The following is a 70,915-nucleotide window of genomic DNA, read 5'->3' as shown; positions in this document are numbered from 1 at the left end:
GGTGCAGGAAAAATATGATGATTTAATTATGGGCACGAAGTGCCGTGGAGATATGAAAAATGGGCTGAGACCCGTGTTTATGAAAAATATGAAAATGGGCTGAGACCCGTATTTTTATGATTATGAAATGAGGTATCACATGGTGACATTTTAATTGAAGAATTATATTCAAAATATTTATTTGGAAGGATTTTTATTTAGAAAGTATTATATGAAAGAATTATATTTGAAAGATATTTATTTGAGAAAAATTATATTTGAAAGAGAGTTATTTGGTAGAATTATATGTGAAGGACATTTATTTGAAAATTTTGATTTAATTGGGTGTACTTGTATTTATTATTTATTGAGCGATATTAAATAGTGTTTTGTTGTCTTGCTGTGCATATCACTGGTTGTTTTATGATGTCCTTATTGTTATCTGTTTCCTACTACTTTGTATATTATATTGCACATGCTATTAGACTAGTGAGTGTCTTGACTTTACCTCATCTCTACTCCACTGAGGTTAGTCTTGATACTGACTGGGTACCGACTGTGGTGTACTCATACTACACTTCTGCACATTTTTGTGCAGAGCCAGGTATTGGATATATCAGACTTGAGCAGAGTTAAAGCGGGATCGTAAGGATTCAAGGTCGAGCTGCTTAGTCGTCGCAGTCCCTTGAAGTCTTTTCATTTCATTGTACTGTAAATTTTTAACTAAACAGTATTGTATATTCGGTCCTCGTGATCATCCCATGTATTCAGTTAGAGTTCGTGACTCAGTACTACCAGTCTTGGGAGGTTGTATATTCATATTTATTCCGCTGTTAGTTTTGGTTACTTTAAAAAAAATGGCTTCAAAATGTAATTGAAATCGGCTTACCTAGTCTTAGAGTCTAGGTGCCATCACGACGCCTGTGATGGGATTTTTGGTTGTGACATGGTCGCGATCACGAAGAGTACGAATCGCGATCGCGGAAGCCTTTTCGCGATCGCATAGAAGAAAATTCTACTATCACTAACCCGACTTTGGAAGCTTATATCTTACAATCTATAAGAAATTTGGAGATGATTTATAAATAAAAGTTGTAGCCCTTTGTGTCTAGTGTTCAGAAAATCAAATCGTTTGTCATTTAGAGTTTTATACAAAACGTTATGGCTAATATACTACATGCTATCTGAGAAGAGTTTGGGAAGGGTTAATGGATGTTTAAGCATCGCAATCGCGGGGAAATGGCCGCGATCGCATAGGGTAAAAATTGTCTTGAAAAATTTTGTAATCGCGATTGCGAGGGCTGTGACCGCAATTGTGAAGGGAACCTTTGGAACAGTGTATAAAGTACTCTATTTTGAAGGTCTTGGTCATTTTATCATATTTTGAGCTATGGAGCTCTGATTTGGGCGATTTTAGAGGTGATTTTCACCACATGGGTTGGGGTAAGTATTTTTTACTAGGTTTTGATTATATTTCATGAATCTACCTTTGATTTTGGCATTTGGATTATGAATCTTAAAGAGAAATTGGGGGGTTTTGTCTAAAATTTCATAAAGCAAATTTTTGAGTTTTGAACATCGATTTGGAATCATATTTGAGTGAAACTAGTATGGTTGGACTCGTAATTAAATGGGTTATCGGATTTTATAAGTTTTATCGGATTCCGAGGTGCGAGCTCGGGTTTGACTTTTTGGTTGACTTTTGGCTTTTGATTAAAGACTCGGCCTTTATCGATTGGGTTTGTTTCCTTTGGCATTATTTGAAGTTCTTGAGTTGCTTTTGGCTAGTTTCGATCTGTTCGGAGGTCGGTACGCTCGGGGGTGCATTTCTAGAGTATTATTTGGCTTGCTCGGTATTGGATTCGGCTTATTCAAGGTAAGTAACACTTCTAAACTTGGTGCTGAGGGTATGAACCTCTTAATATACGTGTTATGTGTTTGATGTTGAGGTGACGGACGTGCACCGTGTGAATTATGACTCGATTGATTCTGTGGTACTGTGTAGTGGCCTAATCTTGTTTCTATCCATGAAATTTCTACGTGCTAGAGTAATTGAGCTGTGATCCATGTTAGAAACCATGTTTAGGCTATATGCTTATCCTATTTGGACCCACAGAGGTCATTTTTGCTGTTGAGTTATTTGCTTAAAATCCAATTACATACTCAGTCATACTCATTCATTGCATATCATATCTCAGTCTCTGCTATCATTTGTCTCACAACATATTATCATTGTTTGGGCTGATTGGCATGAGATTTGTGAGGTCGAGAGACTGGCGAGGATGATGATTGAGTGAGGCTGAGGGCCTGATTGTGAGTGATATTTATGGGATCGTACTGCACGCCACAACAGGCTTTATTGATTCATGCCATGATTGGCTTATATCAGTGGTTGGGCAGCATACGCCCTTTCGGAGTCTGACATACCGGCAGTGGCAATACTCCTGGGTTTGGCGACCTGCGTGGACTTGGTTGAGGTAGAGGGATTCAGTTCTGATTTTTTGGTTATGTGCATATGGATTTTGTAGAGTTCTCGATGATTTCTCTCGCAGATTGAGATGGATATTTTCTACCGGCATGAGGAGTATGTTGCATACTATGATTTTCTCCTGAATGGGATAACGTGGAACGTTTCTAGCTAATTGAGTATGTATTCTTCTTGTGACTCAGAGTTTATAATGAGGTTCTCATGTTTTCATATGATGACCTGATAAAGGCGGTGCGTGGTGTGAGATTGGGATTTGTATGTACAAATTTACAGTTCAGTTTCAAAAGGAAGGTCATTAGTTTATGCATCACAGGCGATTTCAGATGGTGAGAAAAATGTTGGCACTATTTGGTATTACCTGAGAAGAGTGTATATTCAAAAGGTGCACTGAGTTTTGACTTAAAGATGCTTCATTGGTATCGTGGTACTCGCCTGGTTGACTGACTGCTGATATTCAGATTTTTGCTATGTGGCACGGATGAATTATAGAGGTATTCCTTGTGGAATGATCGTGTATGAGAGATGTATTAGATATTCGAGTGGTGGAGTTGGTATCAGCTATGGTGATTCATGTGTTCTATGGATCTGGAGACTGGGAGTTCTAAAAAGTAGATTGTTTCGTGGTTGTGGATTATGAAGATATGGCCAAAGTTAGCTAACTGGTAGTATGTGTTATAGTTAGGTCATTGTGGACTTTTGGAGGGTTATTTATCTTTCTGGGGATGACTGGAGTTGATTTGGGGATCCATTGGTAGGCCCAATGAGGATGTGTATTTTACACAGGGTCGGATGTGTTGACTCAGCACGGTTAGTGTTGAGGGATGAATCATTCGGTTAGAGTTGAACTTGTTCATGTTCTGATATATTCCATGTGTTCCTCTTCTATTCTACGAGGGGTTGTGATTCGTGGGTTATGTGCACACATGGTGCAGTTCTGTTTGGGACTTGTAGCGGAATTCAAGCAAGATAGCGATTGGGGTATGAAATGGTTGATTGAGCCTTGGTTATGGTCTTTTCGGGCTGTGGTATATTGTGTTATTTGCTTCTCTATGGTTATGGTCATGCAATTCGTGTACTTGATGTCGAATTGTTTGTGGTTGTTGATTTTGAGCATTGTGGCTTGAGGTATTTCATAGGACCGGTGTTTGGATGGGGTCATGCATTGCAGCGGAGTTATGTTGGGATATGATTATTTGTGTTAGATTCGTGTGTCTTGGTTCTACTATGTATGACGGGTTTATAGCATTGCGGCTGTAGTGGTACTTGTTGAGCTTGCGGGACGATTCTCTCATTTGAGTCATTTTCCATTTTTGGGTGCATCTAAATTGTTGCTTATTGGTGCACGCATTGCACGATTTGTGGCTCTAGGTTGTATTGGTGTGGCATGTTGATAGAATGTTACTTATTGAGTACATGGGGTCGGTTGTACTCATACTACACTTCTGCACCTTGCGTGCAGATTTTGGATGTTGATGTTGCTGTGTATGGCGGGAGCTATCATTGAAGATGTACCGCGTTCCGGTCACAGCTGCCTCTTGTTCTTGGTAGCTTTAGAATTATTAATCTGTTCATGTATATTTCAAACAGATGGTATATTTATTTCATACTAGCTTTGTAAACTCTAAATCTTAGAAGCTCATGATTTATACTATCAGTCCTTGGGAAGCGTATAAAAGTTTAGTTATTTAATCATTTATTTTCTCAGTAAATCTCATTGAATTAGATTGTTGTTAAGTGGCTTACCTAGCAGGTTGTGTTAGGCGCCATCACAACTAATTGGATTTTAGGTCGTGACATAGATGCTCTGGTATAGTGAGTGACTAGATGTAACGACCCGACCGGTCGTTTTGAGCTCCAGCGTATCGTTCGGCGGTTTGAGGCCTTGAGTAGCTTCACTTCAGGTATTAAGACTTGTGCGCGTGGTCGGAATTGAATTTAGGGAAGTTCCGAGTTGATTTGGAAAGAAAATTCTAATTTCGGAAGCCTTAAGTTGGAAGAATTGACTAAGATTCGATATTTGAGTAAACGACCTTAGAAACAGGATTAGAAGGTTCCAATAGGTTCGTATGATGATTTTGGACTTGGGCGTATGTCCGGATCGGATTTTGAATGACCCGGGAACGTTTCAGCGCATATTGTGGAAGTTGGCATTTTGGAAAGATTTTGTAAATTTGGGCTGGAGTGCATTTCATGCTATCGATGTCCGTTTGGGATTCTGAGTCTGGAAATAGCTCCGTATGGTGATTCTGGTATTGGAAGCGCATTTGGAAGTGGATTTGGAGGTCCGTAGGTCATTTGAGGGTCTTTTGGTGAAAGTTAGAAATTTGAAGGGTTTTGGAGAGTTTGACCGGGAGTGGAATTTTGATATCGGGGTCATATTCCAATTACGGAAGTTGGAGTAGGTCCATAATGTCAATTATGACTTGTGTGCAAAATTTGAGGTTAATCAGACGTGATTTGATAGGTTTCAGCATCGAAGGTAGAAGTTGAAGTTTCAAAGTTCATTAGGATTGAATTGGAGGGTGATTCATAGTTTCGATGTTGTTTGATGTGATTTGAAGGCTCGACTGAGTTCTTAATGTATTTTGGGATGTGTGGGTATAATTATTTGAGATCCCGAGGGCCTCGGGTGGAATTCGGATGGTAAACGGATCGAGTTGGGACTTGGAAGAAGGGTTGAGGGATACTGTCTTCTGGTGTAACCGCACCTGCGAGGTTAGGGCCGCATGTGCGGAGCCACCGAAGCAGCTTAGGCTGGGGAAGGCTGGGACCGCAGATGCGGTTGAGTTCCGCAGAAGCGGGACCGCACCTGCGCACATGGAGCCGTAGGAGCAAAGGCGCAGAAGCTGATGGGGGCCGCAGATGCAGAGTTGAGGGGTATGAAGGAGGACCGCAGAAGCGATAATGTGGCCGCACTTGCGGAACTGCAGAAGCGGTCAAGGGACCGCAGGTGCGAGAGGTCGTTGGGCAGAATTTTTTAAAGAGCGAGATTTGGATCTTCTTTTCTTATTTTCCACTTGGTTGAGGCGATTTTGGAGAGCTTCAAGGAGGGATTTTCATCAAGCAACACAAGGTAAGTGATTCCCACCAATTGCAAGTTAAATACATGATTTGTATAAGGATTTAAGCATGGAAATTAGTAGAAATTGTGGGGGTTTTGGTAGAAAATCAAGAAATTATATTTTTGAATTTTGACCACGAAATTGGACGTGGAACTTGGAATAAATTATATATTTGAACTTGTGGTGATATGGGTAAGGTTTATCTTCAAATATTTTCGGAATCCGGGCACGTGAGCCCTAGGGTGATTTTATCGACTTTTCAAGAGGAGTTAGAAATTGTTATAAATTGGATTATAATAAGTATTAGAGTGTATATTTATGGATTTGCACGTTTATTTACTAGTTTTGGAGCGTTAGGCATCAGTTTGAGTTATTGGAAGGGCTTGGGAGCCGGTAATGGAACTTCGGAGCGAGGTAAATCTCTTTTCTAATCTTGTAAGAGGGAATTAACCCCATAGGTGAATTAAGTTATATGTGCTATTATTTGTGGGGGCTATGTACGCACGAGGTGAAGAGAGTCCGTGCGTAGCTACTATTATGCTTAAGTTCGGGTAGTCTAGGACCCAAATTATGCTATACTTGCGATGTTTGCAACCTTATTGTTAATTTAAATTGCTTAAATCATATTGAACTTGGTAAATGAATTTTTAAAAGGTTAAACTTCGTTTTTGTTGACCGTTAAATGAGAATTGACATAATTGCTCCTTAAAGAATTCTTGATTGACTGTTGAATGTGTTTATCTTTTGTGGAGCGAGCTGAGCACCTCGACAGATTAAATAGATGCATCTATGGTTCGCACCGTTCGACCCTCGGCAATGCACAATTTAAATTTTTATGTTGGAGCGGGTCGTACGACCTCGACATGATTTGCGCATGACTGAATTGATTGCTTTGGAATTTATAATAAATGATATTGCCTCTTTGGCCTGAGATAATTTATTAAATAATGGAAAATAAATTTGGAGATTTCTTAATTATAATAGAACTACTTACTTACTTCAAAATATTGAGTTTGCAATCGTTTTATGTAATCCATACTTAATTATATCATTGATATCCTATTTATAGCCCATAGTAAGTCTCGAAGTCGACCCCTCGGCACTACTTCTTCGAGGTTAGGCAGGATACTTACTGGGTAGCGTTGATTTACATACTCATACTACACTTGCTGCACATTTTTGTGCAGGTACATATATGTTTAGTAGCCTAGTAGGCGCAGAGGCGCGGTTATGGCGGTGACTTAGGTGCGTTGTATTCTATACTACGATCTGCAGCCAACAGAGTCTCCTTCAGAGTACTTATATTTTTTCTGTCCAATTTGAATTCCGGACAGCTGTTGTATTTTATTTTATATTCTTAGTTAACGCTCATGCACTTGTGACACCGGATTTTGGGATGATTATGGGTTGTTCTATTTTGAATTTGTTAAAAGTATTATTATTTACTCTGTAAATCCTCATTATTTACTATTTAAATTGAAGGAAAATATGATTTCAAAAGTAACAAAATGAGAACCCAATTAAGTATTTATTGTTGGCTTGCCTGACAGTGGTGTCCGGCGCCAGTACGACCTTTATGAATTTTGGGTCGTGACACTAGATGCTCCAAGATGTGTACAATTGACAGAGTCTTGAATATTTTATTCTCGGTCTGAAAATCGAATATAACGGAATTTTTAATTGATCCACTGATGAAGTATCCGAGCAAAGTACTAATAAGGTGATAGAGAATAAAACATTCAAGACTTTATCGATTGTACACATCTTGGAGCATCTAGTCACTCATTATACCGAAGCATCTAGTCACTTAAACTTCAAGATTTGTTTCTTATTTATTCACCGATCAAGCATTCGAGCGATGTAATAAACAGTTGAGAATAAATCATCGACGCTTGTCATATATATGTAAGTGTATAAGGATGTTACATATATCTAGATTAAAATAATAAATACTAATATATATATATATATATATAGTCCCTAATTAAAATTAATTTTTACCATTTCACTAAATACCTCGGTCGGTTATTTTAATAATTGTTTTAAAAAAATTAAAAATCAGATCGCCGACCGAATTCAGTCGGTAAGTTTATGGTCAAACGGTCAAATATTCACTTAAATGTACCGTCCTCCTTTTCCGACCGAAGTCGATCGGAAATCTGTAAATTAGAGCCCCAACGACGGGCTTTCTTCCCCATTTCTCTATTTTCTCTATCTCTCATTCTCTCCTCCACCCTAAGGCAATTTCGCCCAAATCCCACCCAAAATCTATTCCTACTTCCATTCTCCCCCAAAATCAAAGCCCAAAATCATCCCCATCATGTCTGCCGCCGCCACTGCACTTTCCACCACCTGCCTCCCTTCTCACCACTGCTCAACCGCTGCTACTTCCACCACCTGAAGGCTACTCACCTAGTTTTTTTTAAGTTACTTTAATTCTTAAAATATTGGGTTTAATTTATTGTTCTATTTTTGTTTATTGCTTTTAGAAATTTAGGGTTTAGTTTATTATTCTATTTTTGTTTATTGCCTTTAGAAATAATTTATTAATTTAGGGTTTAATTTATTGTTCTATTAGTGTGTATTGCTTTAAGAAATTTAGGGTTTATTAATTTAGGGGACACTAATATTGTTCTATTAGTGTTTATTGCTTTTAGAAAATTAGGCTTAACTAATTGTGTTAGTCTAATTGAATGTGTTAACAAATTATAATCTTCATGAGTTAGTCTAATTACGATTAATGCTAGTGTTTTCTATCTTGCAAGTCTTTCAATTATATTTTCCGTTAATGGTCTAATTGAATTTGAAAAGAACTTATTTAGGGATATATGAGAACTTTAAAATTAATATGCACCCAAATTATTTAAATTAACTACTTTGTAACTAAAGTTTGTTATGTAACTTAAACTATAAATTAATTTGAATACTCAATTAATATAACATGCAATTTATTTGTTATTTGTGTAGATGGAATATCGTAGTTGGATGTATAATAGAAATTATCCTAATTGTCGGTTTTTGAGGGAGAAATTTATAGAAGGGGTTAATAAATTTATTAGGCATGCAATGTCACTTGAACCATTTCAAACCGGCGGGATGATTTGGTGTCCTTGTGTGAAGCGCAAGTGTTTGCATTTTTTGGGATCGGAGGATGTTAAGACTCATCTTTATAAAAATGAGTTTATGGATAATTATTTTGTTAGGACTAGTCATGGAGAGGTCGGTGGGGAATAACGTTCAACATCCAAGATACCATGAAATGGTTACGGATGCTTTTGGGATGCACTTCAAGTTTGAACCCCATGAAAGTGTTGAACAAGTTCCTAATGAAGAGGCAAAATATTTTTATGAACAGTTAGAGGCCGCTAGTCGTCCACTAAGCGAAGGGAGTATGCACTCTCAGTTGTCTATTGCGGTTATATTATTAAGTATCAAATCAGATACCAATATTTCTCAAGCTGGAATGGATTCTTTCATTGGCCTTATGAGTGAACTAGTTGAACCAACTTTCAACATACCTGAAGATTTCTATAAGGCTAAAAGATTGGTTTCTAAGTTAGGACTCTCGTGTATGAGAATCGATTGTTGTGAAGATGGTTGCATGTTGTATTATAAGGGTGATGCAGATTTAGAAAGTTGTAAATTTTGTGAAAAACTCGTTTTAAGCGGGTTTCCAGCGAGAAGAAGGTTGTTGCGAAGTTGGTGCATTATTTACCTCTTATTCCTAGATTAAAGAGCTTGTACGCATTGTTGAGTTCCGCTCCTCTTATGAGATGGCACTATAAAAATAGAAAGCCGCCTGGTATTATGTGTCATCCTTCAGATGGGGAAGCTTGGAAGTATTTTGATATGACGTATCAGGAATATGCTAGTGAACTGAGGAATGTTCGGTTGGGTTGTGTGTTGATGGTTTCACGCCATTTTCTATTTATGCAATATCATATTCATGCTGGCCAGTCTTTATTACGCCGTATAATCTTCCGCTTGAAATGTGTATGACTAGTCCATATATTTTTTTAAATTGTGTTATTCCCGGTCCCCGCAATCCAAAGAGTTTGATGATGTATATTTGCAACCTCTGACTGATGAGCTAAAACAGTTGTAGTATGATGGAATTGAGACATATGACATATCAACTAAGCAAAATTTTAACTTGCATGCTAATTTAATGTGGACCGTTAATGATTTTCCTATGTATGGAATGTTGTCTGGTAGATGACTGCTGGAAAGTTAGCATGTCCTTACTGCATGGAAAATGGTAAAGCGTTCACTTTAAAACATGACCGAAAGCAGTCATAGTTTGATTGTCATAGTCAGTTCTTGCCAGTTGATTATGAGTTTAGAAGGATGAAGAATGCATTCGAAAAGAATACAATTGAACATGATTTGCCACCTCCAATTTTTTCCGGTGAGGAAATTTAGGTGAGAGTTCAGAACTTCACTAAAGTTACCGAGCCTCCCCCCTCCAGGCCCCACCTTCTAGATTTCCTGGATATGGTGTTACTCATAACTGGACAAAATAAAGCATATTTTGGGAGTTGCCATATTGAAAGGATAATCTTCTCCGACACAATCTTGATGTCATGCATATTGAGAAGAACTATTTTGACAATTTGTTCAACACAGTGATGAATGATAAGAATAAGACAAAAGATAATCCGAAAGCTAGACTGAACTAACAAAAATTTTAATGTATCGCTCAGTGACTTTGTGAGTCAATTTGGCCATGATATTGTATATTCTACATTTGAGGCATGGTTTAAAGAGTGTGTAAGTTCAGCTTACATACTTTCTCTCGTGTAAATATACATACTTGGTCACTTACGAATATACTTGCTCACTTGTGATTTTTTTAACACTACATGTAGGTCAATAATCCAAACAACTGTGTTAATCAAATTTTGAAAGATATATCTTGAGGACCTGCACCTACGATTACAACTATGTCTAAGTATTTTGTGAATGGTTACAAATTTCACACCGAGGAATGCTCCAAGTATAAAAAAAAGTAATAACAGGGTGGTGTGTGTTAAAGGTGGTGAAGGCAACCAAGATGGAAAAAATGATTATTACGGTGTGATCAAAGAGATTCTAGAATTATCATAGTGGTTTGACCCAACACCTAGAAGAGGTACAAATGTACACTCGCAGTACAACATAATTGAGGTTAATAAAAAGAGGGAGTATGATCGCTATGATCCTTTTATTATTACAGAAAATGTTAGGCAAGTGTATTATGCTCCATATCCATTGCGGAAGGATAAGGCTGATTGGTTGGTTGTAATCAAAACTAAGCCTGTTGGTAGGGTGGAAGTTGAGAATGTGCTAGATGTTGCTTACGAAAACGATACCTAAAGTGTTAACCAAATAGTGGATGTTCAGTTAGAAAATGACTTGGAGCATCCTCAACGCATATTAGAAGAAGTTGATATGGAGGAAATAACAATCATGGAAAATGAGGACGAAGAATCACCTGATGAAAATGAAATAAGTGAAGAGGAAGAATTTTCGAACGAGGACGGATATTTCGAAGACGAATAGCATGTTAGTTTTTTCAAGCGCTCTCAACTTATATAGATTTATATTCTCAATCCTAACATTTTCTTTAATTTATGCATATGATCGATAGAGGTCAAGGTAGGTCTAGGAAGGATAAGAGGCCTATTGATCATGAGGATAGTGCTAAACCCTCACTTCCTTCCACTCCACACTTGCATCCCTCCGCTGCTGATGGCCGGCAATAATCTTCTAGCGACACATCTTTTCCACCACATCTATCTAATCATCAGACTACCTACCATTCATCATCCCAGTAGTATTCTTACCATTCTCCACCACAGGGCTATACCCTGCTTCCTCTACATAATCCTGTATATGGGTACATGGGTACACTAAGTCAGCAGTCACATGGCCATGTAGTTATACACCCGTCATCTGGTCTATTTGCTTCACCACCAGCTGGATCGCATCCATCTAGATTACAGCAACCCGGATCGCAACAGGGGTCTGGATTGCAGTAGTGGCCTGGATTGTAGCAGGGGTCTAGATCACAACAGGGGTCTAGATCGCATCCATCTTCATCAATGACCCCGTCTCCCTCTCCACGGAGTTCATCTCCTAGCATTTCTAGACTTCGCCTTCGGGATAGTAGCGCTGAGCCAGATGCTTCCCCTTCTATGCATGCTTCAGATTCACTGGAGAATGATGATCCAGAGGAAGTGTTGTATGATCATTATCATAGGATGATCATCAGGCCTGGAAGCAATGGGTAAGATTTATTTATTACTTCTTTGTTTTGCTGAATTATAATAGCTGGTCATGTGTCACGACCCTAATTCCCAAAACCGGTAGTACAAGCCATAAGTTCTACTGAATTTGCTAGAAAAAAAATCCCTAAATATAACTATTCGGAATAGAATTAAACAGTACAAGAGCAATATCAGAAGGTGATTCCGAGGCCTATGAACGCGCCAACAGGTTTACCTTGAGTCTCCATAGCAATGCTCGACTAGTCGGCTAATAATCAACAATAATCGTGGCACCTGGATCTGCACAAAAATATGCAGAAGCGTAGTATGAGTACATCACAGTGGTACCCAATAAGTATCAAGACCAACCTCGGTGGAGTAGTGACGAGGGCCAGTCAAGATACCTACCAGACTAAACAACCTGAACAAGTGTGAAAGTGAACTAACAGATAAACAATATTAATATAAATCTAAGCAGGATAAAGAATACAAAATAATGCTTGCAATGATACACTAGTAACAACAATATTTAATAGGAAGCAGTCAGGTAATAGTGTTGTAGAGTAAGCTAAACTCTGTCTATGTCCGATGATACCAAATAAAGGAAAACCAGCAACAATTCAATAAGGACAACCGCTTTCACATCAGATATCTCAAGTATTTTCACGAGGTACCAAACCTCATAATCACAGTTCTCAGGTTCTAATTCATGAACCCTAATCACTTGGCGTCTTGTGCCCGCATTATAACTCATAACCACACGGATGACTCACGTGCCAGGAGAACAACTCTCACACAGAAGGCAAGTAGACAAGAGTACATGTAATGGTCAATAGCGTCAGGATTCATCTTCTTAAACCGATGTGGGTGATTCATCTACGTGTATGCTTGTGCTAGTGTTCAACCACAATTCAAGTCAGCAAATGAGAGTAGAGACAACGATGGCACATAAGAAATGATCACCACGAAATATATAGTGTAAGCAAGACAACAATGAAGTTGAAGCAACGGAAAGCACAACAAGATTGGCTACATAGAACTAAGCAAATATTGCAACATGGAGGAAGACAATTAATAGTATGCTAAGGAAACAACAATCAAAAACAAGTACAAAAGAATGGGGAAATGACAACAAGAGCCCTACCGAGGTACTGCCTCGTAGTCTCAAATCATAAAATGAATCACAACTTTTCTTGTATCACAGCGGGAGCCTTTATATTAAGTTTTGAAAATTATTTTTTCCGAAATAGCATCCTGTATTTTAGCCCACCTTATCACACTGTATGGCTTCTAGTAGTTCCCCTACTAGCCACACGTTTCAAGCCCACCTTATCTCACCGCATGTGTTTTAACACCCATATCTTATACTACCGCATGCATATCAATAATAGCAACATCATGACAGAAATCTTGTGCAACACAATAACAACCACACGGTAGAAACCTCGTGCAAATACAATAACAACCGCATGGTAGAAACCTCGTGCAAATACAATAACAACCGCACGGCAGAAACCTCGTGCAAACACAATAAAAATCCTTTCAACAAAAACATGTGTGCCAAAACATAACAACTCAACAAAATGACTTTCACAATATGTGCCCATATGCCATAATATTTCCTCAAAATAGTTTCAATATCACAACCACGCAGAGCCCTCGGCTCAATAACACTGAATACAACAACAACAACAACAACAACAACAACAACAATAACAACAACAACAACAACAATAATAATAACACGAATACGGCAAGTAAATCAACACAAGAAAGACACAACAGGGAAATAATAGTCTCAACAAGAATAGTTCAACAAGGGAGAGGTAATGTGTAACAATGATTCCACAAAAGTACAACTCGACAACAAGAGAGATAGTATGAATCAATGACCCCAAATAAGAATACGTCAACAATTAAAGGGATGACAAACTTCCATTAAGGCTAAGCAATTACGGAAGAGATAATAATAATTTCAATTAAGGTTAAGAAATTACGGAAAGATAATAATGATTTCAATTAAGGTTAAGTAATTACAGAGAGGATAGCATGACGATAAAAGAGACAACAACTTCAGTTAATGCACATAAGATTTTAATTGTCAATAAGGGTAGAACATGAGGCAATTAATTCCAATTAAGACACGTAAGGGTGAATTTAGTAAATGGGGGATTTAACATGACAAACAACTTCATATCTAATGAACATAAGAACCTAAGAGCCCTAAACGGTCAAATTTCCACAAATAAGCCCGAGCACGTATTCGTCACCTTGCGTACACGGTCTTCACATGACACAATTAGCACAAATGACTCAAATCCTAAGGGGTAGTTCCCCCACACAAAGTTAGCCAAGATACTTACCTCAAAGAAGCTAGACCGATACTCTAAAATGACTTTCTCGAGAGCAACAACCTCTGGACTGCTCAAATCTAGCCAAAATAACTTCAAATCATAAATAAAACTTATAGGAAACAAATCCGGATAATAAAGCTTCAATCTTTAACAAGAACTAAAAGTCAACCCAAAATTCAACCCCCGAGCCTGCGTCTCGGTACCCGATCAAAATTATAAAATTCGAACACCCATTCGATAATGAGTCCAACCATACAAGAATTACCAAATTCCGATATTAATTCGTCCTTCAAATCATCATTTTACATTTTGAAAGATTTCTTCAAAAATTCCCATTTTTCCTCAACTCAAAACACTAATTATAAGATAAAAATATAGATTGAATCATGGAATATAATAAATTCTGGGTGAAGAACACTTACTGCAATGATTTGCTTGAAAAAACCACGAAACATCACTCAAATCCGAGGTCTACAACTCAAGATATGATAAAAATGGCCAAACCCTCGATTTGGAAAATATATTCTGCTACCCAGGTATTTGCACATCGCGATCGTGGAAATATACATGCGCCCGCGAAGAAGAAACAATGACTGCCCCAAAAATGCAGTATGCGATCGTGAAGAAGAAAAGAACATTGTGCCACGAAAAGGTACCACGCGAACGCGGAAGTCTAAATGCGAACGCGAAGAGGAAGTCACTCACACGCACGCGATCGGGGACTGACCATGCAAATGCAAAGAAGAAAATATGGGAAGTCAACAAATACACTACGCGATCGCGAAGGAGGTTATCAGACACCAGAACATCAGCTTCCAAAACATAAGAAAATAGCCTGTGGCCCATCCGAAACGCACCCGAGGACCCCCGGGACCCCGTCAAAACATGCCAACAAGTTCTATAACATAACACGGATCCGATTGAGATCTCAAATCACATCAAACAACGTCGAAACTACGAATCACACCACGAATCGAACTTATGAAATTTTTAAATCTTCTAACTTCCAAAACTTATGCCGAAATATATCAAATCAACCCGGAATGACGTCGAATTTTGCATGCAAGCCAAATTACATAACGGAGCTAATCCAACTCTCCGAATTGGATTCTTACCCCGATATCATCAAGGTTAACTGTAATGACCCGACTGGTCATTTTGAGCTCTAGCACGTCGTTCAGCGGTTTAAAACCTTGAGTAGCTTAACTTCAGGTATTATGACTTGTACGTGTGGTCGGAATCAACTTTTGAAAAGTTCGGAGTTGATTTGGAAAGAAAATTTTAAATTTAGAAGCTTAAGTTAGAGAAATTGACTAAGGTTTGACATTTGAGTAAACGACCCCGGAATCGGGATTTGAAGATTCCAATAGGTTTGTATAATGATTTCGGACTTGGGAGTATGTTCGGGTTGAGTATCGGATCATCCGGGAGCGTTTCAGCGCTTATTATGGAAAGTTGGTGTTTTAAAAGTTTAAGAAATTCTTAAGTTTGACTTTAAGTGGATTTTAATGTTATCAATGTCCGTTTGGGATTCCGAGCCTTTGAATAGCTTCGTTGTGTCATTTATGACTCGAGTGTGAGATTTTAAGTCATTCCGGATTGATTTGATACGTTTCAGTACAGGATATAGAATTTGGAAATATGGAAATTTATAAGTTTGATTCTAGGTGTGATTCATGATTTTTGATATTATTTGACGTGGTTTAAGGCTTCAACTAAGTTAGTATTGTACTTTGGGATGTGTTGGTATGTTTGGACGGGGTCCGGAGGGCCTCGAATGCGAATCATATTGATAACGGATCGAGTTTGGACTTGGGAAAAATGCTGAAGCAGCTGGTATCTAGTGTAACCACACTTGCGAGGTTTTGGCCACAGGTGCAGAGCTGCAGAAGTGGCCAAGAGGGTCGCAGAAGCGGTTCTGGGCATGCTGGGCAGGAGCGTAGGTGCGAGGATATGTCCTCACCTGCAAAGCCGTAGATACGGAGGGGAGATTGCAGAAGCGAAATTGGCCAAGAAGGCATGGGGTAGCAGAAGCGGACTTTGGCACCCAGGTGCGTGAGTACAGAAGCAGAGGCTACTGGGTTGAGTCAGAGCCACACCTGCGATAGATTTTTCGCACGTGCAGAGCCGCAGGAGCGGCTATTGGACTGCGGGTGCAAAGGTCGGGATGGGCAGTGTGTTTCTTTAAAACGAGGGTTTGGCTTAATTTCACTTCATTTCGTCTATGGGAGCCGATTTTGGAGCACTTTTGGGGGTGCCATCTTCATAAACTATTATGGGGTAAGTGCTTTCTTCACATTGTGAGTTAAATACATGGTTTATATACAGATTTAAGCATGAAAAATTGTAGAAATTGGGATTTTTGGTAGAAAACCTAGAAGATTGGTATTTTTGGATTTTGACCACGAAATTGGGCATGGAATTAGGGATAAATTATATATTTTAGTTCGTGGTGTTATGGGTAAGGTTTATCTTCAAATATTTTCGAAATTCGGACGCGTGGACCAGATGGTTGACTTCATCGCATTTTCGAGCAGAGTTGGAAATTATTTAAATTGATTAATTATGGGTATTAGAGTATATTTTGATTGGTTTGCACATTGTTTGAATAGTTTTGGATCGACGAGCTTTGGTTTGAGGTGTTAGAGAGGCTTTGGAGCCGGTTATGGAACTTCGGAGCAAGGTAAGTCTCCTGTCTAACCTTGTGAGGGATAAACTACCCCTAGGTGATATTTATTGTTATGTGCAACTAGTTGTGGGTGCTACATACGCACGAGGTGACGAGAGTTCGTACGTAGCTAAAGCATGTTCATGTTCGGGTAGCCCTAGTATCTTATCATGTTATAATTAAATTATTTAAACTCATTCTACTGGCTTAATGAATTTAATTTAGAATTGAAATTGATTTAGAAATAAATATATGTACACCAGGCCAAGCCTTAACACTTTGAGTTGTGGGCGAGTTATTTGAGAAATGGTAAAAATTATATTCTTTGTTTTTCTCATGTGCTGTGTTGTAAACATGTGTCTCGTAATTCGGTGATTTCCTTCTTTTTCTGGTGGAGCAGGCCGAACGCCTAGACAGTATATAGACGCCTCTATGGTTCATGCCGCTCGACCCTCGATAGTGTACACATTACTCTGGATCGGGCCGAACGACCTCGGCAGAATGGTGCGTTATATCGCTAGTAGTCCGAATATTCATGAGCTAATCTCTCTACTGATGCCCAGTGTTCATATGGTATTCTTTATTTAATTGATAATGACACTTGGCATTCTCTGGGGTATTAAGGTAGAATATAAGATTTAGAAATTCTTGTTTTAAAAAAAGTTATTGGAAGATTATGTAACTTACAGATTTACCCCATCGTTGCCATATGCTTCACATCTGCTCATGTTTTATTACATTGTTTTTATTGGACCTATATTAAAGTGTCGATGTCGACCCCTCTTCACTACTTCACGGGGTTAGGATAGATACTTACTGGGTACGCATTGATTTACGTACTCATGCTGTACTTTTGCACTAAATGTGCAGGATCTGACAGGTTTATTAATGATAACCTTGGCGCGTAGGCGCACCTGTTGAGGAGACTTTATGTGAGCTGCATTCCAGGCTACGCATCGCAGTCCACCGAGTCTCCATTATACTATTTATTTTATTCTGTCTTACTACATTCGGGACAGAGGTTGTATTATTATTATATTCCTTAGAAAATGCTCATGCACTTGTGACACCGAGTTTTGGGGGTTCCTACGGGTTGTTTGTTGTTGTAATTGTGTAAATATTATCACTTACTCTGTAAAAATCTATTTCATACGATTTAATTAAAGGAAAATTTTAATTTCAATTACTAAAATGAGTAAGCAAGTTGTTAGATCACTGTTGGCTTGCTTGGCGATGATGTTAGGCGCCATCACGACCGTTAGTGAATTTTGGGTCGTGATATCAACTCTCGGTCAAACCTTTCAACCTTCCAAAACTTCAACTTTCCATTTTTCGCCGAAATACTTTAAATTACCCTACGGACCTCCAAATCCAAATCCGGATGCACGCTTAAGTCCAAAATTATCATACGAAGCTATTGGAATCATCAAAATTCCATTTCAGAGTTGTCTACACAAAAGTCAAAACCTCTGTCATCACTTACCGCTTAATCTTCTAAAAACAAGAATCCTTCTTCCAAATTGACCCCGAATCATCCAAAAATCGAACTCGACAACACACACAAGTCATAACACATAATACGAAGTTGCTTGAGACCTTAAGCCACTAAACGAGACGCTAATTCTCAAAATGACCGGTCGAGTCGTTACATCTTGTTTATTTAATGTAATTGCTATGTTGTAGGTAAATAACTAGTCAACATACTACAAAGATAATCACTAAATCCCTTGGCCAGTTGTATGATGCACCCTATACGACTTGGAGTGAATTTCCACCGGAGCTCGTGGAGTAAATTTTCAACCAATTTAAGGTTTTAATACAATTCTTATCTATTTAAGAATTATATTAACAATAATTTCATCTAACGTTACACACTTCATTTGTATACTAAGTGTGCCTAGGAGGACTGGCATAACAGTGCCATTCTTGCAAATTTTGAGTTCAAATATCGTAAGAGACTATCTGATTCCTTCTGTTCTACTCGGAAGAAGATCAAGAAGACTTCATGGGTTCTACCGCATTTATGGGAGGATCTGCTGAGGCAGTGGGCCACTGAAAAATTCAAGAAGAAGAATGAACAGGGAAAGAAGGCCTGAGCATCTGAGAAGGGTGGCTCCTTGCACTGTGTGGGTGCAAGGAATATGGTGACTGCGAGGAGACTATTGGTAATTCCTTAAAATATTTAAATCTATTTTTATCGAACTATATTTATATATTTTAATTTAGTTAACATGTTTTATTATATTTATAGGAAAAAAATATGGGAGGAAGATGACTCATGATGAGTTCTTCATGGAGACTAACATCCGCAAGAAGAAGCCACTAATTGATCCAACTAGATGGGTCGAGGACCAGGCGAAGACTACATATATAACTTTCATAACTACTATACCTTGAAATTAATATTTATAATATTATATAGTTAATAATTTTCTATCTTCTAAATAAAGGGTCGCTACAAGTCTACTATGGAGGAGTACACTCAGAGCTTGCCACCGAATGAGCAACGCGAGCGGCCTTCCATTTCAGACGAAGAAGCATAGAAGATATGACTGGATGTTGTCGGTGGTCCTAAAAAGGGGATAGCATACGGCCTTCCAGAGAGATCATTTCGGCGCTACAAGGTTGGATTGTAAGGTATAAGGACTTCTACCTAGGGCGAGGCACTTGATATGTCGACTCTCTCGGCTATAGAGAAGAAGATCGCAAAGCTATCAGCAGAGCTTGAGGAGGCAATGGCTAGAGAAGAAAAGAGAGATAAATAATTTGATACTCTTCAAGGTCAGCTAGAAAAGAGAAACGGATAATCTAATGTCCTTCAAGGTCAGCTGGCCAATCTTCTTGCTAGTGGTGCTTTCCCGATTCCCCGATCTCGTGAGTCTTCCCCAGATACTAATCATTATCGTTGTGATCCTTCGAACCATGACCACGATGAAGCTTCTAGTAGTGGAGATGGAGATGATATAGTACAATACACTCATTGAATGATGTTTGAACTTTTAACTTGAGAAACGTTTTATAGTTGGATATTTTGAAATTCCATAAATATTGTTAATATAGTTTTGATAGTTGTTATTGCTGTTGTTATTATTGTTATTGTTGTTGTTATAGTTCTTGTTATTGTAATTGTTGTTATTGGTAGAATGGCAGCAATGTAATGCTGCCATTATAGGTGATTGGTTGTTGGCAGGTAGTACAGCTGTAAAATAGTTGTATCTGCCAAAAGTTTACCCAGAAAACCAACCGCATACCGACCAATTTCGGTTGAAATTTTTGATATTAAATTTTAAATATTTTAATAATATCGATCGATTTTAATCGAAAATGAATAATTTTTTTAAAAAATAATAATTAAGATTTCAACTGAGCTAACTTAAAAATAAATAAAAAATATTTCCATGAATTCCAACTAAATTCGGTCAGTAAATTTAGAATGTGTCAGATTATTTGGTCAAAGTGCGTTGAAAATTACCGACCGACTTCGATCGGAAATATCGACCATCTACAATCGCCTCGTGTTAGCGACCATTGTTTTTTTTTTAACGAATTAAAGTTGGTCGGAAATCGGTCGATTTTTGTTCAACTCCGACCGATTTCGAACGGTTTTTTTGGACGCTTTTTGATATTTTTCTAGTAGTGATTTAACACATTAATTTTTTTTGGTAACTAACTTAATTTTATTAATCACCAAGAAATATTTACAATCTCATAGCTAAGCTCACACAGCTTGCTATCCCATTAAGTGACTAAAGGATACTACACAGCCATTCCCAACTAAGTTCTTACAACTATCTACTAAAGAAATGATAAAAAGACGAAACAACCTATTCAAACTGGAGACTATGCAGATAGGTTCTGGGTCCAGGTAGCACTCGTGCAATGCATATATAAGCTATCTCTTTCGCAATAATTTCCCATTGTCTGCTTCTTTGTTCAAAGACTCTGAGATTTTTTTCAGTCCAAATCTGATACACAGCTTTTGTAAATACCATCTTCAACACTTGTGCCTGCTGAGATTTGCCTTTAGAGCCTGTGATGATCCACTAGTTATGTTGCTGCCAATCTCGGGATCTGGGGCATTGCATTTGCATCCATTGAAGTAGTTTGTTCCAAACACTTTTAGTGTACTCACACTTCATAAACAAGTGTTCTCTATTTTCCTCCTGCAATTGACAAAGTACACATTGTGGATCTACATTAAGTCCCAATTTACTCAACCTATCAGAGGTTAATAGCTTTCCATTTATCATGAGCTACATTGAGAATTTAGCTTTTGGTCGTGCTACATTGCTAAACAGTAAACTTTTTCATTCCACTCGAGTGTAATCACCAAGCAGAGTTAAGTATATTTGTCTGATTAAGCTTTTCTTGTGTGACTAAATATACTGTTGATTCTCTAAAACTTCCTTGGCCTCAAACACTTTCCTAACCATCCAACAAGCTTGTTGTGGTGTTGTCCAGTTGATGAACTACTGCCCTTTGATATAGTATGTGTGAATCCATCGAATCCATAATTTGTCCTGCTTATGTGCCAAATCCCAGCAAGTTTTGGCTATTGTTGCATGATTCCAAAGCCTTAGATTGGTGAGATTAAGTCCACCTCCAGCGTTGGGCAGACAAATTCTATCTTATGCAACCAATGCTTTTTTTTTTTATGATTACATTACCACCTGACCAGATATATGTTCTGCATATTCCTTCAATCAACTTAACCACCTTGGAAGGTATCACAAACAACTGAGCCCAGAAAGACTAGATATCAAATAATACACTCTGAACTAACAGCACCCTCCCTGCATAGGACAGTGTCTTTGCAGTCCAAGAAGTGATCATTGCAGTCATTTTGTCTATAAGGGGCTGCCACTACAGTATACTGAGCTTCTTTGTAGATAATGGAACTCTAAGATACTTGAAGGGTAATTCTCCAGCTGTGAATCCTAGATGCTGCAATATCTGATGCTTATGCTCTGTAGGAACTCCACCAAAATAGACTTCACTCTTGTTTATGTTAGTCTGCAATCCAGATACCTGAGTGAATTGTAGAAATTTCTGTTGTATTGCCTTTATAGATTTGATATCACTTCTCGTAAATAACAATAGATCTTTAGCAAAGCTAAGGTGAGTTATCCCAAGCTTGGCACACCTAGGGTGATATTTGAAATCTCTAACTTCCTTAAGACCATTAAGATTTCTTCTCAGGAACTCCATTACAATAGCAAATAAGAAAGGTGACATTGGGTCGCCTTGTCTTAATCCTTTAGCAGCATTAAAGGGAGTTGTTGGCTCTCCATTAACGATGATGGAGTAGTTAACAGTTTGAATACATTCCATTATCCAGAGGTAAATAATTGAAGGAACCCTATCTCTTCCATGACTTGTCTTATATACGGCCATTCTACAGAATCATAAGCTTTCTGAAGGTCTATCTTGATCATGCATCGAGGTGAGATGTGTTTTCTAGAGTAGGCCTTCACTAGTTCATGAGCTAGGATTATATTGTCTGCAATTCTTCTCCCTGGAATGAATCCAGCCTGAGCTTCATTGATAGCAGTGGTAATGACAGCTTGTAGTCGAGCTACCAGAATCTTAGGGATGAGCTTGTAGAGTACAGTGCAATAGGCAATTGGTTGAAACTCCTTTACAGTTTTAGGCTTGGCAGTCTTGGGTACTAATGTGATGGCAGTGCAGTTAATATCTCTATACATCCTGCTTGTAGCAAAGAAATCTAACACAACTTCTATGACCTCCTCTTTGATAACAGCCCATGCCTTCTTGAAAAAACATGCATTGTAGCCATCTACTCCTAGTACTTTATCTTCTCCAATGGAGCATAGTCCTTCATAAATCTCTTCCTCAGTTACATCCTTACAAAGATCCATTCTCTGTTGTTATGAAAGTCTTGGTCCCTTTTGCATCACCAGCTTGTCTATTGCAGGTAGTGAATGAGCAGCAGTCCCCATCAGTGATTTTTTGAAATCAACAATCTCCACTTTTATAGCTTCAGGTTCAGTTAGTCTGTAACCTACAAGTGATTGAAGTTCATAGATCTGCTTCCTATGAGTCCTTTCCTTTATCACAACTATAAAATACCTTGTATTAGAGTAACCTAATTTTATTTATTTAGCTCTAGCCTTTTGTATTAGGGCTCCTTCTTCTAGCATATCCCATTTTTCTAGGCTTTGGATAAGATTCTTCTCCGTCTCAGTCAGCTCATCAATACAACTAGAATTAATGTTCTTTTGAACTATGAAAAGCTCATTCCTAGCTGCATCAATATTCTGTCTAATGAATTTAAACTCCTCAATATTAAGTTTCTTGAGCAATATTTTGGGTTTCTTCAATTTCACCCAGATGTCCTGCATTTTCCACCTGTACACTTTCTGATTCCAAACTTGCTGAACAATACTTAGGAAGGCTTCATGTTCAGCCCACACATTAAAAAACTTAAAAGGTATTCTCCTGCTGCCCTGGTCTACTGTGAAATTCAAGCTCATAGGAGCATGATCAGATATGAAAGGGACATCATAAACAGTAGTGATGTGTCCCCATTGCATCATCCATTCATAGTTGCCAAACAATCTATCAATTATGTTCCAGATTCTATCCATTCCAGTTTGTTTATTAGATCAAGTGTAGTATGCCCCTTCCCATGCCAATTCATTGATATCTAAGTCTTGAACACACTTTGTAAAGTCTTGAACCTCAGCAAGGCTTACTGGATTTCTATTCACCCTGTCTTGAAGCTACAATACAGAGTTTAAATCTCCACAAGGATCCATGGTTTGTTGACCCCCTGTCCAATCTCAATCAGGTTATCCCATAATTGTTTTCTCTGCTCAATAATGTTGTATCCACAGATCACTGTAAATAGACATTCCTGATCGCCTATGATTCCATTGACTAGACAATAAACAACTTGTGCTTCTGCTCTAATTAGAGTATCTTTATAATAGCTGGGATGCTATATTAGCCAAATTCTCCCATTAGTTGCACAGGTATAATTATGCAAAATTTCCCGGTCAGGGGCAATGTGGGAGCACATTTTCTTCATATTATGTTCCTTAACTCTAGTTTCAATGATACTTGCAAGCTTTAGGTTTTTGAATTTTAAATAGTTCTTCAGCTTTTTCTGTTTGTACCACTTATTGATGCCCCTAACATTCCATATTAGCCAAGTCAGAGTCTTGTGAGTGCCCCCACCTCTGTCATGAGGTAGAGAGGAGCTCACACTGGTACTCATAGAACCTTTATGGAGGCTATTACTGTTTACAAGAGGTGATAGTAAAGGAAAGTTTTCCAAGTTCATCACTGGGCTTTCCACCCCTTTGCTTTTACCTGCTGATCTTATTCTTGTAGCCTCATGAATCTGTCTAGTCTCTTGTGTCCCCAGTGGCAAGTTAGCTTCCTATGTCACCACTGATAAGCTAACTTGCTCTTGTTGTTGTGCTGTGGTAGTTTGTGGCAAGTTCACTTTGTTGGTATTTTCTAGCACCACTGGCCCTTTATATCTCCATTCAAATGTGACTTTCTTTGGCTATCTTCTTCATTTTGGCTGCTTATTCTGCTGCATTCTAGGACCTTATTGAGCAGGGCATGTGTGCCAAGTCATCTGACACTTGTCACAATAGTTAGGCTTCCACTCATACACCAATTGTTGTTGGAATTTTCTGCCTCTAGGATCCATAACAGCTATCTTTGTAGGCAGGGTCTTTGTTACGTTGACTTCTATCAACATCCTTGCATATGAAATTCTTGTTTGCTTGGTAGTGTATTCATCTGCAAACAAAGGTTTTCCAATTCCACTGGCGATCCTGCTTAGTGATTCACTACTCCAACAACTCATAGGTGGTGTAGGGAATATAACCCATAGAGGGATCTCCGCTAGGAATTCCTGGCTTAATCAAAGTCAGGTGTCCATGGCTTTAGAATTAATGGTCTATTGTTGATGGTGTGTGGTCCATCATAGAACACTTTGTGCATATCGACCAACGATTGAAACTTAATCACATAATAACCCTCGTCATGTAAGAACAAGTCTAGCTCAACAATATCTAGCCAATGTTGTGTAATATATCACTTCATTGCATTATAATCAGGATTATCCCCAATCCCCAATTATATACGTAATCATTGCCGCACTCTATTTCTCCTCTTCTTCCACCACATCTTGAAGTTTAAGTTGCTCTATTTCTTATAACACATTAATTTTTGTTAAATTATTAGTGTATTTTTAACTTACTACAATAGGGTATTTGCTCTATTTTTTAAGTTATCATATCATTGAAGTGCACTAATAGCCATTTTAGGGTTGCTATTTAATGATTAGTCAGTACTTATTTTGTCTTGAAAATTTAAAGTAAAAATCTTAATTTTAGGACTTTGTGTCCTAAAAATTTGAACTGAAAAATTAAAATTCAGGACATACTGACTTATTTCTAAATATCAGCCCTCTAAAATGACTACGTGGTGTTATTTCTGCATAGTTATTATAGTAATTACTTATTATTTTAAGTAATTTATTTTGATGGTATAAACAACTACACATTATCAGTGTATAGAAATACTTAAAACTCGTGAGCAAATTATGCAAATTGCAACTGTCTGAACTCTAGAGGCATTACAATGCGCAAATGTATCGACTCTCTAGAATAATAGTTTATGCTTGGTCTAAAGTCTAAACTATTGTTACAGCTTCAAGCCTAATTTGTTTGTTGACCCTAGCAATAAAATCATCAGCTCTCTTGCTCAATTCGTTAGGCTCTGCAGCAAATTTGAACTCCTGATAATCTCCCTTATATTTCTCTTCCTTCTCTAATTCCTCATTTTCTCCGCATTTTCTGGTGCAATATCCCCTAATTCCATCCTTCACATCTTCAAGATTAACCCTTTTCTTGTCCTCTTTATCACCATATCCGCAAAATTCCTCTTCTCTCACTACATGGTTCAGTTCTTTTACATTAAAGGGTAAAGAATAATGATAACTTGATCTCAAAATCTTAGACTCTTCAGCAAGAAATATGAAGTTTTTCTGATCCTTCTCTTCATTTTCTTGCTCCTTTGCATAGTTCAGATTCACATTAGAGGCTAAAGAAGAAGAAGATCTTGATTTGAAGATCTTAGACTCTCCAACAAGAACTATAACTATGAGGTTACCAACTATGAAGATACACTTAGGACTGAAAATTAGTGCACCAACTTTGGGTAGAGAGTCAAAGAGAAGGAATTTTATAGAAGTGCGAAGAATGGGATACCAAAGAGGACTAGAGAGAAATAAACTGCAACTCAGTGCAGTGAAAGAATAAAGCATGAGCTTGTTGAGAAGCCGTTGTTTCCTGTACTTGTTGATAGCTTGAATCTTCTTCATTTGAAGAGAATCCATTATTGTATAACAGAGCTAACAGAGCTAAGTGCAGAAACGGAGAAACTTTTGCAAATGAATGTGACTAATATAAGCTCTTAGCACCAACTTTTCTTGATCTGCAGCATTGTTTAAAAATTCGTGCAATGCGACAATCAGCTTTATTTATTTAAAGTTAGTGGAGAAAAAAAGTGGCATCTTTTACTTAATGTCTGCCTACTTTATATCCTCTACTTGTGAATGCTTTTGAGCTGCTTTTTCGTGTTTCACTCTTTTGCTTTTCTGATTTATTACAAACAGTGGGTTTGAAGGAGAACTGTTATTATCAATAAATGCAATCTTATATTATAGATGAATTGGTTTGTTGGACTCTTCATATCGTCGGGGGCGATCTTAACCCTTCAACCTAACTTTTAAGGTTGTGTTAGACCCAAGGTTTATTTATTATAGTATCAAAGTCAGGCCCCTATATTGGAACTCAGGGTTTATTTATTATGCTCCAATTGGCAGGTCTGGTGATGGAATCCCACGTTGAGAAGGATGGGTTCTTTGGATTCTTTATATAGTTTGCAATCCTCAATTTTTAGCTTTTGTGGTTGAGTTAGACTCAATATCCATTTATCATCAATGCTATATTCAAAGAGAAGGATGAGATACGTCTCATAAATTCCTCAAGGAAAAATCGTATTAAATTACGAGCCCGTTTGGCCAAGCTGTCAAAATCTACTAATTTTAAAAAGTACTTTTTTCAGAAGTACTTTTTTAGAAGTCCTTTTGAAAAAAACTGCTTGTGTTTGGTCAATTCATTTAACAAGTATTTTTTTACAAAATTTGGTAAACAAATTATGTTTGGCTAATCTTTTTAAAAAGTACTTTTGAGTGTCAAATTATAAAAAAGGACAGTACCAAGGTCTTATAATTCTTTTAAATAGAAAAATAAACTTAAATATTTATCGTAAGAGACTTTTATTATTATTTTATTTTATTTAATTAAAATATAAAGTAAACAAACATATTACAGATTTAAATCAATTTTACATATATAGTTATACCAAAGCATATGATATTATCTAGTATAATTACTTATTGTTATATGATGATCTGAATAACTAAAATACATCATTCAGTATAAATTAGAAGTATATCCACAAATTACTATATATTGATAATTCACTATGAGATAATAAGTAAAGTCACTCACACATGATAATATTTCTCAATAATTTCATCTCCACTTCTATCACACAACGTCTCCATATTAGTAAAAGACTTGCCTCGCCACTACTAGAAATCCGCTAAACATCGATCCAAAAAATCGACCAAAGTTGGTCGATTATGGCCAATTATCGACCAAAATGCGACCATTTATGTGTGGACGGTATTTTGACGATCGGAAAGGCATACCGACCAAAGTTGGTCGGAAATTACCGACTAACATTGGTTGGTCAATTAAATTAAAAAAAACATATTGCAAAAAAAAACCGACCAAAGTTGGTCGATTTTTTAATTATGTAATCAAAAGATTCACCATCTGAGAATCGAACCGGGTTTGTACTGTGGCAGGATACTATTCTACCGCTAGACCATTGGTGCATTTTATTTTAAAACTGTCTTTTATTTGATTTATACTCTTTAATTGTATTTTCGCACGAAAATAACCGACCAAAGTTGGTCGGTTTTATTAAAAAATAAAATTACCGACCAAAGTTGATCGATTTTTTAAAATGACCGGCCGAATTAACTAACCAATTTTGGTCTTGTTATTTATTTTAATTGAAAAACCGACTAAAGTTGGTCGATTTCTTAAAAAATAAATTTTGCGAGACTCAAAAATAGTTTCCCACATTTTTGCGCCAAATAAAACTGACCAAAGTTGGTCGGTTTCGTAAAAAAAATTAAAAAATAAATATTTTGAAAAACTGACCAACTTTGGTCGGTTTTTTGGCCAGATTCTTGACCGACCAAAGTTGGTCGGTCGACCTTGGTTGGTTTTTGCCGAATTTCTAGTAGTGCGCATTTCTAAAGGAATATCAGAAGGCTCATCTCTTTCATCAATCTCTGCAGTAATGTCTTCATTAGCATAATAGTTGAATTCTTTATCGGTATAGGAATATCGTGGGATGAAACTATGTATAGCCATGGTAGTTGTAACTAGATAATTCTGAGTATCAAACTTAAAAGATGACATTGAGCATAAAATAGAAATAATTTTAAATATATAAAATAAATCATAAAATAAATAGTTAAGTATGTTTAAACTAATTCAAAAAGAGTAACTAATTATTAACAACACATAATGTATAATTTAATTTTTTAAAAATTTAAATTTAAAAAGAAACTAATTATTACCTAACCTTACTAACTTTGTCCTAAATTGTCAATTGGCCTATTGTGAGGATGTCACTTAACTTAATGTGGATACATTTTCTTCTTCTTTTAATAATATATAGAGAGATTATGCAATGCAATTGTAAATTTATTACCTATTTGTAGGTCATTTTCACAAATTAGATTTGATAATTGTTTAAAGATGCGGGAACTAATAGCATATAATAGAAAAAATTATAAATAATTATTTGTAGGAAGAGAATTGATAATCGAAAGAAGGATGTAGATAATTTGCTTTAGTGTGAAAAAAAGAAGAAGATAATTTGAAAAGTTACAAGACATTACACAAGGAAAAATCAAAAATAAGAAAAGTCAATAAAGAATTTGGAAAGTTACAATATGATTCATATATATAATATCTTTAATTTTAATAGAATGGTAAAAACTAGAAAAAAAATGAAAAGAAAAAACTTAAATTAGTAAGGGATAATTTAAAAAATATAAATTTATGGTGAGGATAGTTTTGTCATGAATAAATTAATTTTCTACTTCTCCTTCTGCTTCTTGGAAGAAGCTAGAATTTTCAGCTTCTTCCCAAAAGCAGAAAAACTGCTTCTTCTGCTGGCCAAAAGTACTTCTCTGTATTGGCCAAACAACTCAATTTTTTTTAAAAATACTTTTTTGAGGAAAAAAAGTACTTTTGATCTCCTAAAAGTTTGACCAAACAGGCTCGAAATCTATTGTACGAGTATTTCTGCGACTTGAACTGATCACGCCCAAATATGCCTTATAAAAAAGACTAAGCGGTCGTTGCAAATATATTCTGGTGTATAAGTCCGGAGTCGAATCCCACATGGAATTAACCTATCAAACACAGCTACTAGACTCGTAAATATTCACACAATCAATCTTCAGAAATATTTAAGTAACAATTTAGGTTTTTATTAACTAAATATTACGTAATGAAAATGTAATAATTAATAACTAATTACGAACAGGTTGTAAACGAAAATTGGAATGATCTAAGGTTGTGATTTCCCCTATTGACGGAATCTTTTCCGCTACGTTTTTTACAAATTTGCCTAAGTCTTCTCTATCGACCATGAGCACTCTAACTGTCGTAACTCTCTCCCGAGTAATTACCACAATTTACTAGGCATATTCCCCCGAATTACGCTAGTTGGTATTAAGTACAGCTCACTTAAATCGCACCAAAGTTTTGTTATCCCTAATCCCACCTTTAAACCTCTATATTGATCCCTCATATACGTTTAGGAGTGATGTTGTTCAACAACTACCTAAATATGCACTCTCTCCTGAGTAATACATACTAAATAGGCACACCTAATTGAGGGCCCTTCAATCAACCTCATGAATAATATAGTTGAACAAATAGAGAAAATACTACAGTAAATTTATATTAACGTAACAAGAAAATCATCCTTCAATAGGTTACATCAAAATCCTAGATTAGGAATTTAGATACTCATACTCATAGTAACAATATCCCAAATATTTTGCATAATTAAAATACAGAGTAAAGATGAAAAGATGTAGAAATCGATGATTCTAACTCCCAACGGGTGATTCTACAAGCTATTTTTGCCCCCGGTTGCAAAAGTACCTCCAAGTGGTATTTTTAGGTCTATTTATATGTGTAAAAAAAAACCTAAACGTGTATGCCAAGTCCTAGTCAAACCCGGAAACGAATTAAGTCTTCAAAACTCGGATTGGACCTGGCCTCAAGCTTGGCGTCGCCAGCCTAACGCCTGGTTCAACCTGGCTTTTGGCTAGCCTCGCCAGGCTAAAGCCTGGTTCAGCTTGGCTTTTGGTTGGCCTCGCCAGGCTAAAGCCTGGTTAAGCCTGGCTTTTGGCTGGCCTCGCCGGGTCTCTCCTTTTCACTGTTCTCGAGCACACTTTCAACGTTTAAGTATACCTTTTGCTCTAGTTTCATCTCCAATTCACCTACACATAAAGTAGACTCCATTATGCGCAAATAAAGTATAATTTATCATTAAAGCATGTAAAATGCAAGGCACATAATGTACGAAACTATGAAATTATAGCCACACATCAATACCCCACACTTAAAACATTGCTCGTCCTCGAGCAATCAAACTACACTTATAGATACGACCTTTTTAAGCAATTCTCCTAACTCATTACACCATGAATTTTTAAAATAGTTTAAGCACTCAAGTGTGACATCCTCGCCTCAAGATTCGACTCACAAATACCATGCCTGATTCACAATTCACTTACTTACTCTAACATGGATGTCAACAACATTACCTTTCCTTCATGAATCATGTGCCCTCACCCAATCAAAGAGCTTAGTTCCACACACAATGAATTTTAAGAACATAGGAACTCAAGATAGACAAAATTCACTCGCTCTCAAAAATAACATTCATATGCCACAAATAATGCACCATAGGCTTGCCCATAGTGTAATACTCTACTAATCGAGTTCATTCAGTCTAAGATTAAGTAGGACTTTCATTGGTTGTAATGTAGGTTGTGGGTCGGGTAGGATACATTTGGATATGAGTGAATACACCTCCCTTAAGCACTTTAATACATATACTTTAACACACATCCCATACTTATGCCAAACCAAACATTCCACCTTCACTTCAATTTATATTACCCCATATTTCTTTAAGCATAATTACATTAAGAGTCGCCACTTATCAAAGAATATTCTTTTTCCTAGCAATACAACTATTTTTTTTTCTTTCTTTCTTTCTTTCTTTTTCAATTCAAGCGGCTCTTACTTTTTCAAAATAGTTCACCTTTCTCCTTATTTCATTAGTTCCACGCAAAAACCAAACCAACCACCCCACACTTTAACTTTTACAAAGTTCATAACAATTCAAGTGCTCATTAGAGGTGAAAAGATTCAAATAGATGGTTACTTCAAACAATTGGGTAAGGCTTGTAGTGTGGTTGCCAAAGAAACAAGATTACAGGCTCAAAGGGGTTAACTACGTTACATAAATTTTAGGTGGGTAAACTATATATATCTGGCTTAATAAAGAAATTCCTATATCACTTCTCAGACTGAACAAGATTACTATTTCGCTTTGCACACACACAGGGCAAGTTCTAGATATCAAATACAATGCACAGAATACATACAAAACTCACACACACATGACACATAACTCACTCAGGATTGGTTTCATCGCGACACTCCAGTCAAAGCAGTTAAGCAAAATTAGGAATCTACGATTTAAGGTACTTATGCGAGAGTCAAAAACTGAGCCTAAGCATCACAACCATAGTACTAACTATTCTCAAGGCATAATAAAGCTACGAGATATTGCTACAATTAAATGCATAGCTTCGTGGTTTCTACTCCTAAAAATTAAAACTAACTACACCCGGTTCAAATAAAAGCTCCTGAAAAAGAACTGCAGCCCAAAGAAAAACTAAGGGGGAATTACTATACTACCTACACAAAAAAAAATCTTTTTGGTATTTTCTTTTGACTTACTTCCCTCAAGAAAACTGTCTGGGAGATCCATCATCGGGATAAATCCAATTTTTCTGTTTTTTTTTAACGGCACTAAATAAGTAAAACACATAGCCAAATCAATTACTAAACTACTAAAACACATAATAAAACAATTAACACTAAATAACTAAATAACTAAAATTAACCATGTACAAGTCCCCACCCCACACTTAGCTCATGCATTGTCCTCAGTGCATGCACAAAATGACAAAACACGAAAAACATAATTAGGGTGTAAAGAAACTCCCTAATCAAACAACGTTTTCATCCTCTGACGCTCTCCACTCGTCATCATGTTCGTTCTCCTCATCATCATCATCTCCCTCACCATCTGATTGCTCTGGCTCAGCCTCAGACTACTCTGGTATGTTAATATCCTCATCATCGGGGAATTTGTATCCATCTCCTAACCCAACCAGCTGCTGGGCATGAGCATTGAGCGGGTACCGGTGCTCTAATTCAGTCCTCTCCTCAGATGTGGCCTGTCGACCTCCTATACTTAGCTGCAAATCCATCATCCCATAGAGATGGGCCATAAAACTATCATCCCGAGCGTTGTGCTCGGTACTTGTCAATGATGTCATAGCAGTTTTTTCTTTTAGCCGGAGGCTAGTGATGTCCGCTTGTCATAGGGGCTGATCGATGGTGTGGTCAAACTCTGGATCCTCCTCAACCTCCTCGTGTCTTAAGTACTGAGTTAGAAAATTGGCAAATGGCATTCGATCGATCTTTTTACTAGTTCTGACTACAGACATCTGGTAGCGGATCAGATGACCCACATTTACCCTTTGACCCGTCATGAGGAAGTAGAGTACATAGGTCCTTTCACGTCTAATGAGTGTGTCATGATTGCACGGTAGGAGTCGTGCATTTATCGGTTTAAGCCACACTTGAGCCTCCGCCCTTATCTTCTTCTTAGGAAACCTCTTGTGCCGATTAGTTATCTTATCCCAGACCCATGCTGCCGTAGAATCGGTACCACAAAGCATGTGTCTAAACTCTCTTATGTAGGCCGGTGAATGAAGTGGTCCAATGGCTCAACAGGAACATCCGGAGCACCTAAAAAGTTACATATGGTAGTGGGTGAAAACTCTATCAATCGTCCATGAATCGACACCAACTGTTCAGTACTCTGCAGATCAAACCCTGCATAGAATTCCCGGACTAAGTTGAGATTAATGTTCCCTATGTTCTTGAATACATAGCTCAACCCCATATCATGAATGCCCCTCCAAATTGCTTGATACTTTGCTTTCAAGCTGCGTTCATTGATAGCTGCTTCCAGGTGTACATGCTTAGGCCTATAGCGCCTGTACCAATCCTTAGTATGCGGTGGTATGCTGTTGATGCCAAACTCCCGTTGGCCTTGTGGTTTGTTGATGCATGGTTGCTATAGCTGCCACAGCTTGTACTCCACTTAGATTGGAGGTAGTTTCTCCCCCTTTTTTCTTCTTTGGGAGAGGTGTTGAGGTCGCCTTTACTTTAGCCTGCGCAGTGGAAGTAGCCTTGGCTTTGCCTATGTCTTTTCTGGGAGGCATCTTTGTTCCTACACAAATAAGCGGTAGTCAAATAAAACTGCATTACACACTACACACATAATGTTATTTTTCACGGGCTACCCGCGAGCCACTCCAAACTTAAGATTTTAACGTGGTGTATGACTTAATAACACTAGTCTATTAATCCCGGAGACTCGGGCTCCAATGGGGACAAGGAATGCTATTGAGGCATTATATCAAACACTTAACATGCATTAGTGCCATGGGAGTTCTTATGGAAATGAGGGATTGCCTCATCCTCCCAAATCGGCTTGGGGGTTCCGTACTACCACATGTTTTCACAATCGCAGCACCATTCCTATGGGATTTCATGGGATTGGGGCACACAAACTCAATACTACAATGAAGAACAACCACCAGTTTTTGTGTGTAATTTTATACTTGTACCCCTCTCGAAATTACAAAGGAAAGAGATCAAATCATACCTTTGAAGCTTTTGAGAGGAGGGAGCTGCCTGAGAATTTCTGATGAGTGTGAAAGAATAGCAAGACTAAACTTGACTTCAATGGGCATGGGGGAGACCACTATGGCAATGTGCTGTTGAGTGTTTGTGGGTGAGGGCAATTCATGTAGTGTGTTTGGTTGAGAGCAACGCTGATGAGAAGATGTGTGTACTTGTGAATATTTTTCTTTTAAAGCTTGATGTGTGTTTGGTTTAAGTGAGGTTAGGGTTGTTTGTATTGTGTTCAGTGTTTAGGGCATGTAATGTGAGGAGGTTCGACTAAAATAACTTACACTTGGCCGAAATAACTTACATGGCGTCGCCTGGCCCAGTACCTGGCATTACCCAGGCGTCGCCAGCCTAAGGCCAAGCATAACCTGGTGTTAGCCAGGCGTCGCCAGCCTAAGGCCAAGCAGAACCTAGCGTTAGCCAGGCTTCGCCAGCCTAAGGCCAAGTAGAACCTGGCATTAGCCAGGCGTCGCCAGCCCAAACGCCAGCTTTGGCCAACTTTATCCTGGCGTCGCCTGTCCCAGTGCCTGGTGTACGTCAGGTGATGCTGAAACTCTGCTCGACTTGCCCAAACTCTCTTGCAAACTTGTTTGTACCTAAAAACAAAAAAAAACAAAAAATCTAACTACACTAAAAATCAACTACGAATTGGGTTGCCTCCCAACGAGCGCCTGATTTTACGTCGCGGCACGACACAGATAATTACATTTAAGGCTCGCTTAACCTTGGTGGCTCGAGCAAATGAGTCACCAACACTAATTTCGCATCTTCCATGCCCAAATAATGTTTTAACATGTGCCCACTGACTCTAAACGTGCGAGAGTCATTTGATGCAGCAATCTCTATGGCTCTGGTGGGGTGAATCTCTACCATACTAAATGGTCCCGACCATCGTGACTTTAACTTACCCGGGAATAACCTCAACCTTGAGTTGTATAGCAATACCTTATCTCCGGGTTTAAAACTCCGCTCAAGAATATTTTTATCGTGCATTATTTTCATTCTCTCCTTGTATAATCTTGTGCTCTCAAAAGCGTGGTAACGAAATTCATCAAGCTCGTGCAGCTTTGTGACTCTACTTGTGCCCACAGCTTCTATATCGAGATTCAACTGCCGCAGTGCCCATAAAGCTCTATGCTCCAACTCTACTGGTAGGTGACATAAGTTCCCAAATACCAATTTATATGGCGTCATACCAATCAGAGTTTTGAAAGCGGTACGATAGGCCCAGAGTGCATCATCTAACTTTCTTGCCCAATCTGTTCTTGTAGCATTCACAGTCTTTGTCAAAACACTCTTTATCTCTCTATTCGACACTTTTACTTGCCCACTCGTTTGTGGATGATATGGGGTGGCAACTTTGTGACGTACACCATACTTTTCTAACAGCTTTGCGCAGGTTCGATTACAGAAGTAAGTGCCTCCGTCACTGATTATCGCCCTTGGAGTGCCAAATCGGGTGAATATGTTCTTTCTCAAAAATCCAATTACCCCTTTAGCATCATTTGTCGGGAGCGCTGCAGCCTCCACCCATTTCGACACGTAGTCCACAACTACGAGTATGTATTTGTTGCTATATGAGCTGACGAAAGGCCCCATGAAATCGATTCCCCACACGTCAAACACTTCTATCTCTTGAATTGTGTTCATAGGCATCTCATGTCGACGGGAAATATTCCCAGTTTGTTGGAATTCGTCACAACCTTTCACCCATAAGCGTGCATCTTTGAACACTGCCGGCCAGTAGAAGCCTGATTCCAGCACTTTCGCGACGGTCCTTACTCCTCCGAAGTGGCCACCATATAGTGATGCGTGACAAGCTTGCAAAATAGAAGATTGGTCTATCTCGGGGATATATCTCCGGATCATGTTATCAATACAAATCTTGAACAGGTAAGGCTCATCCCAATAATACATGTGACAGTCATGAAAGGACTTTTTCTTTTGAATAGAGGAAAGATCATAGGGGACAATACCGCTTGCCAGGTAGTTTGCAATGTATGCATACCATGGCGCTTCCTCCAATGTCACTCCTAGCAATTGTTCATCTGGGAATGTCTCAGTTATATCTTCTACCTCGACTTTCTTTTCAGCTCCCTCCAACCTTGAAAGGTGGTCTGCCACTTGGTTCTCTACCCCTTTTCTATCGTGGATCTCCAAATCAAATTCTTGTAGCAAAAGAACCCAACGGATCAAGCGTGGCTTTGACTCCTTCTTTGCTATCAGGTACCTAAGTGCTGCATGGTCAGTATAAACAATCACTTTTGAACCAATCAAATAAGACCTGAATTTGTCAAATGCAAACACCACAGCCAACATCTCTTTCTGAGTCACGGTATAATTGAGTTGTACACCGCTTAGCGTTCTACTTGCATAGTAAATTGGGTGCGCCAATTTGTCCTTCCGCCGCCCCATGATTGCTCCTATAGCATAGTCACTCGCATCACATATGAGCTCAAATGGTTGCTCCCAGTTGGGTGCAACGATGATTGGTGCAGTCACCAGTCTCCTCTTCAGCTCCTCAAATGCTAACCTACAGTCATCAGAAATCACAAAAGAATGATCCTTTTCAAGGAGTTTACATAAGGGGTTAACAATTTTAGAGAAATCCTTTATAAATCGCCTGTAGAACCCGCCGTGCCTAAGGAAACTTCTTACTGCCTTAACTGAAGTGGGTGGTGGCAACTTCTCAATCACCTCAACCTTAGCATAGTCAACCTCAATACCCTTACTGGATACTCGATGCCCCAGCACTATACCTTCTTGTACCATAAAATGGCACTTCTCCCAGTTCAGCACTAAATTTATCTCCACACACCTTTTCAACACTCTTCTTAAATTGTGCAGACAGTCTTCGAACGAATCCCTCACCACGAAGAAATCATCCATAAAGACTTCCATAATATCTTCAACCATATCAGTAAAAATGGCTAACATACACCTCTGAAAGGTGGTCGGTGCATTGCATAGGCCAAACGGCATTTTCCGAAAGGCAAAGATGCCATACGGACAAGTGAATGATGTCTTCTCTCTATCCTCGTGCGCTATGGAAATCTGATTGTACCCCGAATACCCATCCAAAAAGCAGAAGTGAGACCTCCCTGCCATTTTATCCAATATTTGGTCAATGAATGGTAAAGGAAAATGGTCTTTCCGGGTGGTTGTGTTCAGTTTTCTATAATCCATACAAATTCGCCAACCCGTAACTGTACGAGTTGAGATCAACTCATTATTATCATTGGGAACTACAGTCATTCCACCCTTCTTTGGCACACACTGAACTGGTCTAACCCAGTTACTGTCAGAGATTGGGAAGATGATTCTCGCATCTAACCACTTGATCACTTCTTTCTTCACCACTTCTTTCATGTTAGGGTTTAGCCTTCTTTGATGTTCTCTGGAAGGTTTGTGCCCATCTTCCATTAGAATCTTATGCATACAAAATGTCGGGATGATCCCCCTAATATCTGCAATGGTCCAGCCAATTGCAGTCTTGCATTCCATTAACACCTGCAAAAGTTGTTCTGTCTGCACATCTAACAAACTAGATGAGATAATAATAGGTAAAGTGGATTTAGGTCCCAAGAAAGTGTACCTGAGGTGAAAAGGTAACGGTTTTAGTTCCAACTGTGGTGGCTCTTCAATTGACGGCTTAACTGGAGGTGTTTTTCTTTCTTTTAAGTGTAAGGGCTCGAATTCGAGCTCTCTTTTCTAGTACCCTCGCCCTTCAAGGGCCAAAACCCACTCTGCCAAGTTTTTACCATTCATTTCTTCTAAGTTCATGAGGCATGCTGCTAGAGGGTCTTTTGCATTCAGAGTCTCATCTTCCTCCTCCAAGATCACATCCACAGCTTCTATCAGAGAGCAGTTAGTAAACTCACTGGGTCGCCGCATAGATTTCTACACATTAAACGTTATCTCTTCATCGTTCAGTCTCATCTTTAGATCTCTAGTTTCACAATCAATTAGGGCTCTCCCAGTGGCCAAGAATGGCCTTCCCAAAATTATGGGAATCTCCTCGTCAACCCAGCAGTCTAAAATGACAAAATCTGCTGGGAAAACAAACTTTCCCACCTGTACTAATACATCATCAAGGATAGCAGAGGGCCTCTTCACTGTCTGGTCTGCCTGCTGTAATAACATAGACGTGGGTCTAGCTCTTCCAATGCCTAACCTTTTGTAGATAGCCAAGGGCATCAAGTTTATGCTTGCCCCCAAATCACAAAGTGCCTTAGTAAACGCATAGTTGCCTATTGTGCATGGGATTGTGAAACTCCCTGGATCAGATAACTTCTCAGCTATGGGTTTTGTCACAACAACACTACATGTCTGAGTCAGTGTAACCGTGGCCAAGTCTTGAAAGTCGAACTTACGAGACATCAAGTCCTTCATCATTTTTGCATAACCAGGCATTTCCTTTAAGGCGTCAATCAATGGAATATTTACCTGAATTTGCTTCAACATCTCCAAGAATTTCTTATATTTCTCATCTTTTTGATATTTGGCCAATCTTTGGGGGAAGGGTGCTGGAGGCCGCTTCTTTCTTGTGATTTGATTTTGAATCTGCTTTGGCACTATTTTTGCTGCCTTCTCTTGCTCTGACTCAGTTTCCTTCGCGACTTGTTTTTCTTTGCTTGTTTCAATTGGCGCATGTTGTACTGTCACCTATGTTAACCCTGTTGAGTCATCTATCTCGATGGGTACTGGTACAAGTGTTTCAGTAGGCCTGCTTTCGCGAGCCATCTCTTGCTCCATATCTAGGTCTCTACCATTTCTTAGACTCACTGCCATAAGCTGTTTCGGGCCCTGTTCTTTTGGATAGACTTGTGTATTTGCAGGTAACGTCCCTTGGGGACGATTGTTTAGGGACATAGAAATCTGTCCTAATTGAATCTCAATACCCTTTATCGCTGATTCATGCAAGTCTACACTCTTTGCATTTTTCCTGTGGACCCAATCAATTATTGCAGCATTCTGTTGTTGCTGTCCAACATTCCCTCAAGTTTAGTAAACCCATCATTTGGTCTCATAATCTGTTGTTGTTGAGGTTGTTGATAAGTCAGCTGCTGATTTTGCTGGATGTAGCCCTGTTGCCTTTGTTAAGGCGCAACTTGACCCAGTGGTCGCATAGCTCCAGGATTGTTGTTGTTATTGTACTGCTGCTGCGCAGGTCTATATTATTGATTATGTTGACCCCAATGCTGACCACCTTGCCTCTATCCCCCATAGTTGGCTACATAATTCATATCTTCCTGATATTGCTGGTTGTCACCTTCCGCACTCCAAGAGAAAACATATAGTTGGTTAATGCATGGTGTACATAAGCCCCCATTAGTTGTGTCAACTATGTGAACCTGCTGCTTCTGACCTGATTCATCAATCTTTTTGGTGAGGATACTCATTTGTATCATTAGAGTGGCCACATTCTCAGCTATGGAGTTCTTTGGGTCTAAAGCCACTGAGTGAACTACCGGAGTGATCGTGGAGGCTCTTGTCATCCATCCTGAGTTTTGTGCCATCTTATCAAGTAGGATCTTGCATTCTGTGAACGTTTTACTCAGAAATGCTCCAGTTGCTGAAGCATCAACATTGGCCTTTAAGATGTCAGCCAATCCCATGTAGAATCTCTTCCCTAACATCTGATCTGGAATACCATGACGTGGACACTTAACCAGCATGCCCTTGAACCTCTCCCATGTTTTTTGTAGTGATTCTGTTGGTCTCTGCCTGTAGCTCAATATATCATCAATCTGTTGGGCAGTTTTATTTGGTGGGTAGAATTTGTTCAAAAATGGCTTGACTAATTCCTCCCATGTGGTGATGGAATTTACGGGAAGTGAATTAAGCCAAGTCTGAGCTTCTCCCGTCAGCAAGAATGGAAATAACAAAAGCTTTATTGCGTCTGGTGTTACGTTAGGTTGCCTTTGCGTTAAACATATTGACAAGAAATTCTTTAGGTGCTGCTGAGGATCTTCAATGTGTGACCCTGAGAACAGTCCCTTGTTCTGCAACAAATGTAGCATGTTATTTGTGATTTGGAATGATTCTGCTTGTATCTGAGGGACAGCAATTGCGGTTGCCAGATTGTCGGCGGTGGGTTGTGACCAATCATATAATGTTGTTCCTGGTACAAGAGGCACCACAGCTCGATTGTTTGGTTCATTCTCATTGTTTCTATTGTTGATTGGATTTTCTATTCCGTCAGCCATGTTTGGTTCGATTTGTTCAGTCAAGTTTCGTTATTGTTTGCTTTTCTTGTTTGCACGATTTAGTGCCTTGAAAACTTTCTCAGGATTTGATAATGCTTCGAGCAATTTACCAGTTCTTGAGGAGTTCCTAGGCATGCACCTGTAACACCCAAGACTACAAACGTTAAAATTTTAATGTATTTGGTTTAAAATAGAGAAAATTGACTACACTAAGAATTCTAGCACTTCTTTTAGCTGTAATTAATAACACCGTTAATTCCCCGGCAACGACGCCAAAATTTGATCACGCCCAACTATGCCTTATAAAAAGGACTAAGCGTTCGTTGCAAATATATTCCGGTGCATAAGTCCGGAATCGAATCCCACAGGGAATTAACCTATCAATCTTCAGAAATATTTAAGTAACAATTTAGGTTTTTATTAACTAAATATTACGTAATGAAAATATAATAATTAATAACTAACTACGAACGGGTTGTAAACAAGAATTGGAATGATCTAAGGTTGTGATTTCCTCTATTGACGGAATCTTTTCCGCTACGTTTTTTACAAATTTGACTAAGTCTTCTCTATCGACCATGAGCACTCTAACTGTCGTAACTCTGTCCCGAGTAATTACCATAATTTACTAGGCATATTCTCCCGAATTACGCTAGCTGGCATTAAGTATAGCTCACTCAGATCGCACCAAGGTTTTGTTATCCCTAATCCCACCTTTAAACCTATGTATTGATCCCTCATATATGTTTAGGAGTGATGTTGTTCAACAACTACCTAAATATGCACTCTCTCCCGAGTAATACATACTAAATAGGCACAGCTAATTGAGGGCCCTTCAATCAACCTCATGAATAATATAGTTGAACAAATAGAGAAAATACTACGGCAAATTTATATTAACGTAACAAGAAAATCATCCTTCAATAGGTTCCATCAAAGCCCTAGATTAGGAATTTAGCTACTCATACTCATAGTAATAATATCCCAAATATTTTGCATAATTAAAATATAGAGTAAAAATGAAAAGATGTAGAAATCGATGATTCTAACTCCCAACGGGTGATTCCACAAGCTATTCTTGCCTCCGGTTGTAAAAGTACCTCCAAGTGGTGTTTTTAGGTCTATTTATATGTGTAGAAAAAAAACCTAAATGTGTAGGCCAAGTCCTAGTCAAACCCGAAAACGAATTAAGTTTTCAAAACTCGGATTGGAGCTGGCCTCAGGCCTGGCGTCGCCAGCCTAACGCCTGGTTCAGCCTGGCTTTTGGCTGGCCTCGCCTCGCCAGGCTCAAGCCTGGTTCAGCCTGGCTTTTGGTTGGCCTCGCCAGGCTAAAGCCTGGCTTTTGGTTGGCCTCGCCAGGTCTCTCCTTTTCACTGTTCTCGAGCACACTTTCAATGTTTAAGTATCTCTTTTGCTCTACTTTCATCTCCAATTCACCTACACATAAAGTAGACTCCAATATGCGTAAATAAAGTGTAATTTATCATTAAAGCATATAAAATGCAAGGCACATAATGTACGAAACTATGAAATTATAGCCACACATCAATATTATCCTCCTGTTTAAAAAGTGGCAATTCTTAGAGCATATACTTGTTAAATTTGATTAACAAATAAATTCGTCTATTTAATACGGCCAAGTAGGCACATGGTAAAATGCACGATTGATCCTGCTTGAAAGGTGCCTAGTGCCTTATCAAAGGACTAGTGTTCTAACAACAGATCAATGTGGATTTGTCACTCATTAGTCATAAACATGTGAGAAAAAGTAGAGAAACAAATTTAAAAAGAGAGAAAAGGAAAAAAAGATATAAAAAGAATTACTTGTTAATAAGATTAGAGGAAGATAGGATGCTTCAGTACAGTTGGTTCTCTAAATAAACTGATGATGTGGCCGTGCAAAGCATATGTACGTACTAAAAAATCAAAATTATAGAGCAGTCTGAAATTGATTAAAATTAAAGCCTAATAAAGTTGGTAGAGATCACATTATAATAATTTCATCTTCTCATTACTTTTCTTTTTTCACATTTAGGGGAACGTGGCTGTTAGAAACCTACTTCATGTTTAAGTAATGATATTGAAACAGTAGCCCATGGATTCAAATGGACCTTTTTCAAAAACACCACTGTGTTATTGGATATAATTAATGTCTTTTTAGCTTTAATTAATCTTGTTTTCCCACCTGTTTACTTGGATGAATATGGAGCAGCTTTGATATATTAACCTGGAGACTAATAACTTGTTTGGACAAGCCGGAGAGATCAGCTTATTTTAAAAAATATTTTTTTTTTAAAAATGCTTTTGAAAAAAGTACTTTTGGAGAGAAGCAGTTTGTGTTTGGCTAATCACTCTGAAAAGTACTTTTGAGCAATAATTTGTATTTGGCCAAACTTTTCAGAAAGTGCTTTTAAGTATCAAATTACGAATAAGGACATGAATAGATTTACTTAATAGTTCATATTATAAGTAAATAAATAATCTTAAAAATTTGTTATTACAGGCAATAATTAAATCTTTTTATTTTATTTAAGTAAAATATGAAAATAAAATTTAAAAGTACTTAATTATTTTAATAAAATTTAAATATATTAAAAATCATTCAACAAATATAAAAGCATTCACCCCTAAAGTCACTATATATTAGAAAGTTATCCTAAAAATAATAAGAAATATTTATACATTAATATCCTAAGTATTAGGTTTAACAGTTATTTTGGTATATATTATATTTTGTTAAGGGTATTTTTGGTAAGAAAAAAAGTCAAACTGCTTCTGCTTCTTCTTTTGGAAATAAACTACTTTTTTCTGCTTCGCTTCTGCTTCTTCCCAAAATAACTTTTTTTCCCCAAAAAGGTTTAGCCAAACACCTTAAATTAGAAAAAAAAGTACTTTTGAGGAAAAACAAAATACTTTTAGCCTATTGAGAAGCTTGGCCAAATAAACTATAAGAAGAAACCCTCCCGGGAGGTGTACTTATTAGTCTCAGTAGATAGGGTAACAGTTTTCTCTGGTTTTCGAGAAGGTTTTCTTGTTGAGGTGATAGCACGTTGTGTTTTGGCCTGACTATAGTTTTGTACGTACATACTTGGTGATTAATAAAAAAATTTAATTACCCCAAAACAACTGATATTATTGTTGGGATCGAACCTCACGAGAAAACTAACAAAATAAACCATGGAGACAATAAATCAGATGACAAAGAAAATTATATATACTAAAAGAGATATAATGTACTATAATATAGTTTTGTGTCAATACAATAATCTATTAATATAAAAGAAAAAAATTTATTAAGAAAATAAATTCTTCCCCTAATTAAGACTCTTTTAATCACTACCGGTCTTAGGGTACGCATTTTGCGAGTGCACCCTATATAAGTGAATATATGATCTTAAAACATTAAGTAATTATTATTAAATAATGTGTCTGGGCTATTGAACAAAAATTAAAAGAAAATATAAGTTCCTAAAATTGATAAATGTTGATCCAATTTAGCTAGTTCAATAAAAAAAAATATTGCCCTGTAAAATCCGCTGCTTATCGATTAATAGAGCCAGTTCTACGTTCGAGCCTTAGAATAGGACAAGGCATTTGAATTCTAGTATACTAGCCTTAGCTAGATTCCTGCTTCAAGTGTTGATTTGAATTTTTTAGTTGAAGGAGTGAACCTCAACTGCGCCATAGGGACTTCTCAGTGCAAATTCAATTCATTATCATCCATCGAGTATTCTATTTATATAGGCTGAGTTTTGGCCATGTGTTCGTATATCGCGAGACAAAAGAGAATCCAGGATGAACGTTTTTTTCATTTGCTATGCGCTAACTGGATGCGTACTCGCATGATCAATCGATGGACGGGTGAATTGCGTGAATGATGAGACCAGCCTAAGTAGATAGAAGAAAGTATTAAATAGATAAGGAGTAGGTGAGTGAGTGAGTCCTCACTTACCTGAGCGATTTCGATCACCTAGCAGGCCTTTTGTTTGGTAGGTAACATCGCCAAAGCGTATATCAGATTTGACTACGAAGGAAGGAATGGCAGGCTTGTGCCTCCTCTATTCCTTCTTTCCGGGTACCTCTTCATCTAGTATCAGACGATTTGGCAGCAAAATAGGAACTTTCTATCAGGGAGAGCTCAACAAAGTCAAGACCAAGACGATGGATATTCCAAGAAAGATCGAAGAATTCTTATATACTTTATTGTGATTTTTGATGACTTATGTAGGAATATATGATAAAAAATATTATTTTTTGTTACCTAATCCCGAAATAAAATAACAAATAATACTATGATATAACTAATTTTGCTCTATTTCTAATTTCTTTCACCGCTAGTGCGCTTGTTGTGGAAATAAATATATGTAACTAAGGAGTTTTATCAACTTAAAAAATAAATTTGCTTACATGAAGATTTTGAAAAAGAATTGAATTAGATTCTTTTTATATTTAGTTAATTCAAAATTATTTTTTTCGCATTGGGACTTTGTGCTGTTAAAATAACTTAGAAAATATAGATAATTTTTTTTAACTCCATTCCTATTCGAACAGTAGCTTTTCTCTTAATTAATTTTTGAATAATATTTTAAAATTACATTCAATAATTAAAAAATATTTAATGAAATACAGATGTGTTACTTTTAATAGTTACAATCTATAGATATTTTCCCTTATAAGAATAAGTTCGCTATGATAAGAATGAATGTCTAAACATTTTTATATGGAAATTGTCGTGAGAAACTATAAGGAAACGAAAGTCATACATAATACGTAGTTCATACACAAAAGGATAGTAGTTCAAATATAATTAAGATATTACTTTTAATTTAAAATAAGTAAAGATTTAATAAGAGAAAATTTTAATTGATTTCAAAGTCCTAAAATTTTTAAAAACAGTATTTCTACTCCCTCGGAATAGGGGTAAGGTCTGCGTACATACTACCCTCCCCAGACCCCACTAATGAAATTTTACGGGGCCGTTGTTGTTGTTGTTCAAAGTCCTAAGTATTAGGAAAATCAAAACTAAATCACAATTTTTTCTATTGTAAAAACTATTTTAAAAGAATAAAAAAAGCGAACGACATTTCGCTAAGGGCATTCATTCTTTTAATATAGTATAGATAGATATTGTAGATGCTCTTATTGTCTCTGCATGGGAGATCCTCAATTTATAGAGGCTCATAAACTTTTCCTATGAGAAAGAGATATGTGAACTATGAAAGAGATTTATATTTTTCTTTAAAGAAAAGTAAAATTAATTATGGTAAATATTTTACTCTTTCATTAAATAACAAGCCATAGGCCGTTCATTTTTGGATTTTTTTCCTTTCTATATAATATTTGAAACTTATTTACTAAAATTGTCCAAGTTTTATATATTACCCGCCCTAAACAAGTTTTTCTTACAATTTATATATAATCTATTATTAGTGCCTTAAATTAAGGGATTTTTCGCTTGGAAAAGGGCATAACTGAAAGGGACGAAGTTTAAATTGTCGTTCATCTAAATAAAACTCTTTCTAGTTGTGTGTTACCTATTTTTAATTAGTGCAACTCTTCTCTCTCTTTGCCATAATTACCTATTTTAAGAAAAGAATAATATATGATACAATCGCATATAAATTAAAAATAAATTTCATACAAATTTAATACGAAATTTGATATATTTACAACAACATACATACTAAAAATAAGTTTCATACAACTAATTATACATTATACAACTTATTTATAACTTATCTACAACTTTCATACATCATTCTTACATAGTTAAATACAACTATAACATCATACAACTTAAATACAAATTTCATACAAATTTTATACAATATGTCTTTTGTATGTATTTTGTATATATTTTGTATGTGGTGTGTTCTTCTGCTTCTTCTTCGAATTTCAATATGAAAATCCAGCCAAATCAAATCTAATATTCACTAAATACCCTCAAAATCGAGATATAAACTCCATAGAATATTCCCAATCGTTTGCAATAACACCCAATCCAAACAAAAAATATTTTTTGAAAATATAAATTCGAATTTAAAGTTTCGAAACTTTTTAGTGGTTGTCAATGGTGGAGAGTCAAATACCTTCAAAATTTTATTGATTGATAATTTGAATTCGAACAATCCATCCAAATAATTAATGTACACCTACTGCTAGCCCGCCATCGAAACACCAACAAGAAAATTGGAATGCGCAGAAAAGCTCCAAACTCCAACCATAATAAAATTCAAATTGATAAAATATTAATCCCTTTCTTAGCCATTGTTAGAGAAAATTATGAGCTTTAGAAGAAAAAATCTTGTAGAATCAGTGTAGAAAGAGGTTGATTTCAAAAAGAGAAAAAAATCCTTTAGAAAGATTGGGGTTTGTCTAGGTAAGTAAGTAATTGTGAGAAGTTTTTAGGGATTTACTAAATTAAAATGCTACAATCATGGCATACTCATTTAATTTAAAACTAATTTGTTTATAATTGGTAGATTATATATGACCATGTAATTAAGTTAAAACTTGATTGGGGTAAATAGGTTTCGCATGTTGGATAGGTAGGTAAATATTCCTTCATTTTAAACTTATTTTGGTGCTTGGTAAACTTAAAATGTTCTTAAGTTAAGTCAAAATAAGTCAAAATAAGTCAAAACTCTTAAGTTAAGCAACTCCAACTACTAAATCGATACTTTATGAGTCATGACTGGATGATTGAGCTCCCAGATATTAAGACGTGTCCCAATATTCCCATGGCTACTATTAGAAGTGGAAAGTGCCAGGTAAAGGTTGTCAAATAAGTAAATTGGACAAAACTTTCGATGAATTATAGTGAGTGGAATAAATAAACGATCCTGATCAAACTCGTTCAAAGTTAATTTATTTTAGTAGGTTTAATCAAGATGAAATGAAAAGTAAGAATCTATTGTTTTGGTTTCCCATCCCGTGCCCGCTACGTGTATTAGGGTCCGATTAAATCCGATTTTGCATTGGAAAATTGCATATCGAGGGTAAAGCGTTTCCTAACAAAGCCAATTCTATACCCAAGGCTCGAACCCGAAAACTTAATTAAAGATGAAAGAGTACTTACTACTTTACTACAATCCTTTATATAGTCCGACTTGTGTTCGTTTACATTAGACTAGTTTGAATTTTAGAAAATTTGTTAGATTATTGTAATGACCCGACCAGTCGTTTTGAGTTCTAGCACGTCATTCGGCGGTTTGAGGCCTTGAGTGACTTCACTTCATGTTTTAGGACTTGTACGTGTGGTTGGAATTGAATTTCGGAAGATCAGAGTCGTTTCGGAAGGAAAATTCTCAATTCGGAAGTTTTAAGTTGGGAGAGTTGACCAAGTGTTTGAATTTTGAGTAAACGGCCTCGGAATCTGAATTTGAAAGTTTCAATAGGCTCGTATGATTATTTCGGACTCGGACGTATATTTGGGTTGGGTATCGGGTTGCCCCGAAGTATTTCGGCGCTAATCATGGAAGGTTGGCATTTTGAAAGTTTAAGGATATCTTAAATTTGATTTGAAGTGAATTTTTATGTTATCGATGTCCGTTTGGATTTTCGAGCCTTGTAATAGGTTCATATCGTAATTTGTGACTTGTGCATAAAGTTTGGCGTCATTCCGAGATATTTAAGTATAATTCGAACGCGTTCGTCGAAGTTTGAATGTTTGAAAGTTGAAAGAAGGTTTCGATAGTCAATTCGTAGTTTTGTTATTGTTTGATATGATTTGATGCCACGAGTGAGTTCGTGTTATATTTTAGGACTGGTTGGTGTGATTGGAGGAGTCCTGGGACCTCGGGTGTGTTTCGGGATGGTTTCGGATCAAGTTTGGATGATTGCTATTGCTGGTTTCTAGGCATCTGGTTTCCTATTCTGCGATCGCGAGGAGAGGGCCGCGATCGCAAAAGGTCAAGTTTGGAGGGTGAGGATTTTCTCTACGCGTTCGCGAAATTAAAACTGCGATTGCGAAGCTCAAAAGGGTTGTGCTACGCGAACGCGTGAGAGGAGACGCGTTAGAGAAGAAGGAAGGGAAGACCTGAGAATTTCCACGCGTTGTTCATCGCGATCGAGTGAGGATGTCCGCGATCGCGTAGGTATGGGTTGTAGAACATCGCATTCCCGACAGGTTATCTGTGTTCGCGTTGGCCATTTTTAGGGCATTGAATTTTGGCCTTCTCTATCGTGAAGGTATTTCCGCGTTCGCGAAGAGGACGGGGCCTGAGCAGATTGGTTTAAGTCAGGATTTTGCTCATTTCACTCATTTATTTCTTGATTTGGGTGATTTTTGGAGAGCTTCAATGGGAAAATTTTCATCATCTATTGTAAGGTAAATAATTCCTACATATTGTAAGAAAATTACATGGATTCTATAAGGAGTTAACATGAAAATTTATGAAAAAATTTGAGATTTTGAAGAAAAACCTAGAAATTATAATTTTGGATTTTGACCACGATTTTGAAAATAGAATTAGGAATAAATCATATATATGAGTTCATAATATTATGGATAAAGTTAATCTTCGATAATTTTTGAAATCCGGACACGTGGCCCCAAGGGTTGACTTTATTTACTTTTCTAGCGAAGTTGGGAATTGTTATAAATTAATTAATTATAAGCATTGGGGTATATTTTTGATTGATTTGCACATTATTTGGCTAGTCTCGGACCGATGTGCATTGGTTTGAGGAGCTAGAGAGGCGTTGGAGCCGATTATGGAACTTCGGAGCGAGGTAAGTCTCCTGTCTAACTCTGTGAGGGGGAATTTACCCCGTAGGTACTATTATTATTGTATGCTACATGTTGTGGGAGCTGAGTTGCGCACGTATGAGGTGACGAGTGTCTGTACGTATGCTAGAGTTCCTGATTATGTCCGGGTAGACTTAGGTTCACGCCATGATTTAATTGTATTATTTGAGTTATCCTTGCCTGTATAATTCCCTTATTTTGCGTTGCGACCTGAGACTAGGCTTGCATAGAGTGATAGACTCGCTATTGTAGAGATTTGACGAGCTACTTGATTAGCCGCAGAATAATTGTGTTTTCCCTTATGAAATTCTCTCGCGTTGTGTGTTTTCATTGAAAAGCTTCTTTACATTTAATAACTCACATGTATCTTCGTGAGTGGGATCAAGGACCCGTTAAAGATTCACATTCTATTGGGATCGGGCCGTTCGCCTCGGCAGTATCATAATCTCATGGGAGCAGTCTGTTCATCTCGGTAGTATAATAGATTCATCTATGGTTTGTGTCGTTCGACCCTCCGCAGTGTACACATTATTATGGGATCGGGCCGTTCGCCTCGGCAGCGTCGTGCGTAATATTTGACAAGAATCCATCGTATATGTTAGTTTTTCTGATTTGAGTTGTGACGATCTATTTGGTGGGGTCCATTTTACATATATACTCCTGCTGAGGATAACTGAGAGCTTGTATTTACTGTTCAGAGGAGGATCGTACTACGTACCTATATATGTTTACACTGTTTATTTACTTTTACCATGTCTCATACTTGTTTACTTTTTATTGCACTTGATATATTGGGTCACTAGCAAGTGTCGATGTCGACCCCTCATCACTACTTCTCCGAGGTTAGGCTAGATACTTACTGGGTATGCATTGATTTACGTACTCATGCTACACTTCTGCACTTTCTGGTGGTCTTTTTGGGCTTAGAGGTGCGGCTATTGCAAGAACTTTATGGTGAGCTGTATTTCATGTTACGATCCACAACATACAGAGCCTCCATGAGAGTTGTTTACATTCTCCTGTCTAACTTGTATTCCAGACTGATGTCGTACTTTAATATATTTATTAGTAGATGCTCATGCACTTGTGGCACTGGATTTTGGGGGGTTCCTAGTGGATGTTCATTATTGTAGTCACGTAATTATTATCATTTTATTTTGTAATTTATACTTTATACGGAAATTGGTAAAAAGGATCACGAGTCTGACCGAGTACCAGATTTTTACCTTATTTATTTAATGGGATTTATGATTTCAAAAATATTAAAATGAGTAATTAAGTTGTTAGTTCACCGTTGGCTTGCCTGACGACGACGTTAGGCGCCATCACAACCAACAGGGGATTTTGGGTCGTGACAGCTTGGTATCAGAGCTCTAGGTTTACTTGGGTCTCACTAGTCATGAGAAAGTCTAGTAGAGCCTTGTAGATCGGTATGGAGACGTCTGTACTTATCTTCGAAAAGCTACTGGGCTGTTAGGAGCACTTCCCTTCTTGATTCCTCTTCGTGCAGTTTGATTCCTCTTCGTGCAGTTTGATTCCATTAGAACTTATGCCTTCATTTCCTTCCTACTCAATCTTATGCGACATGGAGCGCTTGTTATCAATTGGGCATCGGGGAGTTGTAGTCGTACTGCAAACGTGGTGTAGGATGTTTCTCCCAGTGTACTCGGGCAGGCTATTAACGTCGCCTTGCAGAAGGGTGTTCTGTCGTTTCAGCCCAGTATCTGTATTTCCTATGGTTTTGAGGCTATGCACAGATCATTGTGATGTTCATGTGTTGTTATCGCATAGTGTTGGTGTAATGGTAGGGTGATTGTTTATGTGTCGAGGCAGTGAATGGCTCGAAAGGAGGATTTCTCAGTGCACGGTTTAGAGGTTCGACATTTAATTCCAGCGGAGAAAAGCCAATCGGACTATGAATGTTCAGGCTTTCGTTGATGGAGTAACGAGACTTGATATTTTCAAGCGTGGTGGAATTCTCATTTGTGATGTAGTGTCGTTGTCCTTGTTTGAACGTATTAAGGTTCGCTGGTGCTATGGTCTTCTTTGATTTGCCTTCGGGGCAGGGTGTAGTGAAATGGTGTCTGAGAAGCGGTTGTCAGAGATGGCTAATGGTAGGCTATAATCTCGTAGTTTAGTCGCTTATTACACTTCAATTTACTGCACTTTATTTGAGTTTGAGCTTTAATCGCTAGTGTTTTGCACTAATTGTGTGTTTTATGTATTGTAGGAGGATTCAGAGCTATGTACATATTACAGAATGAATTTGAGCTATTTGGAGCTTTTAAGTCTAAGTAAAAGCCCAATGGATTAAGCTGGGATCACGTTCGGGGGTCGAAAACTACGTCTGGATATCAAAAAGTCAAGAAAAATTCGGACTCTGAGAAAACAACACACCCGCGGTGCGTGGGGCGGTGCATGGCGTGCCGCGCCCGTACATTTTCCGGCTGCCTGACATATTTTAACTCTCTGAACTTTCCCACAACTGCCCCACGTGGTGCGTCGCCCCATGCAGCATGCCTGTGCAAAGTTTATAGAGTTATTATCCCAGTTCGCACAGGAAAAGGTGTTTTCGTATGGGCCCGACCCTACTTAGTATAAATACATGTAAACACATTACTTTATGGAGTTTTGACATATCTTAGACCTAAGAAAGCCAAGGAGGAGGTGAAGAATAAAAAGCTCAAAGATTTCATCATTCAATCCTCACTCAAGACAAGAGTTTGGATCATTTTATGTTTTCCTTTAACTTAAACATTGTTATGATGAATTACTCCATATCCATGGAGTAATTCTCTATAGGGTTTGATGGATTTGGTGTCTTGATACTTGTTTGTGGATAATTAACTCTAGTTTTTATGTATTGAATCGTTTTTGATGTTTTAACTATTGCATCTATATTCACTTGTTCGTATAATTGAGAGAGACATAACTTGTGATATTGTTGAATTATCTTTTGTTGGTTAAAGTCATTAATTCTTCTTAGTAATCGGAAGAGGCTAGTTGAATTGTTGATTAAACTTAGTTAGGAGGATAGTCGAAAGAGGTTCTCCTAACCACCAATCCATTACGAATTCTTGCATATCTTCACCGTGCTTAAATTGGTTCATATTGTGAGGTTGAAACTTAATCGAGAGAGGAGTTTCTACGAAACGTTTGAACTAATAATTGAGTGAATTCGATAGACTCACTTAAACATTAGGAGTGAATTAACTAGATTTAATCCCAGACAATTATCTTGCACCTATCTAATCAACCCCTATTTTCTTCCATTGATATTTTCCTTGCATACTTTTGTTGTGATTGTCATAGTCAAGTAGCTCTAGATTATTAGTTAATTTTAGTTTTTAATCATATAATTCTCAACTGTTGATCATCTTGGATAGCAATTAAACTAGAAGCTACGAAAACAATAAATAAATCCAATCCCTGTGGATACGATATTTTCTATTCTATATTCGACTAGCGAGCATATTTGAGTGTGTGTTTTCTGCTCGTCAAATTTTGGTGTCGTTGATGGGGATTGTCAAACAATAGTGTTTGAAATAGTTTGTAGTGCAAATTCAGAAATTTTTCTTTTTATTTTTATTTTAATTTTTTCTTTTTACATTGGGTGTTCTTTAACTGTGCGCAAGCTACGGGTTATATTGGTGCATGACTCGATCTTCTGGTAAGGAATTGCTACTATACGAACCAGAAATCGAGAAGCAACTGTGACAGTTGAGAAAGGAAAGAAATCTCCTCGAGAATACAGAGATGGTTGGGCAGTCCTCAACTAAAGAAAAGATGGCAGGAGATGATGATAATGTTGATTTGGCTGCGAGAGAAGCAACCCAACTCCGAGAGAAAGTTGCAAGGGATGCTGAAGAAGCAGCACCTAGAGATGCACAAATTGCTTATGAGGAGGAGAGGGCTCAGAGAATTGCTCAAAATCAACCTTTGGGTGTAGACCAGTTCGGAAACATAGCTCCCGGCCAAGGGAGACCACTTGATGATTATGCTAGACCGGTCTACAACCAAGGCTTATCCAGTGTGAGACCACCTCCATTTGCAGCCAACAATTTTGAATTGAAGCAAGGGTTGCTCCAAACCCTCCAAAATAGTCGTGTCTTCGGAGAAAAGATGAACGAAGATCCAAACAATCATCTAATGGACTTCGAGGATATCATGAACACCTTTCAATATAATGGTGTGTCACAAGATGCAGTTTATCTAAGGGCATTCCCCTTCACTCTCAAAGATGATGCAAAACACTGGCTTCGAAGATTTCCCCAGGTATCAATTAGAACGTGGGAGGAGATGACCAGAAAATTTCTTGCTAAATATTTCTCCTCAGCTAAAACGGGCAAGTTTAGAAGAAAAATCCATAATTTCTTCCAGAATGAGACTGAAACTGTGTTTGAAGCTTGGGAGAGGTTTAAGGAGATAATGCGAAAGTGTCAACATAGTGGAATTTAACTCTGGATGCAACTCCAGGACTTTTTGGATGGATTAACACCGACCTCGTGGAGAACATTGAGTAATGCAGCTGGAGGTCTGTTGATGAAGAAGACTCTAAAGGAGATAGTCACTATTCTTGATGAATTGTCTGAAGATACAAATCAGTGTTCCTCTGAAATTGCTGAAAGAAGAATATCAACTGGTGTTCACCAGGTTAATGCTAACACATCTTTGTAGGTACAACTTGACGCCATGGAAAAGGAGATAAGGAAGCTGACCTTAGCTTTGATACATAATGAACCTCATGCAGCATGTGACATATGTAGAAGAGGACACCCTACTCATGAGTGTCAAGCCTCAACTGAGGAAGTTAATGTTGTGGGTAATTATAACTTCAATGCAATGGGTCAGAAGCATCCCGATTTTTCATGGAGTTCACCTGGGGGTACAGCAAATACATGACATCAAAATAACTCCAGATTTCAAGGAGCTCCTGGTTTTGGGAATCAGTCGAGGCCGCAGTTTCAGCCTTAACAACCAATTCAGTCTGGGTTAGAAGATCTGATGAAATCCTTCATTGTCAAAACGGATGAGATATTAGATGTTCATGGTGCAGCTATCAAAGAACTTGGGACAGGTTTGCGTAACTTGGAGAGACAAGTGAGACAAATTGCAACTATATTATCTGAGAGAATCCCAGGTACTCTACCAGCCGATACTGAAAAGAATCCCAAAGAAACGGTAAATGTTGTAACCTTGAGAAGCGGACAAGTGTTGAAAGATCCCACTCCAATTCACAAAGAAGTTGCGCCTGAAAAAGAAAGTGGGAATGAGCTGAAAATTGAAGATGATAAAAATATTAAGAAGAAGAAAGGCAAGAAAGGAGCTGAGAAAAAGAAGAAGGAGGAAACTTCAAGAAGAGAGGAATCTGATGATGTTAGCAAGCACATACCTGCTCTACCTTTTCCTCAAAAACTCTATAAAGAAAAGCGAGAGATTTTTAGATATGCTGAGACAGGTTAGTGTGAATCTGCCATTCACTGAAGTTCTTTGAAAAATGCCAGCTTATGCAAAATTCTTGAAGGAGATCCTTACAAATAAGAGAAATATAGAAAAAATCTCAGTGGTCAAACTCACAGAGCATTGCAGTGCAATATTGCAAAACAAACTCCCATAAAAGTGTGGAGATCTAGGAAGTTTTACCATACCTTGCTCTTTAGGCACTCTTAACTTTGATAAATCTTTATGTGATTCTGGTGCCTCAATTAATCTAATGCCACTATCTATTTATAGAAAACTGGAGAAGGAGATTGTGAGATAAGGTCGGTGCCGATATCTTTGCAGCTGGCAGACCAGACGACTATAACACCCGAGGGGATAGTGGAAGATCTCTTGGTGCGGGTGGATAAGGTTGTATTTCCTGTAGATTTCGTAGTGGTAAATATGAAGGAGAACAAGGAGTTCCCCCTCATCCTAGGAAGACCATTTTTAGCAACAGGTAGAGCTATACTGGATATACATAATAGAAAACTCATGCTTAGAGTGGGTGAGGAGACGATGACGTTTGAGATGAATGTAGCAATTGGAGTGAAAAAGCAGAAGCCAGTTGCAAGTATTGAGTGAAAGGTAAAGGTTGTGAAAGAGAAGGTTGCTGTTATTAAGAAAGATAAGTGTGGGGTGTACCCCAAGAAGGCTGAGAAGAAGCTGTCTGCATGGATGTATGCACTAGTTCGGGCATGTGGAATGGAGCTCGACTTCGACTCAGACCCCGATTGAACGTTCAGGGAAGTTCCTTTACCTTATGCTTTTTAATTGTGTGTCATGGTGACATGACACAACTTAAAGTGTGGGGTGGGGGTAAATTCTATGTTGTATGTATCTGTGTTAGTAATTTAGTTTTGTTGTTTTAGTAGTTAGAGATAAAAAAAATTGGAAAAACCATAAAAATTTTCAATTTTCAATTTTTTCCGACGATGGGTATCATTTGCCAGGTTTCTTATGGGATAAAGTCAAAAGAAAAAGACAAAAAGATTTTCTTTTGTTAGGTAGTGAAATAATTCCCCCTTGGTTTTTCTTTGTGTCGCGGTTCTTTTTCAAGGATTTTGTTTGAACCGGGTGTAGTTAGTTTTTATTTTTGTTAGTAGTAGGAAATCTTGTACTATGATTTGAATTAAAAGAAATATATTTTAACTTTGTTATGTCTTGAGAATAGTGAGTGCTTTAGTTGTGACGCTTAGGCTCAGTTTTTGACCCATGTATAAGTACCTTAAATAGTATGATCTCATCTTTGCTTAACTGCTTTGACTAGAGTTTCTTGATAATCAAATCTTGAGTGAGTTATGTGCCATGTGTGTATGAGTTTTTATGTTATTCTGTGCATTGCATTTGATGTTTAGAACTTGCCCCATATATTTGCAATGCGAAATGGTAGTTTTGTTCAGTCTTGGAAGTGATATAGGCGTTTCTTTGCTGAGCCAATTATATGTTATTACCCACCTAATTGTTATATATCTTAGTTAACCTCGCTGAGCCTGTAATCCTATTTCTTTGGCAACCACATTGCAATCCTTATCCATTTGTTTGAATTGACCATCTATTTGAACCTTGTATCTCTCGTGGGCACTTAAATTTGCTATGAACTTTGTAAAAGTTGAAGTATGGGGTGATTGGTTTGGCTTTTGAGTGGAACTAATGAAATAAGGAGAAAGGTGCACTATTTTGAAAAAGTAAGAGTCACTTGAATTAAAAGAGAAAGAAAACAATAATTGTATTGTTGTGAAAAATATTCATTGATTAGTGGTGACTTTTGTTGTAATTATTCTTAAAGAAGTGGGAGTTAATGTATAAGGATGTTAAGGTGGAGTATGATTTGACATAAGTATGGGATTTTGAATGTTAAATTGTATGTATTAAAGTGCATAGGTAGGTGTAGTCACTCTTATATCTAAATGTATCATACCCGTCCCGCAGCCTACATTACAACCAATTAAAGTCATATTTGATCTTTGACTGAATGAGCTCGATTAGTTGAGTAGTACACTACGGGCAAGCCTATAGTTCATCTTTTGTGGCATATGAATGTTATTTCTGAGAGTGAGTGAATTCTTTCTATATTGAGTTCCTGATTGTTGTTAAATTTGATGGTCTGTAGAACTACTCTCTATTGTTGTGAGGGCACTTGATTCATGAAGGAAAGGTAATGTCGTTGACCTCTATGTTAGAGTAAGTGAGCAGGCCATAAATAATGCGTGGTGCGTTGAAAGCTCTTGCCATTCTATTCTGGTTGAGTTGACCATGACACACTACGTTCATTCTTTTTCCATCAATGAGAGATAGTTGTTCATACCGGTTCCATACCCATTCTACGTCGATGAGCTTGGCTTCTTGTATGATTTTTAAGGAAGGGATCTCCACTTTGACGGGAATAACGTCTTCAGTATCATAAACCAGTAGATAAGGGCTGTCCCAGTTGATGTACGAACTATGGTTCGATACCCGAGTAAAGCAAATGGTAGCGTTTTGTGCTATTGTTTGTATTTGTTCACCATTTTCCTTAATATCTTCTTGATGTTCTTATTGGCGGCCTCTATGGCTCCATTCATTTGTGACCTATATGTTGTAGAGTTCCGATACTTGATCTTGAATGTTTCGCATATAGCTTTCATCAAGTCATTGTTGAGATTGGCGGCATTGTCAGTAATGATTGATTTAGGTACTCCAAATCGACAAACAATATGGTCCTGAACAAAATCTGCTACGACCTTCTTAGTTACAACCTTATAGGATGCGTCTTCAACCCATTTTGTGAAGTAGTCTATAGCCACCAGAATGAACCTATGTCCGTTTGAAACAGCGGGTTTTATTGGTCCGATGACATCCATGCCCCAAGCAGATAAAGGCCAGGGCGAACTCGTTACATTGAATTCGTTGGGCGACCCTCATATCATATCAGCATGTATCTGGCATTGTTGACACATTTAAACATATTTGATGCAGTATGTTTCTATAGTCATCCAGAAATACCCTGCTCTTAATATCTTCTTGGCCAAAATGAAACCATTCATGTGAGGTCCGCAAGTTCCGGCATGTATTTTCTTGAGCAATCTAAATGCCTCCTTTGCATTGACACATCGCAGTAATCCCAAGTTTGGAGCTCTTCTATACAGAATTCCTCCACTTTGAAAGAAGTGGTTGGCCAATCTTCAAAGCGTGCGCTTCTAAGTGTGTGTAGCGTGTTCTGGATATTCTCCCTTTTCCAAGTATTCCTTGATGTCGTGGAACCACGGATTTCCGTCAATCTCATCTTCAACATGTGCATAATAAGCTGGCTGCTTATGAATTCCTATTGGGATAGGATCAATGAAATTCTTGTCTGGGTGTTGTATCATGGAAAACAAAGTGGCTAATGCACCTGCGAAGTCATTCTGAATCTTGGAATATGTTTGAATTCTATCTTTGTGAATTTCTTGATCAGCTCCTGTAGACAATGCAAGTATGGCAGTATTTTGGTATTCTTAGTAGCCCATTCTTCTAGTACCTAGTGTAAAAATAAATCAGAATCTTCGATTACCAACAATTCCTGAACGTTCATGTCGATGGTCAACCTGAGTCCCAAGATGCAAGCCTCGTATTCTGCTATATTATTGGTGCACGGGAACCTGAGTTTTGCGAATACCGGGTAGTGCTGATCATTTTTTGATACTAAGACAACTCTGATACCAATCCTTTGAAGTTTGCTGCTCCGTCGAAGAACATCCTCTAGCCGTCGTATGCCTCGGTAATATCTTCTCCTACAAACGATACCTCATCATCGGGAAAATACATTTTTAATGGTTCGTATTCTCCGCCTATGGGATTTTTGGCCAAATGATCAGCCAATGCTTGCCTTTTGACTGCCTTCTGAGTTATATAGATTATGTCGAACTCACTCGGCAATATCTGCCAATTTGCTAACTTACCCATAGGCATGGGCTTCTGAAAGATGTATTTTAGCGGATCCATCCTTGATATGAGATATGTAGTGTACGCACAGAAATAGTGTCTCAACTTCTGGTCTATCCATGTCAATGCACAGCAGGTGCGTTCCAACAAAGAGTACCTGGCTCCGTAAGGTGTGAACTTCTTGCTCAGATAATATATCGCATGCTCATTTATCCCAGTTTCATCATGTTGTCCTAGGATGCAACCAAATGCCCCATCCAACACAGACAGATAAAGTAGTAGAGGTCTTCTTGGTTACGGTGGGACCAGCACGGGTGGTTTAGATAAATACTCATTGATCTTGTCGAAGGCCTGCTGGCATTCTTCAGTCCAGCTTGTTGCAATATTTGTTTTCAATATTTTAAAGATTGGCTCACATATCACTGTTGATTGTGCTATAAAACAGCTTATATAATTGAGGCGTCCTAGAAAACTCATCACATCTTTCTTGTTCTTTGGCGGTGGCAAATTCTGGATAGCTTTGATTTTTGACGGGTCTAGATTAATACCTCGGCGGCTGACGATGAAACTTAACATTTTTCCCGCAGGGACTCCGAAGGCACATTTTGCAGGGTTTAACTTCAAGTTGTATTTTCGAAGCCTATCAAAACATTTCTTCAGGTCTGCTATGTGATCCAAACTTTATTGTGATTTGATGATAACATCATCTACGTACACCTCTAGTTCCTTGTGTATCATGTCATGGAAGGTAGTCGTCATGGCCCTTATGTAGGTGGCCCCAACATTCTTCAAACCAAACGGCATCATTTTGTAATAATATATTCCCCACGGTGTGATAAAGGCAGTTTTTTCGGCGTCCTCTTCATCCATCCAAATCTGATGGTATCCTGCGAAGCAGTCCACAAAGGATTGGAGTTCATGCTTGGCACAATTGTCAATCAGTATGTGTATGTTAGGCAGCGGGGAATCATCTTTAGGACTTGCTCTGTTCAGATCTCGGTAATCGATACATACTCTAACTTTCCCATCTTTCTTTGGAACTGGCACAATGTTGGCTAACCAGGTCGGGTATTCGATCACTCGGAGAACCTTGGCTTTGATTTTCTTGGTGACCTCCTCTTTTATCTTAAAACTCATATCTGGCTTGAAATTTCTGAGCTTCTGCTTTACCGGTGGACACATGGGATTGGTAGGTAGCTTGTGAGCTACTATGGATGTGCTTAAACCAGTCATATCGTCGTATGACCATGTGAAGATATCCTCATACTCCTTTAGAAACCTGATATACTCTTCCTTTTCTGTCGGTGATAGATAGATGCTTATGCGAGTTTCCTTGACTGTTTCAGAATCCCCTAAGTTAACGGCCTTAGTTTCCTCCAAATTAGACCTCGGTTTGTTTTCAAAATTCTCTACTTTTCTAACAATTTCCTCTGGTATTACATCATCTTCCGGATCTTCTGAATCATTGCCCTTAGGTTGCGTCATCTCATTACATGTCACAATCGCAAGTTCATCAAGATATGTAATAATTATTCTGAAAAGAATGTAGAAAGATAATAATAAATATGAAAAGCAATAATGCATTAATAAAACTTTAAAATGTCAACAAATATGACTTGATAACTCTAGTAATTATTTCAAAACAGACTACTTGAAATGTCTTAAATGTTCAAAATAATTTGAAAATATGTCATGCTAATTTTCCAGGCTACCTAAGAACTTGGCGAGCCCGGGATGGTGCAGCGATCCAGTTCTTTAGAATAACTCTTTCTTCTATTGCTTGAATAGTAAGATCCTTCTCCTCCTCCTCCTCCTTAACAATTACACTGCAGTCCATTTCTTCTTCATCTAGAAACAGCTTCCTCACACCAGCCAAAACCTTATCTTCTTCGGTTCCCCATATCATGTCGGCTTGACGGAATATCTGGTGTAACGGTGGTATGGGTTGTTGAAGCAGATAATAAGGGGTGCGCCATGGTGGTATCCAATCCTGATGCTCTTGAACGGTGTATTCATATCCAAGTCCAAAGGTCATTCTATGGTACTGTGGTTGTACAGGTTTAGTGATCCCTTGAAGATTTTTGCCAAGATCCTTGCCTAGTTCATATCCCATCCATATCAATATGCTTTCTATCTTCTAGCTCTACCATCGATCCTTTTCAATTGCGTTCACCTACTCAATGCGATGATATGTTTCCCCACCCAACTTTCTCCTATTTTCGATGACTGGAATAGTCTGGTTGGTGTAGATAAGGTTGCTTCCGTCTCCATGAATGATCACCTCCTGATGATTCCATTCGAACTTCACAGCCTGGTGTAGAGTAGAATCCATTGCCCCAGCTATATGTATCCATGGTCGTCCCAACAATAAGTTGTAAGTAGCAGATATATCTAGCACTTGGAACTCAACATCAAACCAAGTCGGACCCATCTGTTGATCAAGGTTGATTTTCCCGATAGTGGCTCTCTGAGATCCGTCGAATGCCTTCACATTTATGCTTCCTATTCGTATCTCGTGCAGGCCTTTACCTAATCTTTTCAGAGTGGTTAGTGGGCAGATGTTCAGGCTCGAACCTCCATCTATCAGGACCCTAGCAATGAACTTGTCCTCAAATTGCACTGTGATGCGCAATGCCCTGTTGTGACTGAGTCCTTCTGGTGGTAACTCATCTTCATGGAAAGTGATTTTGTGACTCTCTAATACTTGTCCGACCATGTTAGCCATCTCTCCACTAGTGATGCCGGCGGGTACATAAGCTTCACTTAACACCTTCATCAAAGCATTCTTGTGTGTGTCTGAGTTTTGCAACAGTGATAAGATGGATATCTGAGTCGGGGTCTTGTTCAGGTAGTCAACAACAGAGTATTCTCTTTCTTATATCTTCCTCTAAAGATCGTCAGTGTCGGTATCAACAACAGGTGGTTTAGGTGCAGCTTCTTTGCTTGTTCCTCCCAGATTCTCAGGTGTTTAAACTTTTCCAGTTCTAGTCATACCTTGCGCGGCACCTACTTCTTCCATTTTTGCTTTTCCCTTTTTTCTTTCTTCCTCAACATAATCCCATGGGACGACATCAAACTTATAAGATGGTATGGGAGCTACCATTACAGTGAAGGTTGTATCTATCTCAACTTCAAATGGCGTATGGGTTTGTACCCCAACTAGCGTGAGGGTGACCAGAGATGTTTTAGGAGCGTCTCCCTCTCGAATGAGTCCAATGGACCCTTCTTGATCCCATTCTTCATCAATTTCAATTACGTTCACTCTCTCACCTCTGTGATTTGGGAGAGGGTTGTTGCGGATGTTCGGTACAACTTACTTTGCTTGTATAACCTTAGTGTCAATCAGCATCTGAATCTTGTCTTTCAACGTGCGGCATTCCTCAATGGTATGACCCTTCATGCTTGAATGATAAGCACATATTTTATTAGGGTTGATCCATTAGGAAGTATTTTCCACAGCAACAGCAGGAATAAGGGTGACGTAACCAACGACATTCAGTCTTTAATATAGTTGGGGTATGGGTTCAGCAATTGGGGTATATTGTCTAGGAGGTCTGCGGTCGAAATTTGGATGTGGCTTTGGGTAGCTTTGGCGAGCGGGTGGAGGTGAATGGTTATACGCAGGTTGAGTGTTATAGGTATGGTAGGTGGTGGCAGGGTGCTAGTATTTTGGGGGTAAGGGTTGATACGTGGATGGAGGTGTTTGGTATGTGAGGGAAGACTTAGGGCCCTGGGCTACCATCACGGTACCCACTTCTTTCTTCTTTGAGATACCTCCTGATTGCAAAGCTTTATTCGTGGCCTGCACTGCCTTGAAATTAGTTACCATCTCACTCTTGATTCCTTCTTCTATCCTTTCCCCTAACTTGATGATGTCTGAGAACTTCTGATTTTCGATGACCATCAATCGTTCAAAATATTATGGATCTTGTGCTCTAACAAAGAACTTGTTCATTTGTTCTTCTTCAAGTGCTGACTTACCTTTGCGGCCTCTGATCTCCAACGAGTAGCATACTCACATAAGGTTTTTGTCGGCTTCTTCTTGAGGTTTTGAATGTAGAAACGTCTGGCACATTTTCCGTGTTGAACCTGAATCTGTCCATGAAACCTGATGTCATACTTACCCAATTAACCCACTTTTTTGGGTTTTGACTGATATAACAAGACAAAGTGTCTCATGTAAGGATTTGCATGAAAAGTTTCATGTGATTTGTTCATTTTTGCCCACTCCTACAAGCTTGTCGTAATAGGTTCTTAGATGCACCTTTGGATTACTAGTGCCATCGAACATTTCGATCATGGGAGGTTTGTAACCCTCTGGCAGTTCCACATCCGGCTGAATGCACATGTCCTAATAGTTTAGACCTTCAACGCCTTTCCCACCTTCAACACTCTAGACTCTCCATGTGAGCTTCTTGAGTTCCTCCGTCATGTTTCTATTGAGCAGGTCCTTCTCAGTGAATCCGGGTATGTATAGGGTTTGTTGTGGGGTATGGGGTAAGGTTTCTACATATATCGGATTGCTTTGATGGGTCCCTAGAACTTTGGTATATGGGTGATCGTTGGTCGAGTTTTAGGGATCGAAAGTAGGTTGTGCTGCATTTTGGGGAGTATGATATGTAGTGGTTTGGGGGTATTGCATTGGAGGATGGTGATGTTGTTAAGGGGTTTGCACTGGTGGTGGGTTAAGGTTTTGGGGAGGTGCGGGATTATGATACTGGTGTGGTGCGGGAGGATTCGGAGCCATTGGTGGTGGGTTCTGGTTTTGTGTGTTTTGTGGTGGTGTTTGGATATGGATAGTCGGGTTTTGCTAGTTGATGTTGGGAACATTGAGAGTAAGGGAAAGGTTTGCTAGATTTCGGACCTACTCAAGTTTGCCCTGTAGTTCTAGGATTTTCTTCTCCAAACATAGGACCAATTCATTCTGCCCCAGAGTGCTTCTACCATCTGAAGTTTCAACATTTTCTGCCATAGTAGCATTATCTTTCCGTATACCACTTAAATCATCCATTTTTCTCTTTGCCCTTGCTTTTGCCTTTCAAGTCGCTAGGTGGAGGAGGAGGTGGAGGACCTCTGGATCTAGTGTGGTATGTTAATAATGCCAGTATGCACAGACCAACCTTTGGGAATGGTAATAATCATAAAGAAAGAAAAAACAAAAGGTAACCAAGTCAGTAAGGTGAAATGAAAGAGTGTTCGCAATATTTAAACATGTTTCACAAAGTAATGCAATAATTTGCGTCCTAATTTGGGGACCTCATTGTGCCTGAGGTAGGCCTAAGCGACACATAGACTTGGAAAAAATTGGTGCCAACGTTTGCTTCATTTCATTAATGCGAAAATGAGGCAAAACAATCTTTTACTAAATCGACAATAATAAAATAAAGTTACCAATGGCATTTAGCCCTATTACATCGAAACTTAATCTAAGCTAGAAAGCAGTAAAGAACATCATTTTCTAATCTACTTAGTCCCGGAAGGACTTTCTCCATACTTGGCTCTCTTGACCCCATCAATCATGTTTCCCAGATCGTGCATATCCAGCAACAAGTAAGCTTTTGCCAGCTTTCCTCCTTCATCACCGTCCATGCCTTGACAATTTAAAAATCGCTTTTTTATCTTTCCTTCTAGCTCCATCAGTCCTTGTTCCAGGTATTCCAATCTTTCCATTGACTTACTGTCAATCTCCTTCCATTCCCTTATCGCCTCCATGTTCACTCTGTGTTGCTCGAGATGTTTATCTTCAGACTCGAACGCCCTTTTGCGTAACTTCTTGTACTTCACTTGTGCCTCAGTCACTTCATCTATGATCCTATCCTTCAGATTGACTCATGGTTTGACGTCCCCATCTACGTTGTCTTCTAACTATGATGGATAGTAGTACACATGGCCAGCGTGATACATGTATGGCTTAATAGTTTCCCCTTCTACAATAATCTTTTGGTTTCATATGTGTTGCGCTTCGAACTTGAACGGGATGACATCTGCCTTGAAATCTGCCTTGTATTGGACCATGTTGGAAACCCGAGGTATGACCTATTTTCTTCCAGCTTGCCTCATTACCCTTATATGAGCATAAGGATAGATGCCTCGCAGCCCGATCATATCACGCCCCATCCTCGGGAGGCGCGACCGGCGCTCAACCGAGTGAACCCAGTCGTTCAAGTCTGTTAGATACTTTCTACCCAACTCACCATGATCAAGAAAAGACATGATTTCATTAATTAGACGGAAGGAAGTTCATACATACAAAATTAAACCGTTTCATTAGCTATTTAGCCTTTTAGTCTCAAAATACACAGATTCTTATAGTCTGAGTGAAAGAAGTGATCAAACAAAGCATATACTTGTTTAACATTCCCAACACCCATATACAACCCACATAGTATCTACGGGGCCTCTAAAGATACAAACGGGAGTAAAGATGGTGCCGGCAACAAGGCCTCGACTATACCTCAAAAAGTGACCACAATATAAACAAAAGGTACAATACATGACCCCGGAGTGAAATGGGGCTCACCGAGTCCACTGAGAAGAGGATGCAACACTATCTATGATCAACATTGTCTACTATGTAACCACATGCATCCATTTAAAGATGCAGCGCTCCCGGGAAAAGGGACGTTAGTGTCACGACCCAAATCTAACCCCTGTAGTGATGGCGCCTATCGTGGAACTAGGCAAGATGACTAATTTCCAAAACAAACCGATATTTTCATTTTAAAGATAATTTTAAGGTTATTTAACATAAAACCTCCATTTAAAGAGTTCAAATCAAAGAAAAACAGAAGTGCAGAAAAGAAAAGCCCGACATCGGGGTGTCACTAGTCATGAGCATATACTACAATCTGTCTAACAATATCAAGGCTAACTCAGCCTGGAAAATAGCTAAATACAACTAGAGGAAGATAAGAGGGAGAAGAGTAGGGGCTGCGATCGCCAAACAGCTACCTTGTTATCTCCAAGAAAATTTGCAACCAGAACACTCAATAATCGCTACCGTGTCCAACTACACCTGAATCTACACACAAGGTGCAGGGAGTAACGTGAGTATGCCAACTCAGTAAGTAACAACAATAAATAAAGACTGAGCAGTAGTGACGAGCAATAAAGCATATAACGTCCATATCGTGAAATCTCAGTAAAGTACAACATGCTTTAAAAATTAGTGTTTGAATAAAATCATCTCGTTTAAACCCGGTTCCAAAAAAAAAATCATTTAAAGATATTTTTCCAACAGTTTTTCAAACAAAGGCTCAATGCAAAGGTGAGCAAAAATGATGAAATCATAAACAACCCTCTGGAAAACCTCACAGTCACTCGTGCCACTTGGGCATACCTCACAATCACTCTTGCCACTCGGGTATACCTCACAATCACTCTTGCCTCCCAGTTACTCAGCACACGGCACTCGGCACTTGGCACTCGCACTCAGTTGGTACCTGCACTCACTGGGAGTGTGTACAGACTCCGGAAAGGCTCCTTCAGCCCAAGCGCTATAATCTGCACGAACAACTCACGTGCTATAATAATAAAGTATGCTACAGGCGGGCAGCCCCGGTCCACACTCATCCTCACAAATCAGGCCCTCGGCCTCATTCAGTCATAAATATGATGCAGGCGGGCAGCCCCGATCCACACTCATCCTCACAAATTAGGCCCTCGGCCTCACTCAGTCATAAATCTCTCAAGCCACTCGGGCATTTCAGTAAAATATGGCATTCGGCCCAAATCATTTATATGCATCAAAATAGAGTCATAAAACGGAGTTAAGCGGTAAACAAGTATAAACATGACTGAGTATAGATTTTCAATCGAAAACAGTGCGAGGATGGTAAGAAACAACCCCTAAGGGTCCAAACAGCTTTGGCGCAAGGCCCAAACATGGCATTCGGCCCAATTTATAGAAATTCTTTCAAAAACATATAAGTATCATATGGTTTCAACAAAGTATGCAACTTTACCGTTGCTACGGGGCGGACCAAGTCACAAAACCCCAACAGTGCACGCCCACATGCCCGTCACCTAGCATGTGCGTCACTTCAAAATAGTAGAATGATACGAAATCTGGGGTTTCATACCCTCAGGACTAGATTTACAATCGTTACTTACCTGAAACCGCGAAATTCTTATTCTGCAATGTCCTTTCCTCGTGAATTGGTCTCCAAACGCCTCGAATCTGGTCATAAATAATTCATTTCAGTCAATAAAATTCATTGGAATTAATCACATAAGAAAATAATGATTTTCCATAAAAATCCGAAAATTAGCTCAAAAATTGCCTGTGGGGCCCATATCTCGGAACTCGACAAAAGTTACAAAATACGGAAACCCATTCAACCACGAGTCTAACCATACCAATTTTACAAAAATCCGACCCCAACTCAACCCTCAAATCTTCGATTTAAACCAAGAGGGTTTTCTAATTTTCCCAACTCAATTCACCAATTAAAAGTTAAAAACAACCATGGATTCGGGTAATTTAACCAATATTGAGTTAAGAACACTTACCCCGTTGTTTCCTCTGAAAATCATCCAAAATCGCCTCACTTCCGAGCTCCAAATCGCCAAAAACTGAAAATGGGACGAAGTCCCATTTTTAGAACTTAAAATCACTGCCCAGACTTTTCTTCTTCACGAACGCGGTCAGTGCCTCGCGTTCGCGAAGCACAAGATAGCTCCTGTCCAAATGCGAACGCGACAGCCCCTATGCGAACGCGTAGACCAATTGCCTGGGGTCTTTGGCTGCTTCCTCTCTTCTTCGCGAACGCGTAACACCTCTCACGTTCGCGATGCACGCCCAGTCCACCATTCGCGAACGTGAGCTTCTCTTTGCGAACGCGAAGAGCAAATATTGCCAGCCTCTCAGGTCCTCTTCGCGAACACGAGGCCCCACTCGCGAACGTGATGAAGGAAAACAGATAGTGCATCAGAAAAATTCCAGCAGAGTTCCAAGTTCAAAATCAAACCCGTTAACCATCCGAAACTCAGCCGAACCCCTCGGGACCTCAACCAAATATACCAACAAGTCCAAAAACATCATACGGAATTAGTCGAACCCTCAAATCACCTCAAACAACGCTAAAACCATGAATTACACCCCAATTCACGCCTAATGAACTTTGAAATTTCTAATTTCTACAAACGACTCCGAAACCTATCAAATCACATCCGATTGACCTCAAATTTTGCACACAAGTCATAAATGACATAACAGAGGTATTCCAATTTTTAGAATCGGATTCCGACCCTGATATCAAAAAGTCAACCCCTCAGTCAAACTTCTCAAAAATTAAACTTTCGGCATTTCAAGCCCAATTCCTCTACGGACCTCCAAATAATATTTCGGACACGCTTCTAAGCCCAAAATAACCACACGGGGCAATTGGAATTATCAGAATTTGAATCCGAGATTGTTTACACATAGGTCCATATCCAGTCCACTTTTCTAACTCAATTATTTTTCAATTATGAGACTAAGTGTCTCATTTCACTCCGAGTTCCTCCCGGACCCGAACCAACTATCCGATATAACATAATATAGCTGAATAACACAAAAAGAAGTAGAAATAGGGAAAATGGGGCTATAACTCTCGAAACGACCGGCCGGGTCGTTACATCCTCCCCCACTTAAACATCCATTCGTCCTCGAGCAGAAGTAGAAACATACCTGGAGTCTTGAATAGGCGTAGATATATGCTCCGCATCTCCCGGTCGGTCTCCCAAGTGGCCTCCTCCACAGGCTGACCTCTCCATTGCACCTTCACTGAAGCTATATCCTTTGACCTCAACCTTCGAACCTGCCGATCCAAAATAGTCACCGTCTCCACATCATAAGTCATATCACCCTCCAACTGAACCGTGCTGAAATCCAAAACATGGGACAGATCTCCAATATACTTCCGGAGCATGGAAACATGAAACACTGGATGCACACTCGACAAGCTGGGTGGCAAGGCAAGATTATAAGCCACATCCCCTATTCTCTGAAGCACCTCAAAAGGCCCAATGAACCGGGGGCTCAACTTGCACCTCTTCCCAAACCTCATAACACCCTTCATGGGTGATACCTTCAGCAAAACTTTCTCCCCAACCATAAAAGACACATCACGGACCTTCCTATCCGCGTAGCTCTTCTGCTTAGACTGCACCGTGCGAAGCTGCTCCTGAATCAATTTCACCTTATCTAATGGACCAAGTCTGTACCTAAGAGCCTAGCCTCACCCGGCTCAAACCATCCAACTGGAGATCTACAACTCCTCCCATATAAAGCCTCATACGGAGCCATCTGAATACTCGACTGATAATTGTTGTTATATGCAAACTCCGCGAGTGGCAGAAACTGGTCCCATGAACCCCCAAAGTCAATGACACAAGCACGCAACATGTCCTCCAATATCGGAATACTGCGCTCGGACTGCCCGTCCGTCTGAGGGTGAAAAGCTGTGCTTAACTCAACCTGAGTACCCAACTCTCGCTGCACGGCCCTCCAAAACTGTGATGTGAACTAAGTACCCCTATCTAAAATGATGGAAACTAGGACACCATACAGGTGAACGATCTCTCGGATGTAAACCTCAGCCAACCGCTCTGACGAGTAAGTAGTACCAACTGGAATGGAGTGCGCGGACTTGGTCAGCCGATCCACAATAACCCAAATAGCGTCGAACTTCCTCGAAGTCCGTGGGAGCCCAACTACAAAGTCCATGGTGATCTGCTCCCACTTCCACTCTGGGATCTCTAACCTCTGAAGCAAGCCACCCGGTCTCTGATGCTCATACTTAACATGCTGACAGTTTAGGCACCGAGCCACAAACCCAACTATATCCTTCTTCATCCGCCTCCACCAATAGTGTTGCCTCAAATCCTGGTACATCTTCGCGGCACCCGGATGGATGGAAAACCGCGAGCTGTGGGCCTCCTCAAGAATCAACTCTCGAAGCCCATCTACATTAGGCACATATATCCAGCCCTGCATTCTCAGCACGCCGTCATGACCAATAGTCACATCCCTAGCATCACCTCTCCGAACCCTATCCTGAAGAACGAGCAAGTGGGGGTCATCATTCTAACGCTACCTGATACGGTCATAAAGAGAAAACCTGGAGACCACACAAGCCAATACCCGACTAGGCGCTGAAATATCCAATCTGACGAGCTGGCCCGCTAAGGCCTGAACATCCAATGCCAAAGGTCTCTCTGCTGCTGGAAGATATGCTAAACTCCCCAAACTCTCTACCCGGCGACTCAAAGCATCGGCCACCACATTGGCCTTCCCCGGATGGTACAAAATAGTGATATCATAGTCCTTAAGAAGCTCCAACCATCTCCGCTGACGCAAATTAAGATCCTTCTGCTTTAACAAATACTGTAGACTCCAGTGATCAGTATAGATCTCACAATAAATCCCATACAAATAATGACGCCAAATCTTCAAGGCGTGAACAATGGCTGCTAACTCAAGATCATGGATAGGATAGTTCTTCTCATGGGTCTTTAACTGGTGCGAGGCATAGATGATCACCCTATCCTCCTGCATCAAAACACAACCAATGCCTATCCTCGAGGCATCATAATACACGGTGTAAGAACCTAAAGCTGATGGCAGAACTAACACTGAAGTTGTGGTCAAAGTAGTTTTGAGCTTCTGAAAGCTCTCCTCACAGTCATCCGACCACCTGAATGGAGCACCCTTTTGGGTCAATTTGGTCAAGAGCGATGCAATAGATGAAAATCTCTCCATAAAGCGACGGTAGTAACCCGCCAAACCAAGAAAGCTCCTAATCTCCGTGGCTGAGGACAGTCTAGGCCAACTCTGCACCGCCTCTATCTTCTTCGGATCCACCTGAATACCCTCACTGGACACCACGTGCCCCAGGAATGCTACTGAACTGAGCCAAAACTCACATTTGGAGAACTTTGCATAAAGCTTCTCCTCCCTCAATTTCTGTAATACAATCCTCAGATGCTGAGCGTGCTCCTCCTGGCTACGAGAGTACACCAGGATGTCATCAATGAATACAACAACGAATAAGTCCAAATAGGGCTGGAATACACTGTTCATCAAATGCATGAACGCTGCTGGGGCATTGGTCAGCCCAAAAGACATCACCAAGAACTCATAATGGCCATATCGGGTCTTGAAAGCTGTTTTAAGAATATCTAAATCCCGAATCTTCAGCTGGTGATAACCGGACCTCAAATCAATCTTGGAGAACACCCTCGCTCCCTGAAGCTGGTCGAATAAATCATCAATGCGAGGCAAAGGATACTTATTCTTGACTGTGACCTTGTTCAACTGCCTGTAATCAAAACACGTTCTCATGGAACCATCCTTCTTCTTCACAAATAGAACTGGTGCACCCCAAGGTGACATACTAGGCTGAATAAACCCCTTATCAAGGAGTTCCTGAAGCTGTTCTTTAAATTCCTTCAACTCCGCCGGTGCCATATGATACGGTGGAATAGAAATGGGTCGAGTGCCCGTCACCAAATCAATACCAAAGTCAATATCCCTGTCAGGCGGCATGCCCGGCATGTCTGCAGGAAACATATCCGAAA

At 38.8% G+C, this 70,915-nt stretch overlaps 2 protein-coding genes and 1 non-coding gene across 3 annotated transcripts; all 3 read right to left on the bottom strand.

Moving 5' to 3' along the window:
* Nucleotides 1-25,360: 25,360 nt before the first annotated feature.
* Nucleotides 25,361-26,348, bottom strand: LOC104119188 (uncharacterized). Its single transcript, XM_033652270.2, has one exon. It carries the CDS (start codon nucleotides 26,176-26,178, stop codon nucleotides 25,474-25,476), a length of 705 nt encoding a protein of 234 aa, XP_033508161.1. The 5' UTR covers nucleotides 26,179-26,348; the 3' UTR covers nucleotides 25,361-25,473.
* An 11,567-nt stretch (nucleotides 26,349-37,915) lies between these two features.
* On the bottom strand, nucleotides 37,916-38,479 carry LOC138908215 (uncharacterized). The gene has a single exon (XM_070198866.1). It carries the CDS (start codon nucleotides 38,477-38,479, stop codon nucleotides 37,916-37,918), a length of 564 nt encoding a protein of 187 aa, XP_070054967.1.
* Nucleotides 38,480-53,320: 14,841 nt separating this feature from the next.
* LOC117277522 (small nucleolar RNA R71) lies at nucleotides 53,321-53,427 on the bottom strand. Its single transcript, XR_004507821.1, has one exon. It is a non-coding gene; the product is annotated as a small nucleolar RNA R71 (small nucleolar RNA).
* Between the last annotated feature and the right edge of the window lie 17,488 nt (nucleotides 53,428-70,915).

The sequence above is a fragment of the Nicotiana tomentosiformis genome, chromosome 3 (assembly GCF_000390325.3).
Source record: "Nicotiana tomentosiformis chromosome 3, ASM39032v3, whole genome shotgun sequence".
Lineage (NCBI taxonomy): Eukaryota > Viridiplantae > Streptophyta > Magnoliopsida > Solanales > Solanaceae > Nicotiana > Nicotiana tomentosiformis.
This window is presented reverse-complemented; position numbering and strand designations above follow the sequence as displayed.

Coding starts and splice junctions, on each gene's coding strand:
- LOC138908215 (XM_070198866.1), bottom strand. CDS start 38,479: ATGTTGAAGCAAATTCAGGTAAATATTCCATTGATTGACGCCTTAAAG.
- LOC104119188 (XM_033652270.2), bottom strand. CDS start 26,178: ATGGATTCTCTTCAAATGAAGAAGATTCAAGCTATCAACAAGTACAGG.